Source organism: Hermetia illucens, chromosome 2 (genome assembly GCF_905115235.1).
Source record: "Hermetia illucens chromosome 2, iHerIll2.2.curated.20191125, whole genome shotgun sequence".
NCBI classification, from domain to species: Eukaryota; Metazoa; Arthropoda; class Insecta; order Diptera; family Stratiomyidae; genus Hermetia; species Hermetia illucens.
Window position 1 is genome coordinate 66110891 of NC_051850.1, and position 72089 is coordinate 66182979.

Consider the following 72089-nt stretch of genomic DNA (forward strand, 5'->3'; position numbering starts at 1 on the left):
TTGTCCCTCCGACATTTTGCCATCCTTGGAGCAAACTCCCACGGCAGCAGTCACAACAGAGGCCGGAGCTTGCGCATACGTCCTCTTCCTTCCCGCCTTCGTGTTCGCATTCCTGTGGGAGGGACCAGCTTCATTGAGATCTCTCTCGCTGATTTGATCACCTCCCGGCACACCGGTCCTAATCCCCGCGAGACGCGTGGATGTGGTGCGGAGCACAATAAAGCGTCGGCCACAGCAGATGTGTTGGTCTTACGCTTCTTGCGCGCATTACCGCTGACTGAAGAGTCTGGTGCGTCCAGTGTGGATCTTACCGGGGTTTCCAGTCCATCCCCACCTTCCGCCGGAGGTTCCGCTTCCTTGCATCCGATTTCTCTGGGCGTTACCGCGCCTAGTGGTACAGCCACGTCCATGTCCTCATTCCCAAGGTGCTTCATCTTCCTTCGCAGTGCTCTCTTCTGCCGTCGGCTTAGGGCCTTTCCAGGTTCACGGTGTTCGGACCGCTTGGATCCATTCCCACATACTGGCATTGAACCAGTAGCGTCCACGTCACCAGCTTCCCGTTCTTCCGCTCTTCCCAGTAAGGATGGCGGAGAAGGTTCTAACACGCAGAATTCAGCCTGTAGTCCCCCCTCCTTAGTGGCCGAAGTTCCCTTCTGCCGGGCCTTCCTCTTCCGCTTGCGGGTAGATTTGGGCTGTAGTACCGCGGACGGGCCGGCCGTAGTCGGATTTCCAGTTTCTCCCAATTTGAGAGTTTCCGTACTTTCCTTTCTGACTAACTTCGCCGTAGGCACTAAATGCAAACTTTCCACTGAGTCAGAAAGCATGCCTTCTACAGATTGCTCTATAGGCAAATATGAATGTGGTGAGGCCTCCAAAATCCGCGCCTCGGCCGCGACATGATTGCTCATGGTCACGGGTGGATTCGAAGTCTGTGACTTCTTACCACTTAGAGAGTTTATATCCATCGTTTCCATATTCATATTTTTGGACACCCTTAGTGTAGTAGTAATCTACTACAGGCTCCCCCACCACGACAAGGTGGTGTCCGAGGGGGAGGGGAGAACACTTAATACCAGATGCAAAGTTGAAAGATCTGGAAGTAGGGAACATACTAAAGTTGCTGACGGTTATAGACTTGCTGGAGATACTATGATCAATAGGTACACTATAACTAGTAAAAGGGGCACAATAGTTCCTTAAGGACGCGGTGCGACTTTCCCTTAACAGAATAATAATAACACCACAGCTCGTAAAGCATCTGGCTGCGTCCCAGACTGAAATTGCATATTTTGTGAGAATATTCACTTTCGTGTAATACTGACATTTATAGCCTTGAATTTACACCAAAACGGTAACTTTGACCTATTATAACTTTGTTAGTAAAAATGCGATTTCCACCAAACATGACAGGATTATGCTCCATGTTAAAACCTACATTGCTGAGCCTTTACAGTCAATTATTAAAAATGATAATAATACACTATTATTAACTTTATTTGAACAGATATCGGTGTGGAGGGTATTGCGGAGCCTAGGCACCATATAGAGAGTCATGATTTTTTTCAGATTTCTTGGTTGGATAGTTTTTGAGATCCGGATAGCTGAGTGGTTACAGCACAACACTGTCGTACGGAAGGTCGCGGTTCAAATCTCACTGGTGGCAGGGAGTTTTGTATCGTGATTTGACGTCGGATACCAATCGACTCAGTTGTGAATCAGGGTAATAATCTCGGGCGAGCGCAATGCTGACCATATTGCCTCCTAGTGTACCGTTACGGTCTTGAATGAAATGCTTTAACACACTTCAAGGCCCTGATTCAATTGAAATGTTGCGCGAGCTATTATTATTGTTATTATTTGCCCTTATCTGCCCATAAGGGAGATAAAGTGCTAAGGTGAATTTATAATTTAACAATAGAAGTTTGTAGAAAGAGCTGAAGTTTTTAAATGCGAAAAAATGTAAATGGAGGTCGTATAGGTAGGTATTCTACATTAAATCCCTCTAAATAGACGCTTCATACATAAATTTCTTACGTCGTATGCCCCAATTCCGCCCGGCGTTCTAATCTGCGAGGAACACTATTTTTTCATTGAAATTTCTATGCGGTACGTTATTTTGTGAAATTACACTTACATACATGAATATAGAAAGGCTCGTGATTTGCACTAATTTGACTAAGAGGAATTCCACTTGGAGATTGAATCTTATATAACACGGCCAAGGGAACGCTCATGAAAGGCCGAAAAGTTCAAGTTAGGGAATAATTCGGGAATTTCAACTTAAACAGGTTCAACTGTAATTGTAAATTTTCCGTAGTTTGCATTCAAATTCTCTAAATCGGTAAAATGCATTTCCGACCATAATAACATATCCGAGATGCAGATGGCAGTATCGTCCATTGTGGAAACTTCGCAGTATCCACGCACCAATGCATTAACAGCTGTCAAAGCAAGCTGCCGGCCAATTGGAAGTGCGTATCGGCTTTTATCGACTATCGAAATTCTGTTTGTAAACTGTATAAAAAGCATAATTTGCGCCCGACTGACTCATTTCCATAAAGTTGCGGTTGATTATTGCCGGCTAATAGCATATTAAGCAGCACATCCCGAGGTAAGTCCGGCCGCTGTCACAGTGACTTGTGTTTTTCTTTCCGGTGGACTTTGGCCCGTAGCCAGCTCGTGAGCAGATGGACCCGGAGGAGCGGTTCCTTGAAATCCTGTGTTTAGTTCTTGCGTGTTTCATCGTTCTGGCCGTGGTTATCAGTGCATAGTGCGATTTGTGTACTCAGTCTAAAATTAGCGTCCATGTGTTGTCAGAATGCCGGGTCTTGCGAAATACTTCGTAGCCATCGCGGCCGTGGGGATCGGCGGTTACTACTATTATTATGGAGATGTAATAACCCAATTTGTTTACTGAGTTTATTTTTAATTGATTGCTCATGGGAGCGTAACCTAGCACGAATCGAATGTTTGCAGTTGCAAGTGAATCTTGAAGCGCATTTGCAGGCATCGGTGACCTCACTGCTCCCGGCAGACCTGGTTCAGCGCAATTGTGTGATAATGAGCCCAAATTCCGCAATGATCACTTCACGCAATTCTAATTCTAAATTGCCCACTTAGCGGATTCACTTACGGAGAAAAAGTGCCTATTGTCCAGTTATTTTTGGCCTCAATTTAGTGAGTGCGCCCAGAAGACGATTAAATTTGGTTTTTTACAGATTATTACAATCGAGTCGAGCAAATTACAACAGAAATTTGCTGTTTCCGATTGTTACCTAAAAGAATTCTGTCTGAATAAAGAAAGCATTGAAAATCTGCAATGTGGTCGTGGCACATATGAAGAGGAAAATTTCCGCTAGTCAGTTTCTTATCAAATAATTTTCCGGTATTGTTTCCCCTGGCATTGCTTTTGATTTAAAATCGAATTTTAATTTTGCACTGATAAAGGCAACCTACTCCAATCGAGGCAGATTTAGCAGAATATTTTTCTAAGGGATGTTGTGATATTTTTGTCTAATAATCGTGATCTCAATATGGAGGCATCTGCGCTTCCAGTTTTAAGACAGCGCCTAACCCTATTCATCTAGCGGCTTTTTGAGACTACAAGTTAAGTCACCTTCAAATGGTCTTGATAAGCCAACCAAAAACGAAATACAATGCAACAAACCATTGGGTCAGTCTTTGAGGTGTACCATCTCCTGTCCGCAGTCGATTCACTCAGCTTTCCTCCACCAGTTAACATATTGCTTCTTACATTTCTTATTCTTCCTCTGAAGTTCACCCTGTTCTATCTCCAGAGTTCCTTCAGGTTCTAAACTGGGCTTCATCTTCTTCTTTTTCTTCAGTCTTTGTCCGGTTCACAAGCGGGGTCGGCTCGTCGTGATCGGTTTCGCCATTTGGGTCTATCGAATGCCTGATCTGGGTGCAGTCTCGAGGCTTTTAAATCCCCATCCAGCGTATCAAGCCACCGGTGTTTCGGCCTGCATTTTGGTCGTTTACCATAGACTTCGATGTTCAGACCAATCTTGGCAAGTGAATTCTCGTTAGCACGAATTACATGGCCATACCATCGAAGACGCCTCTCTCGCAACTTTTCCACGATCAGTGCAACCCCATAACGATCGCGGATATCCTCATTTCGGATGTGATCAAAACGTGTCACGCCACTAGTCCAACGTAACACCTTCGTCTCCATTGCCGCAAGACACCGTTCATTGTCTTTTATAGTTGACCAACACTCAGAACCGTAGAGAGCGATAGGACGGACAACATTGCGGTAAATTTTAGATTTGAAACGTTCGTTGATATGCCGATCACAAAAAACACCAGTTTTAGAACGCCACTTCAGCCAGATTGCGCTAATGCGTGAAGCAACCTCATAACGCAGTTCTCCACTGGCTGATAGCATTGACCCGAGATATTTAAATCCCTCAGTTCTGGGCAGGTCACTGCCGCTGACAGTGATTGTGCCTGTTCCATGGGGATCAGTTATCAAAAATTCAGTTTTATTCAGATTCAATGTGAGATCGTGTTGCATGAGGCGATCATTCCATTTTAGGACAAGTTGCTCGAGATGATTTTTGCCATTAGACGCTAGGAAAACATCATCTGCATAAAGCAGTGTTTAGGGCCCCGGACGTTGGATATCCCATGTGACGGTGTCCATAACAAGAACAAAGAGGAGTGGTGAGAGGGCGCTTCCTTGATGAACACCAACAGAGACACGAAGCGGCTTCGATACATCCGCCATACTTCGAACTTTACGGACTGTGATAGAGCAATTGAACCCAGCGCACGAGTTATTCTGGCACTAAGTGTTGTCGTAGAGCATACCACATGAGTTCGTGTGGCACACGGTCAAGCGCTTTCTCTAGATCCAGAAATGCAATGTAAAGAAGGCGATGCTTCGCACGGTGTTTCCCCATGAGTAACCGCGCAACGTGTATTGCGTCAGTAGTTCCGCAGTTCTTGGCAAATCCGGCTTGATTCACGGTTATGTCAACGATTTCGCGAATACGGTTGTCAAGAATGCGTTCAAAAATCATCATGATATGGGAAAGTAATCGGATCGGACGGTAATTTGAACATTCTGCTGGACTACCTTTCTTTTTCCATATTGGAACAGTGATACTTTCTTGCCAGTCAGATGGTGTTCTACCTTCCTGAATAACCCGATTAAAGAATTTACTGAGCCACAGTGCTGGGTCGCAGCTCTTCGCTTTCCAGAGCTCAGATGCGATGTCGTCAGGTCCTGTGGCTTTCCCCGATTTCATTCGTTTTATTGCCTCCTCGACTTCAGTTGCGCTGACAGTTAAATCCTTGAGGGTTTAACGTGAGCACCTGTCTTGCGACTTAATCCCACGGAGTTTTTAAGACACGGATTGATTTTGTGACCACAGAGCCCCGCTGAGACAAGCAACAACGGTACCAGTCTATACCAAGTGCATGGCGTACTAGGTTAAGAAGTGAATAGTTCGATCAGCTGATATAATGGTAAGCTTCATCAGCCGATCATCAAATCATTCGACTTCTTTAATGACATCACAGAAACCCTCTGAGATGGCGATGCCAACACCATATTGAGTGTGTGGTTTACCGAAATAGAGAAGTTTATAGCCATTTTTCCCGCGTTCGCGTTCCATATTGCAGCTTTTGGCACCGGACCATCGGGTTTCTTGCAGAGCGCATTTGCGCATCTGATATCTATCAATGCGCCTTTTCCGAAGGGCTCTTGCGAGTTCCTCGGTCTTTCCAGTTAGGGTACCAACATTTAGCGTGCAGACATGTATTTGTTTTGTTCAGACTAACTTGCTTACGTCCTGACGCCGTCCATGCGTCAAGAACCCTTGCCCATTTCTTGACAGGACCGGCCCGTCCTGCCGCGTCAACTGAGGTGGACGCCCTAGCATATCTCCGAGGCTTGTGACTCAATCCGATCATCATGTTTATAACGACATTGTATGCATTTTCTTGGTCGGATATGAAATAACTCCAACTATACTCTATTTATCTTTCCCTGATCTCAGCATTTGATTGTTGTTTTACTGAAGATAGTACAGAGTACGTTGCCTCAAACCCTCCTCCTTTATCTGGGCTTGGGACCAACATACTATGTTAATAGCATGGCGGAGTTAACTGGGCTTCATACTATTCATATATTTATCAATGAACTTCCTCCTCCATTTACCCACGCTTTCCCTGCACAAATGGCCTTAACGTTGTACCAACTTCTTCCCCATTAGATTATATTTCTCTGCAATCTCCAATTTTGATATTTTAATTCGCTGGTGTTCTGTGAATATATTCTTCGAGTAAATAGTAAAAAAAGTTGCGAAGGTAAACATTAGCAGATTCGTTGAAGCTCTTGCCACAGACAAAGCTGCGCTGAAAAACACTTGCGGGGTGGTGGTGTTCTTATAAATTAAGTTACGAACCTAGTAACGACCCAGAGGGCACCCAACCATGAAAAGTCTTCTATGTATTGGTGAACAGCGACCTACGGAAAGAGTATCATAAACTTCGTCGTTTGGCAAAGTGTTTTAACGGCCGGGAGGAGACATACACCACAAAGACAAGTTAGCTAAAAATAGATTCCGCAGCATAATAAACAAGAGCAAAGCTCCCTGCTGTCGGGAGCTGATGGCAGCATTCGACGAGGTGGATGGAGGTGCGTAGAGTCGTTAAAAGTCGATCACCAGAAAAATCGGGGCTCAGTATAAATCCTGATCACTTAATGCCGAACTGGTAGACCGTGTTGGGCAGGACACTATCTTCTACGAATCCCGTTCATGTTGATGACAACGGCGTGAAAGGCGGCGAGGATTACACACTTTTTACGGTGAAAAAGCTGGAAGAGGCAGTTTTCTCTATGAAAAATAAGAAGACACCAGGACTCGACGGTATTCCGGGCATTTTTCGTTGTCACTGGAGATTCTGGCTTACCATCTACATAGCGATCATCCTATCACATAGCTGGGAAAAAGCTTGTCTCCAAGATAATCTAGTTTTAGAGCAAGGAGATCCAGATTGGATGCTGTTCATCAAGCTGGGGCGCACAGCCTTTGCTTCCGACGAATAATGCTCCTCTTAAAAAATGCTTCCAAGTGAACTACCTTGGACTGACGTTGGAGTCGAAGATAAGCTTGTTAGAGCAAATCAAAGCAAATATAGGGGGTACTTTTATCTCTAGCAGGAGACGTCTATTCATGAGTTTAATACAGTCCGTTCTGGTCTATGGGGTGACGTTCTTGGCAACGAAGTGTATGGTAAGCAGTTTGCGCAAATACAGAAACGGTGTACCAGGACCGGCTGGGATGGTAATCTCGAGAAGGTGGGCTGGGTGGCCACATCGGCATTATTTATTTTTTGTTATCCAGCTATTAAGCTCGTACGGAGGCTTTTAATGTTACCTGCACTAGATTGGGAAGGTACGATTTCCTGACTGTATGTTCTGCAATGGGGTGGTGGACAAACCCATTCATACCTTTTTTTCTTGTGGAAGGTGGGTTCGAAATCATCTGCAACTATATGTAGAGGAGCACTTTCAGGACAGGATTTTCAGGGACATGTTGAAGAACGCTGACAAATAGAGCCGTATTGCGGTTCGGATTGTTGTTGTGGAGAAGATGCGCTCCACCCTTCATCGGCCGATCGACCGGAGGGTAGGGGGTTCTTTGAGTTGACAGTTCCCTTCCTCCTCATCCCCCTTGGAGGCAGGAATTTCATGTAAAAAATTGCTTGTTCTAATTTCCAAACTTTTCTAATTTTTGCTTCTATTTTTCGAGCGGATACTGTAATATGGTTTAAAGTTTTTACTTTTCTCTACTATCCGAGCGTCACACAATTGCCCTTCCACAACCGTATTTTGTTCTTACAGCTTTTTTTTGGGTGATGTAATGTTGCGCCCGCCCAGTGTCTTTGGGATATTGAAAGGTGAGTGTTTTGTAGCTTACGCGGTTTTCTTCTTAGGAGTTGCTTCAGAGAAACTGATGTTTTAGGTTGTTTTTAGACATGGTGTATCATGCTGGGCGGGTAGCCCGCAAGGTCCACCGCAATATTCTTTCGCTTCCCTCACTGAAAACTGTACTGTATGGATGTTCTATTGGGATACGTTGCATTCTGAACATGTCTGGAGTGACCTTCGCCATACCGTCAACCGACTGCATACGACAGAAAGTTTCTGCTTTAGTATGTCCAGAATTTCAGCTACTAGGAATGGCGTAGTTCTGGTAAACCCGCTGCACTTTATTCTTCACTCGCTTTTTGATATTGCTGGTGCTGATTTGAGTCAGCCTAGCAATGTTCTACCGTAATGAGTCCCGCCGACATTTTACCGCCGGTGGATTTTTCTCGTCACTCAAATCAACAACGCGAAAGCGAATCTTCTAACCATGCAATCTGACAATCGCAACTGCACCACAATACACAAGTAGTTAACTTTTGCAGCAGCGACATATCAGCACACAGTCGAGATGTAATCTCCTCATTGATTTGAGGTACAATTGTCGGAGTTGCTGGTCTATGAAAAGGATGAATTTGCGAAAATACTATACACACCCTTTGGAATTCGTCCCCAACTTCAATGGAGACTTCTGGCGGACAGTGAAGAAGCGTGCTTCGGCGAGTACTGAAAGTATTGCCTGCAGAACGGCATGGTGTTGTTCACGTCGCTGCCTCTGCCCCAGTGGACACTTGGTCACCAATTTCCGCGATTACCACAAGTCGGACACGCTCCCTAATGGTGGCCGGGACTGTGTCGTTGCGAGTAATAAAGCGGTATTGGTCTGCAACTCGCTGCCCAGTCACGTACGCGTATTGCGGGAAAGGCTCCACGATTAGCAGTTTCGACGTCGCACTGTGCATTACGGGAGTTTGACCAAGTCAGACGACTCTCGCCGGTTATCCGTACCGGATCTTAAGTTCCTCCTCCTCATTTTTGATTTTGCATTTTATACCTAACAGTCAGGTGTGGTGATAGCTTCGTTAGTGACACTGCAAAGTTCCTGCACTTTCCTCATCTACCGCCTGAGACGCTGCGGTGGTGTATGGTCATTCAGAATGAAGCTATCTATTTCTCCTTTCACAACCGGGCTTTCTCACGGCGGTTATTTTTATTTCTATTATTTTAATTTATCTTTAATTATTTTTTCGTTTTTGTTTGGAATATATTGAAAACATGGAATCAAGCTAAATCTCGCAAAAGCTCACATTAATGAGAGATGCCTTCCAATCTAATGGCCTAAGTATGCCATGGTAGAGGTGGGACCCTCGAGGGTCCGAAAAGCGTCGATTGAGGATGCAATCCGTCTTGAATCTCTCTCGATCGCGGCACTCGTGTCCAGAGTTTTACGGCTCCACACGCAACAGGGGTTAACCCTTAAGGGAGTCATCTCGTGTGAAGGTTTTTTTTTCGCTTTTTTGGAAATTTTTTGTGAAAAACTGGATAAAAATACAAATACGAATTTTTCACCATATATTAATATCTTGAGCATGCGTAATAATTTCAGCCCGATATCATAGTTCATTATCGAAGTACAGAGCAACTTACACCCATCTCTAATAAAAATGTTTTCCTTCTGCCACGCTAGAGGGCACTGTGATCATTTTAGAGGGAACAAAATAAACGGCATTTTAACGTGCGGATTTAATCACGGTTCGCAAACTAGGATTATTAAAAAACATTGAAAGGTAAATGTTTGGTTCTTTGTTTCTTTTGTAAATTGTGTTTTTTCACGGCTTCTTTAATGCATAAACAAGTCGGGAAACCGGAAGCTGGACGCTTCAGGTACGAAAGGTTTTGTGTATTTCTTAGTACGTAGCACGTAATATATGCATATGTCCACTTTCGGGTGATATTGACATTGATAGTCTTCAATTTTCAAAGAAGCAACAACTTCGACGTATTATAAATTTGTTAGTAATAGTGCGATTTCCATCAAACTTGGTATGATCATGCTCTACATTATAGCCTACATCACAGCAGAATTTCATGCCGCTAGGATGAATTTAAGGGGGGTTTCCAGCCAATTACAAAAAATTATAGTAAAATACTATTATTAACTTTATTTAAACAGACATCGGCATGGAAGGTATTTCGGAGCCAAGGCACCATATACTGGCAGCCTCCTGATTTTTTTCAGATTTTTCGGTTCGGTAGTTTCTGAGAATGGCCCCCTTAAAGAAATGATCACTTTCAACCCCCCGCACTCCCCACGTTTCCAAGAAATGTCAAAACTAAGAACGGCTTCGAAAAGTACTAATCGAGACCTTTAATTTGATACCCCACATGACTATATTTGATGAAAAAAAATTTTACACCCTCCTTTTGCATGTATGGGGACCCCCCCTTAAATTCAACGTAAAAGGATGTAACTCACTGTATGTGTGAGCGTTCACAGTTCCCACCTTTCCACCAAATTTGGTGGCAATCGCTATAACCGTCTCCGAGAAAAATGCGTGTGACGGACAGACAGACAGACAGTAAACCGATTTTAATAAGGTTTTGTGTTTACACAAAACCTTAAAAATGGGTCGGGAAAACGGAAGCTGGACACTTCAGGTATGAATGGTTTTGTGTATTTCTTTCATAATAACATTTGAGTGGACACTTGTCCCATTAGAACCTAGCGCGTAATATATACATATATTACGTAAGAATATCCACTTTCGCGTGATAGTGACATTCAAAGTCTTGAATTTGCACAGAAGCGGCAACTTTGACCTATTATAATTTTGTTAGTAAAAGGAAGAGTCCTCAAATTTAGTAGGATTATGCTCTATGTTTCCACCTTTCCATTAAATTGGGTGCCACTCACTATAATGGTTTCCGAGAAAAATGCGTGTGGCAGACAGACATTAAACCGACTTTGATAGGATTTTGTTTTACACAAAACTTTAAACAAGTCGGGAAACCGGAAGCTAGACGCTTCAGGTATGAAAGGTTTTGTGTATTTCTTTTATAAAGAGATTTGGGCGTGCATTTATCCCATTAGCATGTAGCACGTAAAATATGCATATATTATATGAAAAAAGCCAAGTGATATTGACATTCATAGTCTTGAATTTGCAGAGGAGCGCAGATTTAACCTAGTATAACTTTGTTAGTAATAGTGCGATTTTCACCAAATTTGGCAGGATCATGATCTATACTGTAGCCTACATTGCTACAAAATTTTGTGATTCTAGGGAGAACTTAAGGGGGGTTTTCCTGTCAATTACTAAAAATTATAGTAATGTACTATTATTAACTTTATTTGAACAGGTATCGATATGGAGGGTATTTCGGAGCCTAGGCACCATATAGTGGCAGCCCCCTGATTTTTTCCAGATTTTTCGATTGGGTAGTTCCTGAGAATGGGTTCGTTAAAAAAATGACCACTTTCAACCCCCCGCACTCCCCACCTTTTCTGCAAAAGTCAAAACTAATACCGGCTTCGAAAAGTACTAACCGAGACCTTTAATTTGATACCCCACATGACTATATTTGATGAAAAAAAAATGTACACCCCCCTTTTGCATGTATGGGGACCCCCCCCTTAAATTCGTGGTAAGAGGATGTAACTCACTATATGCGTGAGCGTTCACAGTTCCCAACTTTCTACCAAATTTGGTGTCAATCGCTATAACCGTCTCCGAGAAAAATGCGTGTGACGGACAGACAGACAGACAGTAAACCGATTTTAATAAGGTTTTGTTTTACAAACAAAACCTTAAAAAGACCCAATGAACCGAAATTATCCTAGTTTGGGAAATATAGAAATATGTTCTGAATAAGTCCTGAAAATTTGCAATTTCATTGGATAGATTTTGGGCTATGTTGGCAGCAAATTTTCAATATGCGGTTTCGAGAAAAATGCATTTGAAAATTAGAATGTGATTATTAATCACAAAATCTTAACTGACCATTAATCTATTATACCCAGTCAATAAACCTTCGGATGCTTAAAAAACTTATCTGAAACCGTGGCTTCAATATTCGAACGGGGTTCGGACCGGCAAATTTACACTTCATTACGGCAATCCACATAATCCTGACATATGACACTTTACCTGTTTAACACTGTAATTTTCAAACGACACCGAATATCGGAAAAACACTTTGCTCAAATATTCTACATTATATCTAGATACAATGGATGAAAAAAAATCGACTCAGATCCCACACACAGCAACACAAGGACCCCCTTAAATTGCCCAAACCGTTTTTGTTATTTAGGGTGTAAGGGATAATCTAGTTTTGACTGAACACTGAAAACTTACGTGGTGAAATCTGTCATATTTTGTTGTCCGTTTTCTGTTGTATGTGTCAGTGATTTTTAAATGGAATATTCGAATCGAGATCGCTCTAACGCTAAACTTCATATTCGTAGTAAAAAACGAGTATTTCATGGAAATCGACACTCACTCACCGGAGAAGAAAAGAGACTTCAAATCTACATCAGCGGAAAAACTTTTAGGAGGCATGAACACGAACGAGCCAATTGGGACAAGTTTTGTGTATTGTATATTAGATTTTGCTGGAGTTATTTTTGCTATTCCTGCAAATTTAATATGCGCAAAATATAAAAGTGATGTAACTTTTCCCTAGCACACTTTACGAGGCTTATTTTCCGATATTAGTGGTTCGTGCGAGTGTGAAAATGAAATGAACAATTCATATCCGATGATGGAAAATGCGTACGAAGTAAATCGACATTATATTTTTTTGATGTGATTATTGTGAAGCGGCCATGAAGGAGTTGCATTTCTGCAGTTTGATGAACATATGTTCTCGCACCGGAATTTCAAAATACATAGCTCTGATAGAATATTCACACACGGCATCTACTGTTTATGAAACGGTTCTGCCATTTGCTGCCACTCAGGAGAGACACTTGAATTAAGGAGCGGCCAAGCCACAAAATGAATTCATAGGCGCGCGAGGCTTCCCTTCTTTGTTTGGCAAATATTATGGTAAAGTTGCGGGTGCGTCAATAAAGAGAAGCTTTTGTGGATAAAGTAATTTATGGAAAAACAAATTAGTGATATGGTATGAGTACCAGGAATGTACCCTAAATCATACAGAAAGCGCTGGCAAAATGAGAGTCGATTTCATTCTCCACAAGCTTTCACGATTATTCGGAAATATCTGACATACGTTGGTGAAATATTAAAAAGCGAACCATATGGAAACAAGTACTTAGCAGCGTAGGACATGTCGAGAAGAGAATGGAAAGACGACTCAAAAATGCAAAGAGAAGTCATAAAAGCATTGGTCGAAAAGGGGCTGAAAAACTTGTCGATTACCTCAATAAAGATCTCACCTAATTTTACTTTCTTCAATAAATGTTCTACAAACGAAAATCCTATACATCAAAATTGTCCAGCAAGCGAAGGCAATTGGTGCAAAGCTGAAACTAAAGGAGAAGGGGATAATTTCTACGATAAGCCACCTCTGACTGAAGAAGTTATCAAATCAATCTACGAAGATTTATCACTTGATGATGTGTTGAACAGGTGTATGAGAGGAGAAACACCAAATAACAATGAATCATCTGGTCTAGACTTGCGCAACTGTCTGTATTGTGGCGCAAAGGTCGTTAAAATAATAACTTTTCTGGTCGTAATTATTTTCAAACAAGGATTTAATGGAATTCTGAAAGTGCTAGTAACAATGGGAGGTTAAATTGGCAACATATGTCAGGTTTATGTCGACCGCCGTAATGAAGCACGAATTTGCCGGTTCGAACAACGCTCCAGTGACTTTGCGAAAAGAAAGAATTAAATCCAAAAAGAAATCAGAGACTCTTAATTAATGGTGAGTTAAATTTTTATTGTTAACAAAACATTTGAATTTTTAAATGTATTTTTCTCAAAACTACGTGTTGAAAACCGTGCGTCACCTGAAAATCTATCCAACGAAATTCTTTGAAATGTTCACGGTTTTTTCAGAACATATTTCTACGGTTCACAAACTAGGATAATTGTATTTCGTCGTAAAAAAGTGAAAAAATACCAACACCAAAAAAGTTTAACAAGATATCAAAAATGTTCCTTTCCATATTTTTTGATAAATGCTGAAATGTGCTCCACGGATTAAAGCGCCTTTTATCAGGTTGTCCACAAAGTTTTCGCACAAATATTAATGTGACAATTAAAAAGCAATTAGCAGACAAACCAAAACAGCAGGTACAACATGTGATATCCCAATGGAAAGGTCAGAGTCCTAACTATAAAATGCATGGTAAATTATCCTTGAAGGATCAGTGTTGTGAAGGATATTCAAGGATAAACATGGAATTCGACAAAGTACATTTTCGTCATTGCATTTTGTACGAGTTTCAAATGGGGACGAAGGTGCCGAAGGCGATTGAAAATTTGTCGAAGGTATTCGGTGAAGGAAAGGTAAAGCGCAGGACAGTTTACGATTGGTTCGAAAAATTCTACAGCGGAGACCTGACACTTGAAGATGAACCTCGCTCAGGAAGACCCTATACGATTGACGACGATATCCTGCGCAACAAACTGGAAGCGAATCCTTTTCTTTCGACACGTGTGCTTGCAGAGGATCTCGGTGTATCAAAATCAGGAGTAGCAGTAGCCATTACGCGTCTTGGATATGTTTTGAAGAGCACAAAGTGGGTACCGCACGAACTGACTGAGCGAAATCTGGCCGATAGAGTGAGAATTTGCTCCGCTAACCTTTTACGGAACGAAAACGACCCTTTTTTGAATCGATTGGTAACTGGCGATGAGAAATGGATTGTGTACGAAAACGTAGCGAAGAAACGAGCCTACACTCATCGAGATCAACCGGGTCCATCGGTAGCAAAGCCGTCTATTCATCAGCAGAAGCGAATGCTCAGTATATGGTGGGACGTTCGTGGCCCCATACACTACGAGCTTTTGGGACCAAACGAGACCATTACCGCCGATAAGTACTGCGAGCAGCTCGACAGATTAAACACCCAGCTACGTTCGAAACGACCAGCATTGGTCAACAGGCGAAATATTGTCTTTCATCATGATAACGCCCGGCCGCATACATCTTTAACTACTCAGCGAAAATTGAGTGAGCTTGGCTGGGAAGTTTTGAGTCATCCTGCGTATAGTCCCGACCTTGCTCCTTCTGATTACCATTTGTTCAGGTCCCTCCAACATTTTCTGGATGGTAAAAAAATGACTTCTGAAGCTGACCTCCAAAGTGCACTTCGCACGTACTTTGAGGGGAAGGGGGAAGAGTTTTATAGAGGGGGGATTTTGAAGTTGCCCGATAGATGGAGGGAAGTCGTATCTAATGGAGGCAATTATATATTAGATTAAATAATTAAAGGTTTTTATAAACTTATCTGCTGAATTCTGTCTTTGATTTGTGCGAAAACTTTGTGGACAACCTGATATTTATTTATTTTTTTTTTTCAGATGAACCGAGCCAAAACCCTAAAACACTTCTTTTGAAGACATGTAGATAAGTTGCCGTGAACTTCAATAATGACCAGTGATAAATATGCGAAGAAAAATTCGCGTTTGTATCTTTATTCCGTTCTTCAAAAATGACCATCACTTATTCCCGGTGCAATAAGGAATTTTGTTACACTCAACCTTAACAATCCGCGACTTTGCATCTCAATACTTTCATCACAGCAATTTAAACTCTATTGTGCTCGAATTGAAAGGAATATGTATATCACTTGGGACACAAGTAGTTGCAAAAATTAATATAAATCGTCGCACATTAATTCCAAATTTCTTGCTTAATTTATATCAGTCTGGAAAGCAGTGACAAACGCAAATGTACCTTTAGTTGACATATATCGTACATAACAAATTTTGGAAGTACGATTATTAAATTTCTCCGCGGCTGAAGCAGCCTTTAATCAACTAAATCGGTTATGCGTTGAGTATCTTGCTTTTCTCTGTATGTGGTGAGTATTGTTGGAACACCAGAATTCCCTCGCGATTAATTGAGGGTGTGCTATTTCTTTTTCAACGAATGTAACAGTGGTCGGTATCAAGCAAAAGGTATTGATTGGTACTCTACAAGATAAACCTCAGATTTGGCATGGGTTGCAAAGTACTTCCACGAGAGATTAGAAAGTACGAACTTTAACTAAGATGGGGTTGATTCTCTGTTCAACGGGGTTAAAAATCTTGTTTTAGACTACAATAAATGCCCTAAGACAACATAGAGCGCCGATATCACATTAAAATGAATAGTCTGACGTATTTAATTCGTGCACAGCATGACACCAGTTACATATTTATAAATGGAATCTTCGTGTAATTAAATGAAATACACAAAACCCTGCATACCTGAAGCGCCGAATTTCCGGTTTCTGATTTGTTTTCTGGTTCGTGTTTTTTGCTAACAAGCAAGTCTTGTATCAATAAGATGAATTCAGTGATATAACGACTTTAAATATTTTCTTTACGGGCATTGAAAGCTGTGCAACGAGTTGCATTGAAGTGTTGTTGTTCACTTCAGTTGTCTGACAAAAGTAAACAAACTATTTGGGTTCGATAACTGCAACTGTCACGCATGTTGGGAGGAATCAGTTAAACGACCAGAGTGAACAGATTGATATTTATTGGCTAGAGCATAAAAAAGAAGTATATTTTAATGTTTTGTGCTTTAATTTGTTACAAAGTGCCACCTTAGGCATACAGCAACCGTTTGTCTTCCAGAATTGTTATTGTATAATTTTCATACCAATTCTATATGTACACCTTAACCTAGTTGAACATTATTTGCTCGAAATCCAGGTGCATAAAAGGTACATACCCACAAGAAATGATTTCTAGGAGGCATTGTGACCTTGTTAGGACGACGTGAGTCAATACCTCTCCAACCCGATGAATCGTTGTTTTACAGCCGTAATAGAATACATAAAATTAAAATAAATGTTTGAATTCGGTTGGTTTTTACTTAGAATCCGTTCATTCTTCTGCTTGTGCCAATACTTTTTTTGCAGTTGGTTGTGTTCATTTTCCTTGCTTTCCTTTTATGGTGTGTATTACGTAGGAATAAATGTTTTGGTGTTTTCACTGTATCGTCTGATACGTGTTTACATGTGGGTTCTTCAACGTCCTCTCTCCTAGAACCATTTTTCGCTGTATGTCAACAATGTTGATAGTCACACAATACACATGACACAAAATACAACAAGAGAGGGGAAATTTTTTTCTCTTTGCATGAACATATGAGCGTTCAAAAGTACTATTTAGTACCTCTGTCACATTTTTTATACTTCACTTCCGGCAACACAGGTATTCGGCCTTTATTGACGAAAAACTAAAGAAAGTGTTGATCTATTCCACAATCTGAATTTAACGTTACTCAACTCAAAGAGTTTTAAAGAGAGCGAAACAAGTGAAGCGAGTATATTGGCCGAATAATAATCGTTGGCCCAACAATCCATATTGGATCAGAGTCTTGAACTGTGTTAGACCACTTCGCTTGCCCGATATTATTATCCTGATTTGATTCAGGTACTCATTCACAGCTGAGTCGACTGGTATCCGACATCCAGTCACAATAACAAATTCCACCTCCGCCAGTGACATTTAAACCCGGACCTTCTGCTACGACAGACCAGCGCTCTAACCACTTGAGCCATTCGGACAGGACGAAGATTCTCTTCCGATTTGAATACCACACTCCCAATTTGAATACTACACTCTCAATTGCACATTGCTCTAAAGGATCTACCGTTTGGTCTCCCATTTTGAACTTGTTTGAAGCACGAGCTGTCACATATCGACACCATCTGTTGAAAAAAACACTATCACTTTTAGACAATTGAATCTTTTCTGTTCATGCCACCAGTTCCGCAACTTTGTCTTTCATATCATCCAGTTTATGTGACAAGAATGCCATATGGTCAATAAACTCGAGATCTTCAAGCACTTCCGTCAATCCTCATTATGGACCTCTCTTGTTGTCTTTGAATATTTTCTCCACAACTACTTCTGGACGAGAATAACAGGGGTGACAGCAAGCAGCCTTGTTTCGCTCCACGCGTGGAAACAATCGGGTTAGTTAGCATGCCATTGTGCACCACCGCAAGTACGTCCTCCACACTTTGTTTGATGAGTATATCATAATTTCCCCCCAGGGATACCTTAGCTGCTGGACAATGAATAACGCACTACGAAGTGGAGAAACTGGTGGAAATTGTGAAATCCTCCATCATTGTTCTTACGGACTTCACGAAGTCTTTCCACATCAGATTCTGAAGCATTTAGCCATTTAGATCCCACAACACAGTTACAAAGTGGCCATAAGCGTCTCCGAAACCAAATTCAGTTTCCTGTTCAAAGCCTTCTTTCCCTCCATATCAGAAGTCTTTTTTTGGAAGTGTCTAAATTAGATATGCGTAGCGACTCTTCTCTTTTAAATTGATTTGCACATTATAGCAAACATCCATTTAGTTGCAATTCGCAGAGTAAAATTCGAAGTGTGGCAGATATATCAAAACAGTTAAACGTTTCTACCGGTGTTCATAAAGTAAACGCTCTGATGACACTCCTCTTTGTGGTTGTTATGAACAGCCGCGCTTTCTGGAACAGCTTGTCCAAAAGTGAATAAATCGTTCCGTTCAACACGATCTGCAACTAGATCTCAACTAAAGAGAATTTTTGGCAATGGCCATTGTCTTGTCACATTCTATGGTTTTGGACGTTGGTCCGACTACGATAGAATGAACACCACCTCGCGGCGGAGAAGTTGAATGTGTTGCGTTGGATCTATGGTGTAACACGCTTTGGTTACGTTCAAATCGTGAATATTCGCGATCGATATGAGACTGCATTCACCATTTGACAGGTGCAAGAAAGACGTCTTTGATAGTTTGATCGTGTAATCCGCAATGATGAGATGTCGCTAGCTAAGATTGACCTGAGTATCAGAATGGATGGGAAGCGACCCAAAGTCTGTACAACCGAAAGATAGGTGGCTTTTCGATTTTGAAAGTAGTTTATAAATTAGAATATAAACCTTTCTACATTCTTCATTTCTATTGTACTAAAATTCAAGACTAATCTGACACACAATATAACCATATTTTAGGAACCACTTCGGAAGAGCGATAAGGTCCAATATCGACATACAGATAGAAAGTTACATTCAATTGCGATGTACTGACCAAAATCTTGATGGGAACATAATCAAATATGGATAAGATTAATGTGTCCGTTGTTATCTTATCACTAAAACTGAAAATCCATCAATGGGTATATGCATTAAAAACACTAATAGTCCCAGTTATTATCAGCGAGATCCATTGCTTACTAAGTTAATCAAATTAATATAATATATTTGGTAAGAACTTAGCTGCTGACTCTGCTAGAAATCACATTACTATAATAGAAAGAATGCTTGTTGTTAGTTCTTGCCAGATAAATTTCTTTATTACATCGCTTGTTTTCTTCATTTTCAAAAAATTATGCCTCACCAGCATCCAACCCTACTGGTCGGTAAATTCATATCTCTTCAAATCACTATTAGTAAATATCAGTAAAGGTTGAGGTGTACGGAGCGATTGGCACCCTTTTTGAAAGTCGTTTATATAAGACACATAATCAGACTATTAATGCATTATTTGCACAGTTATGATGTGTGAAACTAACTTAAGTAAATTAACTTGGATTGGGGAGGGTTAATCCGGAGTTGTGGGATATCTTAGAGAACACGGAATCTATCGCAAAGTGGATCATATAGATTAGCTCTGCGTGTTTACTATTTACTAAAGGTTCATAACACTCAAAGAAGTAAAGGCACAATGTTTGTTTAATAGCTTAAAATTATGAGGAATGCGTCGCTATCAACTGAAGATAAACCTTATCTTCGGCTCATATTGCACTGATTAGATAAACATCATAGCCATCGAAGGATTTCGAATATTATATGGAACTTTTAGTTTGCAGTATCATGATCAATCGAAATTAAACTAGTCTGTTGCATATGATCTTTCCTTTTCAAAGCTCATTTGCTCGTGGTTTCATTTTTCCAACTTCCCGTTATTTCTGGGATGAATAACTAGAAATTAAACTGAGTGACGCGAGTTATGCAGTTATTTACCAATTGCATGGCAAGGCAAATTGGGTATCAACTCTTTTAGAAAACCTAGCAACTTATCTACATCTTTTTCTGTCACCTTTATCCCGTTCAAAGCGGGGTCGGCTCGTCGTGATCAGTTTCGCCATTTGATTCTATCAAAAGCCTGATCTAGATGCAGTTACAAATTCTTTCAAATTCCCATCCATTGTATCAGGGCACTGTTATTTTGGCACGCCTTTTTGTCGCCTACCATCCACTTCGGTATTCAGACCAATCTTCACAAGTGAATTCTCGTTAGCATGAATTAGGTGACCATACCATCGAAGACGCCTCCCTCGGAATTTTTCCACGATCGGTGCAACCCCATATCGATCGTGGATATCCTTATTTCGGATGCGATCAAAACGTGTCACGCCACTAGTCCAAGGCAACATATTCGTCTACATTTCTACAAGACACCATTCATTGTCTTTTATAGTCGGCCGACATTGCCATTAACTTTAGATTTGAGACGTTCGTTAATACGTTGATTACAAAGAACATCAGTTGTGGAACGCCATTTCAGGCAGATTGCGCTAATGCGTGAAGCAACCTCATAACGCAGTTCTCCATTGGCTGATAGCATAAACCCGAGATATTTAGATATCTCAGTTTTGGGCAGGTCGCTGCCGCTGGCAGTGATTGTTCCTGTTCCATGTCCAGTCATCAAAAATTCAGTTTTATTCAGATTCAATCTGAGATCGTGTTGCATGAGGCAAACATTCCATTTTTGGACAAGTTGCTCGAGATAATTTTTGCCATTGGACGCTAGGAAGGTCCCGTGTGACAATATCCATAACAAGAACAAAGAGGAGTGGTGAGAGGATGCAGTGATACGAAGCAGCTCTGATACGCCTGCCACACTTCGAACTTAACTTTTCGGATCCTGGTGGAGCGATTGAACCCAGCGCACGAGTTCTTCTGGCACTAAGTTTTGTCGTAGACCAGATGAGTACGTGAGGCACAGGGTCCAACACTTTCTCTAGATCCAGAAATGCAATGTAAAGTGGGCGATGATTCTCACGGTGTTTCTCTATGTGAACCACGCAGCGTGTATTGCGTCTGCAGTTCTCGACAAAGCCGGCTTTTTTCACGGTTATTTGAACGATTTCGTGAAAACGGCTGTTAGTAATACGTTCAAAAATCTTCATGGTATAGGAAAGTAACCGGATCGGATTGTAATTTGAATATTCTGTTAAACTACCTTTCTTTTTAAGGTTTTGTTTGTAAAACAAGACATGCAGACATGCAGCGAGTGTTTTCTTTCTAGGTAGGATTTAGGGGGGTTGCCCATACGTGTCACCGAATGTAGGCATGTGGGGTATCAAATGAAAGGTCTCGATTGGTACTTTCCGAAACCGGTCTTAGTTTTGAGATTTGTTAGAAAAGCGGGGAGTGGGAGGTGTGGAAAGTGATGATTTCTTTAACGGACCCAATCTCAAAAACTACCCAACCGAAAGCTGCCTGTATATGGTGCCCAGACATCAAAATACTCTCCATATCGATATCTGTTCAAATTAAGTTAATAATAGTATATCGCAATATTTTTGGGAAAATTGAGTAAAACCCCCCTTAGGTTGATCCCAGAGTTATAACTTGGTAGCATAAAATATAATATGAAGCATATTATCTCCAAATTTGATCAAAATCATACTATTAGTAATAAAGTTACAGTAGCTCAAAGTTGTCTTTACCGTGAAAATTTACAACCCGAAGTACTAATTCTGACATGCTAAATGCATATACATAACGGGCTACGTACAAATGGGATAATTCTACACTCAAATATACTTATAGAAGAAGCAAACAAAACCTTTCATACCTGAAGCGCCCAGGTTCCGGGTACCCGACTTGTTTCCATATTGGAGCTATGGTACTTTCTTGCCAGTTAGATGGTGTTCTACCCTCGTGAATAACCCGATTAAAGAATTTACTGAGCTGCAGTGTTAGGTCGCAGCTCTTCGCTTCCCAAAGCTCAGGTGCGATGTCGTCAGGTCTAAATATCCATATAAATTTTTTATTCTGATCTTATATAAGATAGTATAGAATAATATTTTGATAAGTTCAGTTGGGTTCGATCTGTTTTTCTTCCTTTCTTTTGTCTTAATCCATTTTACTATCAAATTTTCGGTTCACTTTTGAGACTGAAAATTTTCTGGTTCCTGATTCCCTTTAATGAATACACACTGCAAGCTCATCTGGAATCCCAACACAACGGCAAAGAAGAAATATAATGTTCAACAGAGTCTCCATCCAATAACATGACTATTTTTTCAGTATTTTGTATGACGTAACCTTTACCGGTGTAAGGCAAATACACGAAAAAGTTGCGAATGTACACGTAAAGCTCAGTGAGTGGACAACATTGGCACAATATCTTCAGACGTGGCTGCATTTATGTGACTACATCAAACACCGTTGTTTCTTTATTCAATTTTGCTGATTACACGAACGCATTATAAAGTTTTTAATCTCACTTTTCATCCAATTTTGTCTATTTGAATTTAACAATCATCGATCTATGCACTCTGAATGTCACAAATCAATATTCTGTAATTACCCCAGACTATGTGTCATTACTGACTCATTCATAAATAATAAAGTACAAAGTTGAAAGGAGGCAGATGGTATTGGCTAGAATCAAATTGTATTGCTTCACTGTTGATTATTCGTTGCAATTCAATCCTATTAACTCATATTCAAGCTCACTAATATACATACGTATCTCAGTCCTTGCAGCTGAAATGCTGGCACGCAATCTGCGCCGGTTGACCTGCTTAAGGACAACATCGACGTCCTCGTCTATGTTGAATCCGAACAAAGCAAAAATTGTTCCAGAACAACTGAGTTTATTAGTCGCCGCATACAGAAACCTTTCAGTATCAATTATTTGCAACTCGCCCCCCAAGACGCAAAGTACAACAAACGCAGTGAGTATGTGAGCGTATTTAAACCATTTTGAGGATAATTTTAGCGGCTTTCCAATATATTTGAGTGAATGATAATTAACATGCAAAATTCAGCGTTTGTGTCAACTCGTGACTAATGTAAATGATTAGAGTAAAATCAAGGAACCGTTGCATGTGTTAATTAAAAAGCAAGTGGTTTGGTTTAAAGTTCCAAAGAAGAATTTCAAGTGGGATTATACGATATTAACAGCCGCTAATGGAGCGCAAATTCATAACTGCATAAAAATGTTGTCCTCCTATAAAACGTTTTGAGCATATCTGCTTGTGATTGTCCCTAAATTCAATGTTGTAGCGATAATCATTGGATAACTTAGATATTCGTTTTGATCAACTAGCGACAACAAGGATAGCAATGTTTCCCAAATGTTAATCAAAATCTCTGAATAAATATAGTTAATGCAGTTGGTCTATAAACCAACTATATCTCCCACTCAGTCAGTATTGGCTTGAAAACGTTATTACGCATTTCTCGGAAAAATGGCATCGGTTGAAAAACAATTTTGAATTGAATTGAAACGTAAAACCGACCACATTCTTGAAATGGTAAATTTTCATGTCCGGAAGGAAATATATCTTTCGGTATTGTACGGATTTTAATGGTGTTATATAAAGCTTCTGAAGTTTGGAAAAGAAATACTTTCCATCATGAACTTGTCAATAGATCAAATTAGCTGGATCTGTTTAAGACGCCAGTCACACTGAAGTATAAAAAAAATTTGGATCAATTCGAGGCCTAAATTCTCAATAGACATCTTAAACTGACTGTTTCGATCGGTATTGAAACCGATAAGTAGAGTTCTCCAGGTTTATCGTGTCATGTTACCACGTGCGGGTGTCTATTGAAACCTTACGAGTTGTGTTTTACCATTTTGTTCACCTGTGTTTCCTGAAGAATAAGCAAAGTGGCGTTGTGACATGACGTGTAAGTATTAGTTCGTTTTTAAGATTTCATGTAAAAGAAAACCTTATTAAAATCTGTTTACTGTCTGTCTGTCTGTCACACGCATTTTTCTCGGAGATGGTTATAGCACCAAATTGGTGAAAAGATGGAAACTGTGAACGCTCGCTCATACAGTGAAATACATCCTTTTACGTCGAATTTAAGGGGGGGGGGGGTTCTCCTGCATATAAAAGAAGGGTGTAATTTTTTTCACACCTAAATGATTTCATAAAAGAAATACGGAAAACTTTTCATACTTGAAGCATCCGGTTTCCCGACTTGTTTCCATCTCATACTGCAGATAACCCAATAGATTTCTGTCTAGCGAACTTCATATTGAAATTTGCTCCGCGTATAAGATGCTTGATTATGAAACAAGTCGGGAAACCCGAAACTTTAGGTATGAAAGGTTTTGTGTATTTCTTTTATAAAGAAATTTGAGTGTGAATTTGTCCCACGTAATACATGCATATAATATGAGAAAATATCCACTTTAAAGTGATATTGACATTCATAGTCTTGAATTTGCAGAGAAGCGCACTCCCCAGCTTTCCAACAAATCTCAAAACTAACACTTATCGGCTCATGAATCGTGCCTTATTGACTTCCATGTTCAGGCAAATCTCAACGCAACCACTAGAGATGGGATGGGGCAACTGGACTAGAGATGGGATTTAAGACGCTCGTTGGTACGGCAATGGACGCCAGTTGTGGAGGCTTACTTCATTCAAGTGAGGCTAAAACAGGATTAAAATTTGTGATTTGAAGCTTGATAATCCATTTTAATTTGGCTCTAAAGGAGGAGGATGGCCCATTAATCCAGCTGAAATTAAAAATTGGTACATATTTTCAACAGTTGATTTTTACGGTACCCAGAAATATAAATGTTTTTTTATTGGTGATTTTTCCATATACTGACTGCGTAATTTTTTTTTTTTTTAATTTTTTTAATGCGAGTTCATATCCCCCGTATCATTATCTGACAAAGGCTTGGTTTCACCAATTTTCCGCCCATTGCATCTAGAACTTCTTTGTAATAATCCACTAAGTCACGGAATTTCCTTTTTAAGGTTTTGTTTTACACAAAAAACAAAACCTTATCAAATCGATTCAATGTCTGTTACAGCCGAAATTTGGTGAGAAGGTATGGTCTGTAAATCCCCTTACATATAACAAGTGGCGTCATTTTGTGTTGACTTTGAAGGGGGGCATTCCCATCCATGCTAAAGGGTGGTGTAATTTTTTTTTCGCAGGATTGGGTGACGTGGGTATCAAATGAAAGGCTTCAATTAAAACTTTTAGTAAATGATATTATTTCCGATATTGGTTGAAACAGGGAAGTGAGGGCTCAAAAAGTGGACCTATCCAACCGAAATCTAGGCCTCCAAATACATCTGCACGCAAGCGCGAATCGCGGTGGCCATGGAAAGGAAACCCAATTTTTTACAGCGTAAATTATTTTCGGTGTAATGTCCGAATTCAGTTCAGGTCTGCCATTAGTCTACAAATAAAAACAATACGCCTTCAGTGCAAAGTGAATATATAAATAATTAAACTACCAATGAATAAATTATAATTTAAATTTAGAAAAGAAAGAAGAATAATAACATTTATTAATAATATAGCAATTTTAATCACTCCACACCATTTCGATATCTCCACAAATAAAGTTACTATATCTTGGAAATTTACAGAACAATTCCCCTTAAGTTCATCATAGAAGTACAAATCATCATGACATCAGTGTAGGCGATAATATAGGAGATCATTTTGGAAAGTTTGAAAGCAATCCAACATTAACATTACTAACAAAGTTATTACACTCATATAAAGTGAAATATGAACGGCGAGGTCCGTAGAGACATTTTAGTTTTCCTTTTTTATTTCTTTAGGGTTTTGTGTAAAGCAAATATTTTGCACTTTTAGCTATGTACGAATGAAAAATCGTACATAGAGAGTTTCGCTCATGAGGTGAACACAAAGCCTTTACCCGGAGCGCCCAGCTTTATTTCATTCTTTCACAAAACTGTCGGGTGACTCATGCAAATTGGACTCCTCGCCTCATCCTCGCAATGAATGGTATATCGCTATATTTGAGAATTACATCCACTAACTAACTGAATTATCTCGTCGGCCCCTCATTTCCTCGTCGATGTACAGTTGCTTTCGTTCACGTCGTGGACTTTCTTAAGCGGTTCACGCGTGGCACGTTGCGAGGTATTTAACGACGAGTGCTCTACTGTTCTAAGCAAATGAAATCCAAACCTCTCACAATAAATCTAATTTCAAACGACCCATGACCCCGACTCTGATTAATGTCAATACTAGTGGTGAAAACGGAGCGCTTTAAGTATCTCAGATCTGTACTGTGAAAGATGGATTGTGTCCTTAAACTATATCGCGAATCAGCACGACTTAGATGGAGTTGAATTCCGTTGCGATTGATTGAATTTGATATAAGGGCATCTTCTGCCGGTGTAGCACTCTCCTCTTCACAGAGACGTAAGGGCAGAAGCGTCTTCGATAGTACCAACATGTCAACCTCACTAACCCCCCGTACCCCGTTACCCTAAAATGAATTCAACATTCAAGTTAACAAGACATAAAACAAGTCCCAATTCCAAGCATTGTCCATACTGTCCCTCATATTGCCACGGACTTTAAAGTTTCTATGTTCGACGATTTCCCAATGTATTCCGAAAATATGATGAAATACTATTATTACCTATATTCACCCTGCTCACAAAATAATTCTAAAATTTTAAGAAGTTAGAAGTTATAAATTCCCAAGTCAAAGCCTGCTACGGGAACGACAAAAAATTTACTTTAAATCCTTTACACAAGACTAACAATCTACCACTTCTGTGCCCATCCCGTATAAATTTCGCTCACAATTTATTTATTTTTTCCAGGTAGCCAAGATGTCGGACGAAGACTATAAATCAGCAGGTTCAGTTTACGACTTCACCGTAAAAGACAACGCTGGGAATGATGTAAAACTTGACAAGTACAAGGGACATCCCCTTCTCATTGTCAACATTGCGTCCAAGTGTGGACTCACCAAGAACAACTATCAGAAAATCACACAATTAAAAGAGAAGTACTACGAACAGGGTTTGAGAATTCTATCGTTTCCATGTAATCAGTTTGGTGGGCAGATGCCGGAAGCCAATGGGGAGGAAATGGTTTGCCATCTAAGAGATGCTAAGGCGGATGTTGGAGACGTTTTTGCAAAGGTTCAGACCGTACCTAACATAAGCAAATGTATATATTAAAACTATCTTCTCTTTACTTCCTCCTCAGATAAACGTTAACGGAAAAGATGCTGATCCTCTCTACAAGTATCTGAAACACAAACAAGGAGGCACTTTGGGTGATGCGATCAAGTGGAATTTCACTAAATTCTTGGTAGATAAAAATGGACAGCCAGTGAAGCGCTACTCTCCCACAACTGATCCCATGGATATTGCCCAAGATATTGAGAAATATTTATAAATTGTTAAACACTTTTATCAAATGCATTATTCTATCTTACTATCATTCATCACTATGTTATTTGCTTGGGAACGCATGTTGTTTTCAATTATCTATCTGGTATATGTGATTTTTCAACGTATATATGTATCTGAATAAAAATAAAAGTCGCTTCTAAGTTACCTTCGGTGTATTTATGTGAGAGATCTTGAATAGATTCAGCGTAAGTTCAGCACCACCAAGGTGGGTAACCTGGTTCATGGTGGGGGTGAGAGAAGTATAGATCTAAGAACAGTTTGCTGATATCGGAAACTGTCATTTTTTTCTCTAAAGACGATTTTTTGACATTTTTTGCAGTTGATGAAGTACCGGTGGAGCTGGTCTAAATATGAATTTAGACGAGCTTCCCCGTGTACTGTTTGTGTTGTGGTGTAGACCATGAGGTCGTTGCCATCTTACAGGATCTTGATTAAACTTGGAATAGGAGTGTGTTTGGCATCCCAAGATAAGAGACCACGATTTGCTAGTTGGGCGGCTGATATCTGCGAAGATTTGGTTTTTCTAACCTGTACTGCTTATGGTATTGGTATCGGCGAATGATAGGAGTGGTCGAGTGAATGAGAAAGTTATCAGACGGGGTTGGGTTGGGTTGCGGAATGGGAACGCTTTCTTCCTCGCTATAACTTTATTGAAGCTAGGGTACTTACCATAGTCGGTAGGATGGTGGCTTGTCCCGCAGTTTACGTATTTGGAACTTTCGCCCAACGTATTGGGAGACTTGTGCCTGTGTTTATGGTGGAAGAGAAGCTGCAGGCCTTTGAGCACTCAGACCGTAGTGGCCCATTATACTCGACTCCCCCTTCTAGTCGAATATCATGGATTCGTTAATGTATCGCAAGATTTTCATTAATGGATATGATGCTACCTGTTGCAATTGAGCACATCGGCGCCAAAGAGACACGTATCATCTTGAAGAATTCCTATTCTAAACATATGTCTAGCTAGGGAATTATAGCTTGTCAGAATGCCTACAACACTCCTGCAAGTCTTCCTGCTCGACAGGAAAAACTTTGCGGTATGTTTGACTCTGACAGGAAAAGTCTGCCACCTGTCATTATGGGTAGCTTGTTTCCAGTTTATAAAGACAGCCTTGACGAATGCTACTACTCCGATTGCTGGTGGGGGAGGTTGAACCCTCTTTTATTAAATCATCCAAGATTTCATTTCCCCCTGAACCACAGTGACCATGTACCAAGAGTACTTCCATCGTGTTGAATCTAGATATAGAGTTCAAACTGTTTCTGCATGTTCTGTTTCTGAGTCAGCGATGTAAAAGACATCCGTATATCCCGCCACGTATTCCTCTGGGACTTCCCAGTTCTCTCTATGTTTCAGGGTAACTTCATATCTTCCATCAAAGAGATATATGGGGATACGAAAATCAGAAGGCATTGTAAGAACTGGATTCACTGGCAGTAACTTTTCCAATCCTCTGTGCCCCCACGTCCGTTGTTTCCCCATAGATCTAATCGAATTAGTCAGTGAGCTGCTTTCATTGCTCTGCTCTGAATAAGTAAATCTAAAGGCTGCAAACTGAGTAATTCATTCAGAGCTGCGCCGGATGTCGTGCTCATGGCACCGGTGATTCCCAGACACGGCTGGTGTACAGCGAAAACCCTTTTGTTTCCCCTTAACCCACCACACTTTAGATCCATAAGCGAATATCGTTCTAATGATAGCAACCTATACTCACATTACTACCTGAGGCCTAAGTCCCCACTTCGAGGCGAACATCCGTCTACACAGCCCATAAGCTATGAGAGCATCTCATTTTTACCTCTACATGTTTATTCCAAACAAGTTTTTTATCTAGAGTGGCTGCCAGATATTTCACTTCTTCGGAGTATTGAAGGATTGTACTCCCCTCCTCCCTAGAAGCAGAGTTCATCCAGTTTATTCCGTTTGGTAAATGATACCATTGTGTGTTTTTTTTGGATTAAATGAAAGTCCATGCCTGAAGCACCAAATGGCTATTAATTCAACGGCACGTTGTATATTTCCACACATCTTTCCAAGATACCGATCAACACCAAAGCATGCAATTTTCAATTTTCCAGTTCGCATAGTAGTGAGTCGTCAGCGTACTTAACAGAAGTGGCGATATCACACATTCTTGGGACAGCATTTCGTTGCTTCTGTTACTAGGTTGGGATCGACACCCATTTCAGCACACAGAAATTTCTATGTTAGCATAGCATAATAATAATAATCGTTGGCGCAACAATCCATATTGGATCAGGGCCTTGAAGTGTGTTAGAGCACTTCATTCAAGACCGTAACGATACACTAGGAGGCAATGTGGTCAGCATTGCGCTCGCCCGAGATTATTACCCTGATTGGACTCAGGTACTCATTCACAGATGAGTCGACTGGTATCCGACGTCAAATCACGATGCAAATTCCACTGCCACCAGTGAGATTTGAACCGCGACCTTCCGTATGACAGGCTAGTGCTCTAACCACTGAGCTATCCGGACACATAGCAGCATAGCATAGACCCACTTAATTAAAGTCTCACCAACATCATGTTTGGAAAGACGCGCAGTCAAACGCCTCTTCAATATTCACGAACACCCTCATCGCATACTCACCCTTCAGAGTTGCATCCTCTATCTTTGAAACCAAACAATGAAGAGTAGGGCTTTCGACGTTAGTAAGCATATTGGTTTTCATTAAGTGGGTGCGACCTAAGCACCTTCCCATGAATTTGGCACACAACCAGTCCCTCCAAGCCTTTAAACAAGGGTGGTGTCAAGCTGATCTGTCTGAAGTTCTTTGGATTAGAATAGTCATCTTTTCCAAGCTTTAGTATGAACGCTCTAAAGGAACGAGACTGCTTTAGAGCATACTGTAAGTATAATAACTGAAGCATAGTTGCCTCTACCCGTCTTGACATCAGGAGACAAGCTTCCCCAACATCGTACCACCAGAGTCTCGATCCCCTCGTGTTCGATTACTCTGAAAATAACCGCACTTAGAGGTACAACAGTTTTCCATTCTCTCAAGAAGATACACCCTTAGCCGTGTTCGTCGATACCTCAGACACCGCAATAGGCGCTGCTCTTCATCAAAGGGTGAATCAAAGCTGACAGCCGTTAGGTTTCTTCTCAAAATAGTTTAATATCGCTCAACGGAATCACAGCGCCTATGATCGTGAATTACTAGCCACGTATCTGAGTATCAAGCACGATATTCCCTTGAAGGCAGGTCGTTCACTTGTTCACTGTCCGCTAGCCTCTGCCTTACAACAAAAGTTCTAGAAAGCATTCGATTGCCAACTTCGGCACTTAGCCTACATCAGCCGATTCACATCAGGCGTTTAGCATGTGTCCGGTAAAGATAACTTAATCGCTGACGCTTTGTCTCGGACTTCCGAGATCAGCAACCCAGCCGCAGTTGATTTTTCGGCAATCGCTGTGGCCCAGAAAAGCCTGCAGTTGGACTCCAAATGAAAGTTCAAGGTGTTCCCTTACATTTCTCTATCTACTGTGAAATCTCTAAAGGGGACCTAGGCCTAGGTTCGGTGCACGATCTTTCGCATCCTGGTATTCGGACAACGAACCGGGTAGTCCCCAGCAAATATTTCTCGCCATCCATGAACAAGGACGTGAATTCTTCTTGGGCCAGTGAGTGGATCGCATGTTAAAAAAGTAAAGTCACTAAGCATGCTAGGAAGGCAGTAGGCGTATTCCCTAAGTCGAAAAAGCGCTTATATACTACATTCCTTTGCCTCTTGCAAGATTCGCAGAGTTACAAGCATTGCCTCACGATCAATGATCAGTTTACGCGGTGGCCTGAGGCAATACCTCTGAAGGACATAACAACACAGTCATTTGCTGAAGCCCTCTGTCGAGAGTGGATTCTGCGCTTTGGTGTTCCCGCCGTAATAATCACAGACCGGGGAATGCAATTTGAGTCTACCCTCTTTTCGCAGCTCGAAAAGCCCTTGGGCTTCAAGGTCAGTGGACAACAGCATATTACTCGCAGTTCAATGGGATGCTAGAACGTTCACATCGGACGCTAAAGGCAGCCAGTGTGTGACAACTCTGGTTCCAGTATGAAGTAATATTCTGTTGAAGTTTATGTTTCTAAAAGTTATCAATTTCATAGGAAACGACCCAATGGATCACAGCAAAGTATACAACAGGGACAGTGCAAAGGAAGCTGCAACGACTGAATCGCGTTCAGAACGCTGGCTTCAAAGCCGCGAAGAGTAGAAAAAAAGTGAACTGGGTGATGTTAGTGGGTGTGAAACTTATATACAAATTTAGACCTTGCTACGATTTCAACCTCCATCCTTAAGAAAGTATTATAACCAAGCCATAGTTGCAGTTGTATCAAAATACGGATACCATTTTTGAAAAATTGAATTTTTTCAGCTGGTTACGTATTTCATTTTGGCAAGTTAACGCCTTTCACCCATGCACGTCAACAATTTAGTTTATAATCCATTGGACACCTACTGAATGCGAAATAATTCCAATTCAATGTCATCCTTACACTGCAGACAAACTAATAAAGGAGGCGATGATAAGGCGCGATCTAACTAGAGCCTGAAGAAGAGGTAGAAATTGCAAAAGATGCACCCAACACGTACTCATTTCCGTGTGTATATATATCGGGAAGTTGAATGCGTTCTAATTAACGTAATTTTCTGTTATGTTTAGAGATACGTTACATAATTTCGAATGCAAATAGCTATAAAAACCACAAAAAAACTGAAACTGATAATGCTTTTAGCTCTTATTTGGAAGCTCACTATCGCTCCACTTTCGTGCCATGAATAGTAATGCGAAACACGACGGTTGACACTGGTTCAAGACGTCTACCAGTAAATTCTCCGTCCAGACACGTTTTGTTATGCGATTCAAAGGTATCTACTCCTACAACTTTGCTTGCTCCATAGAAACACTATCAATTTCTTACAGTAATTCTGCATTAGCGAATTGCATCTAACATACTTGGCGAGCTGGAAGGCTGGCAATTAGTTTGCAGTGCGCGGTTCCTTTCTACTATTGGCAACCACCAGCAGCCGGACGACATCAGAAACATGTCGGGGATAAACAATCAAAACAAAGAATGAGGAGTACACATAGCCCGGCTAGCTCGGCTAACAATAGCTAACGGTCATTGTAGGAATTTACATTCTACGTAATGCACAAAAAATCTCACTCAAGGCCAAGTCGTGTATTATATGCTAAGCATTCAAATTACCTCTGGCGGTAAGTCCAGATACTTACATAGAGATCTAGTTAACATATTCATCGAAATATGGTATGTGTAGTATGCCCAAAAAAATTCATATTTTTTTTACTCCTACCATTATTAAACACTTTCAAGTTTTATACCACTGGAATTCAATGGGAAAGAAAAATTACCAGTAAATTGCGTTTGGTTCATAATTTCAGTTATTTCTTTGAATTTGCAATGGTTTAAAGAAAGTTTCGGAACAAAAATAAATTTTTGCTTTAAACCTTGTTAATTGGGCCGGCCGGCACCCCTTTACTGGAGAACCGCGCGATGATAATAGTGAGTACGAGACGCTCCATTCTCATCGGCTAGCATTGCACTTATTTCGGGAAGTCCAAAAATAAGCCTCCAAGCCGACTTGATTTACGATGATGACTACCTTAACGGTCATTCAAATAAATTCGAAAGTGGAATTTAATCTGGATGAATGATAGTAAGGACCACAGGGCGACACCGTGATCTGGTACGCGGCTAGCACAAATCCTGTGGAAGTCTCCGAAATTTCAACTTCCTCAGCTCTCCTATCCAATCCTAATTCCGCCTGCATGCGGTGACCACTGGATGTATTACTATCAACACCGCAGACGGAGGGTGAAGGCGAGCTTAAAATGGAAGAAAAGCTATCCAGACAGGCCCTCCTGGTAGGGGGTTGATCGAAGCGTTGACAACGTGTCCATGAACCCAAAATACAGCCTGATATTGAACGGATGTAGCGGCAATGAACTCGGCAACGTAAAATGAACTACTCTTTTATCCCCTTTTTGAACGGGCGTTTTGCGGGTGCTTCTCCACGAAGTATTCCGTAACAATATTAGCATCCTCGCGCTCCAAGAAACGAAATGGTTCGGGAGCGAAGTAAATGATTGAAAACCTCACACAATATTTACCAGCGGCGGAGAGCAAGAAACAAAAGATTTCCCTGTTCTAATCCCGAGCTGCCTCGCGGATAGTCCCCGGCAGCACGGATCGCTTCAGCCAGTCTACCCCTGATGAGCTTCTCGAGCACTTTTCCGGCCGTGTCAAGCATACACAGCGGTCGGTATGCAGACGGGAGCTCCGGGTCTCCTTTACCCTTACTGATCAACGCGAGTCTGGCCATTTTCCAGCGACAAGGAAAAATGCCCTCCTTCAAGCACGCGTTGAACATTTCAAGCAGCAATTCTGGCCGTTGGCGGAACACCAGTTTGTAAACTTCCGCCGGGATGCCATCAGGACCTGGCGCCTTCCTGTTTTTCATAGTGAGAACCGCTTCTTCGAGCTCTCTCATTGTGAAAAGGGGACAATCCACGACGCTTTCCGCGCTATTTACATCAACCCGTACAGGGTGTCTGGGGAACAATGCCCACACAATGTGGTCCATCTGGTCGGTGGTCGAAACGGCTTCCTCCAATGACCCTTAGTCATTCTGGATGACCCAAACGGAGAACAAGTGCCCACACCCCCAACTTTGTATAAAGTAGAGGCAGCTTTGTTCAAAACCACATATCACATCAAACACAGCTCCCGGAATCGCTGGCATCCCAACCGAGATATTAAAAGAAGGAGGTACAGAGCCGAATCTACTAACTAATCAGCACACTCTGGACAACCGAACAAATACCTGACGACTGGAGGAAAAGTGTAACATAATTGGGCAGTGTACAAAAAGGGTGATCATCTGCGTTGCGAAAGCTACAGCGGGATCTCATTGTTATGCATATGCTACAAAGTGCATTGAGCAAGTATACAGATAACATCATTTGAGAATACCAAGGTGGCTTTAAATTCGGTCGAACGAAAACGGGTAGATATTCGCAGTAAATTAGATGCTTGAAAACTGCTGGGAATATGACATCAATGTGCACCAATTGTTCGTTGACTTCTGTCAGGCGTACGATAGTGTAAATTCTAATGCTGTGTACAGAATAATGATGGAGCTAAAAATCCCATTGAAGTTAGCTCGGCTAGTGAAAGCCACAATGATTAACAACGGGGGTCAGGTAAAAATCCAAAAAGAACTGACAGAAAGCTTTTCTATAGTGCTACGACTTAAGCAAGGGGATGGTCTTCCCCCCTCTTTAACTTGGTGCTCGAATACGTCATCAGGAAGGTGGCCTCATTTGATACGGGGTACGTTACTGGTGAAATCCGCGCAGCTGGTGACGTATGGATATTCTTACCCGATCGATGCGAAGGAAGTGTTCGAGCAGTTCGAGTCTTTTATTTGAAGCCCCACATGGCAATGTTCAGAAAAAAGTGAACAACCCTTCTTCATTTGAATGTGAACCCCGTCTAAAACTCCATGCGTCTTTGGAATGAGGGTCTGTAAAACGAAAACTTAAAGCCCAGGGACTCATCTAGCTAGTTACCTAATTGAAGAAAACAGTCAAAACTAGAAAAGAGGCACAGTAGGTACAGCAAAAGGACATAGCGAATACAGGATCCATAATATGAAAGACCAAGCAGTGGTTGATTTTCTGCTGCAAATAAACCCAGATACTCATGCGTTGTACACTTTATTTTCAAACGGTGGAGATAACCATCCGAATTGACCAAAGTCAATCGTGAGGGCAGATTTACCTTAAAACATGAAGAAAAGTAAGGAAAATTAACACCAAAATGCAGCTTAATCAAACCAAGCCTCCATGCCAGTCAAGCTCGGCAATATGGATTGGGATTTTTAAATACTTCAGCAACAATTAGGACAATAGCATAATGGAAGGGGAGTTCATACATAAGAAAACCATGAGGAGCTACGTATAACGACGAAAGTGCTCGATATTAGAAATTCGCTACTAAATCGAATCGATGGATGGGGAAACCACGACGGATCAGGATCCCATCAGATGCTTCAAAAGTCTCCGATATTAGTGAAACATTTGCTTTCCCTTCCATGATGTGCCAATTCTAAGGTTCTGCGGAAAACAAAATCCTATTAAAATCGGTTTACTGTCTGTCTGTCTATCTGTCATACGCATTTTTCTAAGATACTATTTGTTGGAAAGGTTGAAACCCCTTGCTCCTTCCTTCTACGTTGGTAATAGAACTCAATCAGTACTTTCTGAAACCCCATTCTTTTTTTCTACTGAATCAGTTGTTCACAAGCGAAAAAACAACACTCAACGTCCCCTTGGCTTCAAATCATAAGAGACGCAGTTCCTTGGTTTTCAATCATGAATGCTTGCAATCACTTGGAAATGACATGGCGGGTAACTCTCTAATACCGAAGCAAGTGGTTCCTGCGTTTGGCACGGATCCTCATCGAGCAATTCCTCCAATTTAGCATCTTCGAAGGTTTTTGACCTTTCTTCACATGGACAGTCATCAACATCGAAATCACCGTCCTTAAGGCGACGAAACCAATCACGGCACGTTGTTTCACTTAGTGCAGCATTTCCGTAAACTTTTTTAACTTTTGATGCGCTTCAGCCGTCGTTTTCTCTGAATGAAATTGAAAAGGCGATGTCTGAAAAAGAATACGCCTTAGGCGCATTCATGGACATCGAAGGTGCCTTCAATTATGCTTCATTTGCGGCAATTTGTGATGCGGGAAGACAGCATGGAATCGAACCGTTGCTAATCAGTTGGATCCTTCACATGCTAGAGTGGAGAAAAATCCACATATCGGTCGGCCAGAAGTCTATTGAAGCAGGATGTCTCAGGGGCTGCCCACAGGGAGGGGTTCTCTCTCCACTGTTATGGCTCTTGGTGATGGATACCCTGTTGTGGCTCCTGGAGAACAAAAAAGCCTTCGCGCAAGCATTTGCGGACGAACTAGCCGTAATAATTGCCGGAAAGTTTGCGGACACAGTATGTGACCGCTTGAATGCAACTCTGCATGTAATCCACAGCTGGTGCCTCCGCAATGGACTCACGGTGAACGCTAGGAAGGTGGGGCAGCTATACGCTACGCACCTTAGCAGGGGCAGAAATCCAGCTGGCACAAACAGTCAAGTACTTAGGAGTACATTTCGACTCCAAGTTAACGTGGAAGCATCATATCCAGGAACAATACCAGAAATCCTGCAGATTGCTCTGGTGCTGTAGGAATGCGATAGGTAAGACCTGGGGACTTTCACCTAAATGAATATATTGGATGTAACATCCATAATAAAACCCATTTTGATGTATGCATCCATCGTCTGGTGGCCAAGACTGAACTTTGCTAACAGCAGGAAGCTGCTAACGCAGATTCAGAGACTTGGTTGCCTAAGTATTACTGGAGCAATGAGTACTACGCCGACTGCGGCACTTGAAGCTATCCTAAATTTAACATATCAAGCCAGTTGGTGTGGAGTTGTCATCAGGTGCTGCTGAAACTTGGCCGACTGAACGAAACATTCCTGATGTGGGTGCCGGGGCACTCTAACATCGTCGGTAGTGAGGAGGCTGATAGACTGGCTCGCCGAGCGTCTGGATCCACAATGGTGGGGCCAGAACCAGCTCTTGGAATCCGACAATCAACTGTCAAGTCTACTCTGAAGGGTGAAATTGCAAAGATTCACGCATCCGAATGGAGAAATTTGTACTCTTGCCGGCAAGCGAAAATCCTTGTGAAGGAGCCTAGGGCCACTAGATCCGCATTTTTGTTGTTCCTTAAGAAGTGGGACATGAAAACCCTAGTAGGGCTTTTGACGGGACACTGCCGCTTAAACTACCATATGGAAAAGATTGGGGTAGTGGTTTCGGCTGTGTGCAGCCAATGTGAGGAGGGGGAGCAGACGGCCCTGCACTTTTTATGCAGCTGCCCGGCATCCTCAGATCTCAGACGAAGACACCTTGGCAAGGTTTTCTTCAATGAAGAATCTGCACACTCTCTGCCTCTTCAGAATGTTCTCAGATTCGCTAAAGCCTGCGAACACCGTAGGCGGGAAGCCATTGAATAGGCAACTTACGGGGATAGTACAATGGGCCTAATAACGGCCTGAGTGCTCGGAGCTGCGGCTCCCCCAGTTAAGTAAACTAAACTAAAAGAAAAGTAACACTTCATGTAAATGATGACGACTATTTGGCACAAAAACAGATCTTTTCAAACAACCAAACGCCACAATAAAGTCACTAACGTGTAAAAGCGGTTTGTTTACAATATGTCTCAACTTAGTTTATGACGATTTAGATATGTCAAAATCGACCAGTGAGTATCCCATATTCATACTTTATTCTCCTCATTTTTGTGAATATTTTATAGTATTTTTAATTTGAGATTAACAGAAAGAAAAAGATATACAATATAATACGGTTTTTGGCATCTATACGCGAGCCTTACGAAGGGAGAAAGGGGGGATTCCCTCGGGACCCGGGGTTTTAATCCAATAGTTTCACAAGATCTAAGGTCTGTGTCCAGATATCAAAACTTTTCGGAACAAACATGTTGAGATTATTCTGTTCCAAGGATCAGCTGCGGTCGTCTTACTAATAGTAAAAGGCGTCATAATTGTCTCTGTCAAGTGATCGAGAACCGGTAATAGGCAGCAATGCGAATACTCAACGTATTTATTGAGAAGTTGTTTGATTTTTTTCTCTTCAGTTGGTCCCATGACTGCCAAGGTAAGGGGTGCTCCTATGTTCTTGGGGCCAAGAAGAAGTGCATTAACTGACTTAGCAATTTATACTTCAAAAACATTAGAGTTGATTAGAGATTGGCGGATGTTAGACGAAGTCTCACTGTCGAACCACCATTACTTAAAATTTAGTTTAGTAATAACAGACTATAATACAAGGACGGAATCTTGGGAAAAACAGACTGGACGGACGGAAGTTCAATAAAATTCCTGTCAATAAAGTGCGGGTCCACAGGTGAATAAAGAGTTGACGATAGAAAGTCACTCCGTTATTCTGAATCTTAAATTTTAAAGTTCTTTGAAGAGACTTATCCCACTGGGCGAAGCAAACGCTGTATAACGGTTCCTTGGAAACGAGAACTTCAACAACTCAGGAAATCAACCAGGCGGCTTTTGAATTGTGCTTGTCAAAGCCATAAACATGAAGATTAAGGTTAAACGTCAGGAACTTACAAGAGACTCAAAAAAGTTCGAATCGAAATTCCTCTAGAATATACAGTGAGTAACTGGAAAGAGAGACCTCAGGGCTGAGCAGAAACCTTACAAGCCAGGAGTCGGCCAAGTTCTATAGCTGAATGAGTGCAGGCTCATTTAGAATACAGCAACCAGTAGAACATGTGATAGTAGTAGGAGGGAGCAACTTTTTTATAAACCTTTTTACGTGAAAGTATTGCAGCTGAAAGGCAAGTATGAACTGGGGGCATACGTGAATATTAAAGGAGCTCTTGATTGTGCGCTTTTCCAAACTTTTTGTTGTGTCATCAGAGAGCATGAAGTTGTCCTATGCTATGCTAATGCAGAGATTGTTCTGTGCTGAAGCAGATGTTGATCGTTACCTGATAACAGGAGCAACCAAAGGGTGCTCTTAAGATGATGTGCTATCGCTACTTCTGCAAAATCTGTTAATACATGACCAAATTTCTGATTCCGAAAGTGAAATATCTGTCAGCTATTTTAATTTAGTTAATTTAGTTTTTTAGGGCTAACATGTAGTGGGCAGGATGGAACCAGCTCTCAAAGTTTATAGGCTGTTCAGGCGGACATTTGTTTCGACATGGACTCAGACCTCATATGGTAATGTGGATATATAATATTAACGTTGCTTTCATTAAGTCATACAATTAGTGTACAGGTATATACCGATATTTACGAGGAAGCTGCAGAATTGTAGTATGGGATGGAGTTGCCGAATAGCTATAAATCTTTACAATTATAATTATACACGAACCCTTTTATACCTGAAGCGTCCAGCTTCCAGTTTCCCGAAATCTTTGTGTCTGCTGTAGGTAAAGCTATTCATATTTGCTAATAATATTAAACTCCGAGTTTGAAGCGTATGAGGTTGACTATTATCAATACAGTGCTCTCCAGTGCTCACGGTTCACGTGCCCTGAAACTGTGGGATTTTTACCCTCGACTGAGATTTCCCCATCCTGCAGCTTTCTTTGAATATTTAGGCCTCGTTTTTATTGGGAAAAGACCTTCTGGTCAACCTCAGGCATTCTTTATGTTAGCAAATCGTTTGGCTTTACTAATTTCAGTTGTCTCATTACATTAGCGATATCAGTCAATTTTCGGACTTCGTGATCGTAGTCGGTGGGTAGGTTCAATTGCTTGGTCTTGGTCACTAACCAACTGTACTTTCAGGTCCCTATGCAGATCCTCATTGCGAGTGAACTAGGAAGCGTCTTCTATGCTTCTAAACACTTTATTTTGGAAAGTTTGTATGATCTTCAGGTTTAATTAGGATGTGTCTCTTCCATTTGATCTTAGCATCGGATGTCATACCTAAATATTTGGCCACACTTGTTTGTGGTACACCTTGTCCGTTTATGATAACTGTGGCTGGATTCTCTTTTTTGTTTGTGAAGTTAATGTAGTGCGAGTAATATTCACTTTTGCGAACGAAGTTAAGTGATAATATACATATTGTATAAATGAATAAAATGAATTCAGATGTACACATATACTGTGTGGAGTTGCCAAATTTCCCATCAGGCGCGTCCTTCGTGGGGATATGGGAAGGCTCGGTGGATGCACAAGCCGGGTAGTTGGCAAGCAAACGTCCACCCGTGCATAAAAATTGACTATGGGAAGGATACCCAGAAATCAAACTAGTGAAAACTTGGCTACATTGGCTTCTAATGCCAATGCGAGCAAACGATGTAGAGATGGAATAAGTGACACTCTTGGTGCCCAGCAAGTAGACGTCGAAGAAAACTAAGCCGGCAATTGTTCCCGATAGTCCTTCGATCATGGCCCCAACTTTGAAAAAAGGGGAAGAGTCTACAGCTCGTAAACCCGGGGTGGGCAGGAAAAAGCGGCAGAACGAAAAAAAAATATTCACCCGGAGATCACGCCGATATCCTCCGGAAAGTCAAAGAAAGTCAACCGGAATTGACATACCTGAGCACCACTATGAGTCGTATTAGGCGTAGACAGAAGAAGGAGCCAATCAATTCCAGTGAGAAAACAGCGGATAGTTTTCGCAGCCAGGTGGAAAAGACGCTTCGTGAGCAAGCTGAAGTGAAAGCTTGAAAGCAAGATATAGTAATCGAGTGCAGACGAGGTCACATTACGGGAGAATATCTGTGCTACGCTAAGGAAACAATTTAACCGTAGCGTAAAGGCGGAGGAGATACACAGACCGCTATTATTAGCTTGCCGGTTAAATTATGGGTTAAACTGATTACTGCGGGCAAGGCAAGAATCGGTTGAATCGTTACGTAGCAAGTATCTCTCAAGAGATATTTCAGATGCCTCGATTTGGGTGACTTTGCAGCAGCATGTCCTAGTGAGCACGATAGGTTGAGAAAGTGCAGGAAGTGTGTAGTATGAAATACTGCACTGGAGATACACGATGCATGTTGTGCAAAGAGAAAAAGGGGATGGGCGACCGGCACATTGCCGGTGGTGGCAGGTGTCCAGTAAATAAATAGAAGCTGAATCGTAGGACTAAATGAGGTTGATAGAAATGAACCTCAACGATTGCGAAGCAGTTTAATACTTGCTTTCCCAAAACATTACAGAGTTGAATATGGACGTGGTGGTAATCTACCTGCTTGAAAGGCTCATTTGGAAACGTAGAGATATGGGCATGTGGCAAGCCATCCAAGAAACAATGGCATTCCTGGCAGTCGTTTTTGTAAGGGCAAAACTCAACGACGTCCTTATCTACAGCTGTTACGCTCCTCCTAGTACGCTCCTCCTAGTACAACATATGAGGAGATGCCAGAATATCGGCAGCTGGAGAAAGCGCTCTTCAAAGTAGCCTTAAGAAGGCTATACGGGAAAATAAGCAGAATTGATACTAGTAGTTGCACCTTAAGGAAAATATAAACCCGTGGGGCGCTGCTTACAAGGTTGTAATGAATAAGATTCGTGAATAAAAATCCCCCCCCCCCCTCCCCTATAATATGCCTGCGACTCTTGTTCAAAATAATCGCAATCCTTTGCCGCAACAGCAAGAATGTGGACCTCAACCAATGGTTCAACATGACGTTTCCTCAATTCTCGAATTGGAGATTATAAGGCTCCTGGATTGGCCGGGATTCCGGACAAAGCCTCTAGGTGGGCTACTAAAATCAGGTCCGCATGGTTCCAGTTGATCGTAAATGGTAGAGGAAGTGTTTCCCGCCTAGTGGAAAAGACGGAACTCCAAAAACTACTTGCCGCACCCTGTTCATATCGCCCTATCTGTCTTTTATACACTATGGGAACGATGGTACGAGACGCTGTGGAACATAATGTATGACGAAGTGCTTGGCTTTCTCGCGCCAAAGAAGGCAACGTTCATTGGGTTTGCAAACGACCTGGCGGTGATAGTATTTGCAAAAGACCTACAGGACGTGAAACTATATGAAAGTGAAACTATTTATGCTATCAAATCTTGCCTACAAATGGTGAAATCGGACCTGGCGGACAATTAGACGAAGGCGATCATGATTATCCATCGTAGGAAAAACAATGCTGCCAAAATTCGGGTTGGTAATCAAAAGGTCATTTCAAAATCGATCATTAGATACCTGAGGGTAATGATCGATGCCAACTTGACTATGCGCGAAAAGGCAAGGTCATCTCTAGCAAGGATGATGCCTAATATTGGAAGGCCAAAATCTAGTCGCCGGCTGTTTATCGCAGGGGTGGTGAGATCTATCCTCCTATACGCGGCTCTTGTCTGGGTGGGAGCACTGGTCAACACGCTGGACCAGAGAAGGGTAATTTCGGCATATCAGCCAATCGCGCTGAGGGTGTGCAGTGGATATAGCATTGTATCCGGCGAGGCAGGGTGTGTTATCGCGGGGATGATTCCCTTGGATATTCTTACGAAAGAGGTACATTATCTCTACCGGAGAAGGAGGGCGAATCTGACCGAAGTGACTGCGGACTTCTGAAAAGCCACTAGAAAGGAGCTGCACAGGAGATGTCAACAACTGTGGGATAATTCTGAAAAAGGCGGCTGGACCCATACACGGATCCCGTGTTGTGAAAGATGGGTCGAGTGAAAACACGGAGAATTGAATTACCACCTATCAGAGTTCCTTACGAGACACGGTGGATACAGAAAGTACTTCCATCGCTTCGGATAGGATGAGTTCTGAGACTGTCCCAAATCCGCCGCTACCCACGAGGAACCGGAGCATACTATACTCCATAGCCCGAGATTCGGCGGTCTAAATGCAGTCATCGGACTCCATAATTTCGTGGAAGAGATTCTGAGGTCAACAGCAAATTGGAGTGCGGTAAACGCAACAGCAAGTGCTATTCAGGAAAAGCTACAGGAACCGTATTGAACCGGGAAAGCGTGAAGGAATGTGACTTAGTCGCATTGGTGTAAATCGGAGCCTTCCTCGCAAAGTAATAATTCGCAGTGGTTCCGCGGGGATATGGGCGGCGAAGTGATGTTGGTTTTAATGGGGGAGAATCTGCAGCCGGCCATAAAAAAAGATGTACACATATATAGGTATGTAGGCAAAGTTTGTTTTGAAGTTTGGAAATGCATGGAGAACATGTTTTCAGTTTCTAATTATACACAGATGAAAAAACTTGCATCGAAAGTTCCAGACAACAAAAACACAAAATTATTCATACCTGAATCGTACAATTTCCCAACTTGTTTCTTCCCTGAGATTTTTCTTTTGTCGTCTTTGGCTCTGGAGGAGATCTGAAAATTGACAAGTTTTTCTTGGATGGCTATATTTGCTAGTCCTCTGTACAGATGCGGTGGACATCGAAGTCAGCTCATCATTCTTCTCCATTTGTGGATCTCTATTTCCAAATTCAAATCACATGAAACATTAGGAGTCACGGTGGCCAAATTATCCACCAGCGAGGTATTGTGGCTTTTGGATGTCATTGGCCAGGAGCGAGCTTGCTTCCTCCCAAAAGCGCACTTGGGTGTCATGGCTTGCAGTGTAACTTTTCCATTTTACTCCATGCATGAGAGATGAACAAGCACGTGTCTGTGCATAGTCTGAAAAGAAATAACATGAACACATTTTTACAAACCATAAGTGATCAGGTGCTGCCTGCGATCGGGCCTGAAAGCAGATCTGGTAGCTCCTCATTGTCTGTTTGTGTATCGCACCCACTTTTCTCAGGAGCTGTGACGCTTACTGACTCGAAAACCAATGGAAGAGTTGGAACTATCAACCCAAATGTATGCAGTGAATGACATCGTTCTGCGTTGAGTTTAAGGAACAGAATATCCGAAAAAGAGGATACATAATTATTTTCTACCAAATATAGCCATGCGAGGCATTAAATGAAATGTTTCGACTAATATTTTTTCAAACAGTTTTGAGATCAGTTGTAGAATGACGTGATGCTAGGCGTAGAAAGAGGTAACCTACCATACACCAACGAGCCATTCCTAGAAACTTCCCAACAGGACAGTCGGAAAAAAATCGTGATGATGCCCCTATATGTTAAAGTTAATATTTTCGAAATTTAGAAATTTACTGGAACTCTCCCTTAAGTCATCCTGGAAATGTGAAGTTCGATAGTAATGCAGACCACAACATAGAGCATGTAACAGTTTAGGGTAGATGTTCTACTTAGTTTAGTTGCTTAATTTTTAAGGCTTTGTTTGAAACAAAACCTTATTAAAATCGATTCACTGTCTGTCTGTCTGCCTGTCACACGCACTTTTCTTCAAAACGGCTAAACCGATCCGAATGAAATTTGGTGGACAGAAGATGGAAACTATGAAATCCCAAGCATACAACGAGTGACATAAATTTAGGTGGAGTTAAAGAGGGCTCCCCATACATGCAAAGGTGGAATTTCCAAAAATTTGCACCGGATATACTAATGTGGGATATCAAATGAAAGGTTTTGGTTAGTTCTTTTCGAAACTTATATTAGAATGGCAAAGTGCGCGAGTAGGAAGTCAAAATGTATGCACTTAAAGTGAGACAGGACTCCTTTTCAGAAACTACCCAACCTAAAATTCCCAAAAAAGTCAAAAAGGTGCGCTTAAATGAAATCTAAACTTCAAAATATGTCCCATTATTCTGATCGAATAAATTTACTAATAGTATATTACCAACTTTTAGAAATTTACTAAAAATGCCCCCTTATATTCATCCTAGGACCACCAAATGCATGCGTGATCTGGGTGCAATATCGAGGCTTTTAAATCCCCATCCAGCGTATCAAGCCATCGTTGTTTTGGCCTGCTTTTTGTTCGTTTACCATCGACTTCGATGTTCATACCAATCTTGGCAAGTGAATTTTCATTAGCACGAATTGCGTGACCACACCATCGAAGACGCCTCTCTCGCAATTTTTCCACGATCGGTGCAACCGCATAACGATCGCGGATATTCTCATTTCGGATGTGATCAAAACGTGTCACGCCACTAGTCCAACGTAACATCTTCGTCTCCATTACCGCAAGACACCATTCATTGTCTTTTATAGTCGGCCAACACTCAAAACCATAGAGGGCGATAGGACGGACGACATTGCGGTAAATTTTACATTTGAGACGTTCGTTGATACGTTGATCACAAATATCGCCAGTTGTGGAACACCACTTCATCCAGGTTGCGTTAATGCCTGAAGCAATTTCATAACGCAGTTCTCCATTGGCTGATAGCGTTCATCCGAGGTATTTAAATCGCTCAGTTCTACATAAAACAGTGTGTAGGGCGCTGGACGTTGGATATCCCGTGTGACGGTGTCTATAACAAGAACAAAGAGGAGTGGTGACAGGGCGCTTCCTTGATGAACACCAACAGAGACACGAAGCGGTTTTGATGCACCCGTTATACTTCGAAATTTACTTTTCGGATCGTGGTAGAGCAATTGAACCCAGCGCACGAGTTCTTCTGGCACGAAGTGTTGTTGTAAAGCATACCAGATGAGTTCGTGTGACACACGGTAAAACGATTTCCCTAGATCCAGAAAGACAATGTAAAGAGGGCGATGCTTCTCCATTGCATCAGTAGTTCCGCAGTTTTTGACAAATCCGGCTTGATTCACAGTTATATCAACGATTTCGTGAAAGCGGATGCCAAGAATGCGTTCACACATCTTCATGGTATGGGAAAGTAACCGAATCGATGGTAATTTCAGCATTTTGCTGGACTACTTTTCTTTTTCCATATTGGAACAGTGGTACTTTCTTGCCAGTCAGCTGTTGTTCTTCCTTTCTGAATAACCTGATTAACAAATTCACTGAGTCACAGTTTTGAGTTGCAGGTCTTCACTTTTCAGAGCTCAGATGCGATGTCGTCAGGTCCTGTGGCTTCCCCCGATTTCATTCGTTTTATTCTCTCCTCGACTTCAGTTGCGCTGACAGTTAAGTCCTTGAGGGTTTTACGTGAGCACCTGTCTTGCGACTTAATCCCACGGACTTCTTAAGACACGGATTGATTTCGTGACCACAATCAGAGTCCCGCTGAGATAAGCAACAACGGTACCAGTCTATACCAAGTGCTTGGCTTAACATTTATACTGGTGGATGCAAAACCTGCCGTACTCCTTTTTCGCTTGAGCATAACCACAACCCCCATGAAATCCCCACTAGGGGGCCAACCGCAAACAACCGAGCTGTACTCACATACAACGGGAATTCACCCGAAGTATGAGAGCTCAGGAGCTATCCCGGTTCCCATGGTTCCAGTAAGGTCCCCGTGCAGACATGGGTCTGATCGCCCTGATTAGGCCTTTGGAGCATTCGCCTACGGTATCGCGGTCGGCAAGCCAAAGTGAGTACAGCGTCTCCCGGTGCCACCACTATGGAGGTACTCCTCGGCCACTTGGTTTTGGTTTGGCCGAAAGCGTTGCCGCCCCGTCTTCCTCACCGCCACCTCTGAGCACCAGTTGCGCTGATAGGTGGAACTGGTCCAAATGTTGGTAATGATTGTGGAAGTGAAGGATGAGCAAATTCTTCAGTTGAAATCCGCTCGAAGTAATCTCGCCTTCTATCCTTTGTGGCTCGACGGTTGGTAAGCAAAGTACACAACAGACGTGTTTGATATCCTGTGTACGTTCATTATGGCTTTTGGCAAGTCGATACAGATCTCTCTCGCCATCCCGAGTGTTCAGTTTATCGTAAAGATTTTTGTGATGGTTCACTCGGGTGACAGGGATCACTTTCCTTGTTTCGCGGTTGGAATTCTTATAAATTTGCAAATTGGCGAGCGTTTTATCGTCGAGATATTTATGGTAGAGGGGTTTGTTTTCACGGACCTTTTTTTGAACATCATCATTCTAAAGCGTAATATCTCGGCTTGGTGACCCCGATGGGTGCAAAGGCCGCTTGTGGATCGTGTCTTTCATTTGGTTCCACGATTCTTCCACATTCGTAATGGTTGGTAATCGTGTGAGTGAGATTCTTCTTTCTTCTCACCATATCGCCACCATTTAATGCGCCTCTGGCCAGTGCGTTCCTCACGCTGTTTTATAGGTGCCTTAATTCGGCCGATTTGCATTTTACTGTTTCTTCTATAAAATGTAGGAAGATGAGACAATCGTTTGATGAACCATGTATTCGTAAGTTCAAGGTCATGGGTGTCCGCAAAATTGATTATACGCTCGCTACCCTCATTGTGCGCTCCAAACCCTCTGTCCATTATGGTATCTATTGTCGTTTGCCTTTTCACTCACATGACCGTTAAGGTCGCCGCCAATGATGATATAGTCGTCAGCAGGCACGTGACAAGTCTTTTCATCGAGAAGTCGCCAGAAGGCATCTCTCTTGGCATCAGGTCGACTTGTCTGTGGTGCGTAGGCGGTGAAAAAGCGAATAGTACGATCAGCTGATATAATGGTGAGCTTCATCAGACGTTCATCAAATCGTTCGACTTCTTTAATGGTATCACGGAAACCCTCTGAGATGGCAATGCCAATACCATATTGAGTCTGTAGTCTACCAAAATAGAGAAGTTTATAACCATTTTCACCGCGTTCGCGTTCAATGTCGCAGCTTTTAGCACTGGACCATGGGGTTTCTTGCAGAGCGCAGATATCAATGCGCCTTTTCCGAAGGGCTCTTGCGAGTTGCTCGGTCTTTCCAGTTAGGGTACCAACATTTAGCGTGTAGACACGTATTTGTTTTTTCGACAAGACTGGGGCCCGTCCTGCCACGTCGACTGAGGTGGACGCCCTAGCATTTCTCCGAGATTTGTGACTCAATCCGATCATCATGTTTGTAACGACATTGTATGCATTTTCTTGGTCGGCTTATCGCGGGATCTGTCACCAAGAGAGATCAGGTAGGATTTAGCATAGTAGAATAACTCCAACTATACTCTATTTATCTCTTTCCCTGATCTCAGCATTTCATTTTTGTTTTACTGAGGATAGTGCAGAGTACGTTGCCTCAAATTCTCCTCCTTTACCCGGTCTTGGGACCAGTATACTATGTTGATAGCATGGCGGAGTTCCTTTTTGTACCTATTGGGAATTAAATTTTTCGTACTTGCTAATAATATTAGACTCAGAGTGTGAAGCGTGTCAGGTTGACTATTATCAATACAAGGCTTTCCATCAAATGATTTATATAAAACGCTTTCTAAAAAATAGAGGGCAATGAAATTTTTAACTATGTAACACGGAACTGTCATGCACTCATCGCTCGTCACATTTTCTTGTTTTTCTTCAGCCTTTGCCCCGTTAACCAGTAGTAGAACGCCACGTCATCCAGGTTGCGTTAAAGCTTGAAGCAATTTCATTACCCAGTTCTCCATTGGCTCAGTATTGAGCAAGTTACTGAAGCTGACAGCACTGAGCGATTTAAATATCTCGAGTCAATGCTGTCGGCCAATGGAGAACTGGGTTATGCTCCTCACATAGGGAAACACAAAATCTTTTATACCTGAAGCGTCAAGCTCCCGGCTTCCCGACTTGTTTATTAATGTGTCTCTTGGTATATTTCGTTTAATGAAATAATTTAAGAAAATTAAAAACTAAAAACTAAATTTTAAGCTATGGGTCCGATTTACATTATCGTGGTTTCAGCTTCTCTTATGGCAAATAATCAGATTGCATAAAATAAATAGATTGGTTTGATAATCACGGGGGCTTGCGAGAATACTAAAGAGTTGCGACCCCCGAAAGCGAGATGTCGGGATCATTGTCACTACATAAATGCCTAAAAAATATGGTATTTTATTGTTAATATGCAGTAAGTGCAATCTTTATCGCTATTCTAAAATTATCTACCATCACTGCAAAACCGTTCATACCTGAAGGACGAAGCTGCCAGTAGTCAACTTGCTAGCTTGTACTCGTTAAATGCATTTTAGACTAGATGCATGGAATTCCCCAAAGTGTTAAAAACAGACGATATCAGACAGATTCTAAATTAACTTAAATTGATAATTAGCTGCTCCAGTTTGTGTCATGAAACTCGTCAATTACGTTTACCTGAAATTGTGACTAAATGCGTAATAAAATACGTAATTGTATATAAACTGAAATTTCACAATTGCAAGGAAAAGCATGTATACCCCTGATATTCCCTCAATTATTTTATATTTATGTTCTCCGCAAAAGCATATTTAACTGAGGGGCGGTATCGCAAAGACCAAAGTGGGCAGATGTCGTCCGGTCCGCGTGTGACCTTGCCATTGCATAATTATATGTAATTGATCGACATTCCCGAAATTGTTACCCACTTGCGGATAATCCATGTATCTCGGCGACGAACTAGTTCAGATGCGAGAAAAAGGCAAACGGTAATGAATCAAGTTAGCAGTTTAGCGGTCAATAGCCAGGTGCATCAGAGATTCACCTGTCCTGCCTAAACGGGGTTCGTGCGACATTCGGTTAGATGCAGCGCGGTGGGCTTTTGCGGGCCCCTAGCGTGCGAATTTGATTGATTTGGTGATGGTTTCAAATGCAACGCGCAATTTTGGAGCCACAGTGGGGCGCGACCCAAAAGGGTACGCAGTGAATTAAAACGAAACGGATTGCGCATCGCGGGAAAAGTCTATATAAAAGTTGGAGTCGCTCGAATCATCGAGTTATTCGTTGAAAGTGACTGTTTCGAGGCAATTTTAAATTTTAGTGAATTACTTAGCCAAGGTGAGAAGCGAATTTGTTAACCAAACTATTCGATGCGATGTGTTTGCACTCAATTTCGGGACGTGCCGTGCATTTTCATGATATGATACAATTGGACTTTATTTATTGATCCTACTTGGAGTGATTTTGTGCAATCGCTTGTGGCAAGGTACAATTTGGTTTCACAAAAAAGCGTTCTTTTACTTTCCGCAGATGCAAGTCATCTTGACGCTACTCTTTGTGATACCATGGATTGCCTGCGAAAAAAACATTTCTGCAGGTTCGATTCATGGAAATCCCGCGCATGTAACCTATGTGGAAGGAACAGCACCTCCGGAGTTGGTAGCAGGACCTGCGTCGCGCAGATCCAAAACCTCTCCTTCCTCAACGGTAAGCCCAATCGCAAATGGGGCAGAATACCAAACAACGCCGAAGGTGCGTATGTCCTGGAGATTCGGACAATAAACTGAAATTAAATTACTTACTTCAGATATTAAATTACTTACTTCAGATATTCAGCGCATCAATTTCCACGGATGATGAGAGGACAAATGGCTACCAATTGAGTAGAGGCGCAGTGAAGTATTCCCCAACGGAGGCATCTAGTACAAGTTCGTCCACGGAGACGGCAACAGTAATATACATAAATGATCAATATATTTCTTCTAATTCATAATATATTTGTTTTCAGACATTCCATCCAATAACAGTAACGGCTACACTCCCGAAAATTCACCCGGTCCACATTGAAGTGTACGAAACCACTCCAAATTCGAGATTGGTAAGAGACAATTTTCTATAAAATACGACCTTGAGTTTAACATCTACCTCGTACTTTCACGTGGAGTTGGCGGAATTGGAATACTCTTTATTATTCTAGCAGGTCACAAGAGAGTCATCAACGATGCATTCGTTTGCCTCTGAGGTGGATTAAAATGATATAATAACAATAAAGCTGCAAATAGACTATCTTAAATTCTGGGTAAAGATGGGTTAATAAATTTTTCGCTTTTACGTTTCCGGGAATTACTGGTTAAAGATTGTGGGAGTTTATTAAATTTTCTCCTGGCGTTACTAAAATTGGTACCGTAAAGTACTAAACTTCTCCCAACTGGCGGAGTAGATAGACCGCTAAAGAAGGATAATGAATATTTGGTCGCGTTGGAAGGAGCCGCGTGGGCATTAACAGGTTATGAAACCCTGTGAATAACGAAATAGCGAACATCCACATAGTTAGGACACTTTTTTTTACGATGTGCTTAATAAGTGATTTTTAATGTGTTTCTACTTCTCTACGTTACTGCATTATGGAGGCTATGTAACGAACAACTTCTTATATTTGTTGGTGAACAAGGCCAGCACTTATATAAATTTTTTTCTAATCACCTTCTCTGTTTTTATGTATCCGATCGATAGCTGTTAACGCTAAGTCGCGCTAAACTGACTTAATACCCATCCTGAGGTTTGGTCTAATAATAAGGAAACACTGAAGTCACTTTCCGTTGAATTTTTGTGTTTCGGGCCAATTGTGGCTGGCTCATATTGCAACATTGTTTGAGGGCCTTGTCAAATTAGATGCACTTTTCGTCCATTGCTGATTAAAGATCTTAGAAAGACACGTTCGCTCCACCACAACTGTATGAATGCCGGAGGTAGAACAGGTGCATGTGGGATTGGGACTACTAAAATCTCCGCAGTCTCTTCAGCCCAGAATACCATTCAGGGTTTACTCTGCGAGGTGGTTTGCCATTATGCCCTTGCATTTCTAGCTCTTTCGACTTTGCTTCCCCCTCTTTAAGACCTTCAACAGATCGTCTTGAAATCTTGAAAATGCGGGAGCACCTGTCGGTCTCTTTTTCCTCTGGCTTGAGCATCTCAGCAATTATGTTGTCCGGGATCGTATTCATCTACAGCGCCTCGTTTAGACTGCTTCTTTCCCCTGTGAATATCTGGCAGAGAAAAGTCAAATGCCCTAAATTTTCTGGTATATTATACATCTTGGAAAATTCGGGTAGTTACCTAATTCGTTGGAATCATTTGGCTAATGTTATAAATAAGCTAATGCGCTCACTGGCCCCTCAAGGACTTGTTTCATCTGCGCTGCCAGCGATCATGCAATACCAATCATTGTATTCTTGCGTCTGCACACGCATTCATATGTCTTATCTTCTATAGTAGTACTGCTTCATTATTGTAAACCATCAGAGCAATTAGACGATCAACCGTCTTTCGTCTGCTTTCGCCTCTGCAAGTTAGCGGGCCCCGGTTAGGCATCTTCAGTTTTTTGACATCCAGTTTAGAAAGGACCGTATATTCCTTAACTTCCAATTTGACAATGTTTCTTCCTCGATTCCTGCTTTCGTTTTCTAATCTAATTGACCCTTTTCAGCAAGAGCTCAGCTGCTTTCACCATCTTCGTAGTATAGGCCTTCATATCCTTCGGGTGCTTCGCTTTGGCAAACGATATGATACCGAGTCTCACAGTGGCTTATTGAGTTTGGGAATTAACACCAATTTTCATTTATTTCACAACACAGAGGATATTCTTTCTTTCAACTACATTTCGTTTTGGCTTTGTTGGGAATATCATCCAAGCAATGTAGCCTCAAGTACTTAAAGGTAATATTCGCACAAAGTTCTCATAATTCCTTCACCGTAACTGGGAGCATTTTACCGTTTGTTTTTTTGGGGATGACGAAACAAGAGTGGCAACAAATTCCTTGAAGAGGCGCAACCAAGCCAAATTTTTCTCCTCGCAGCCTTTACATTACCACCCTGCAAGCCTCAAGCTTTTTATCAGCAGCAGTTTATTTTGCTTTCTCTTATGACTTTTTTACGGCTAGTTTGCAATTTTTTGTATGCTTCCTTCTGAACATATGGCCTCTAACATTGCGATTTTATTGTTCATTTCATTGTTTGAGGTTGTGCGGTCTAGCAGATAGCGGAGAATATCTTATAGATGTCACTCAGGAATATTATACCTCTATAATTGTTCCAATAAGTGATATCCTGAAGTTATGTAAAGGACATGTAATATCTCTTTACCAGTTATCAGGCAGTGATTCGTTGTCGTAAACCTTGATAAGTAATATGCATTTAACCAGTTCGGCTGTAATTCCATCGGCTTCTGGCGACTTATGATTCCTAAGTCAATGAATTGAACCGACCCTTTCTTCCATACTTGGACAAATTCGTCCACCACCAATCATAGGTTACTGTTTCCTTCCTTTTGTTTTTTGATGGCGACGAAACAAAGTGTCAATAATTTCTTTGAAGAACCGCCAACACGTCACCTGCAGTGATCTTTATCTTCACAGTCATTACCATTACCCCCCTGCAAGCCTCTATGTATATCAGCAGCCTCACACAACTGTTTGAAGTAATTAATTTTGCCTTTTCTGATGATTCCTTTGAGTTTTCTTGTAATTGCTTTCTCAGAATCTCTGATAGGGTCGCACGGTAATAGAGTGTAGGACCGATAGCAGTGGGTATTTGGGGTACCTTTCCGCAAAAGAATTCGTCTTACTTCTGAGCAGACCACCTGAAACTCTGCCAGAATTTTTTGGGAGCTCGATTCCTTTTAACTCACATTCAGACTTCTTTCTGGTTAATACAAATATAGTGTTAGCTCAAATGCCTAGCGATTCTCCTGCCTAACATGGAACTTACGTGTTCACGCATTCTCCTCACGCGCATAATGCGCTTCCATAAAACCCTGCCGATTTCCACTATTTCGCTGCTAGCAGTTTGAGCACTGCCTTCACTAATGGCCTGGGGAAAGCGGCCGTGTTTATCTATAGGCTTTTCGCAGCGGTTTTAAAACAAATCCATAAATTCTGGTAAGGTCGAAATACCTTTCCAATGCCTTTTACGGATCTCATCTATACCTTCGCACTCTTCTCCACTGATCTGCTACTGCCAAACCCTTATGTTTGCCTCCTGATCTAAAGATTTTTCAGGTTGGTTCAAGAATTTGTCAGTGATTACATTTACGAATTTCTCTAGTTTCAACATGAGGCCTCCTTTCTGGGGCGGTACCTTCTAGTTAATATTTGGCCTAAGGTCAGTACGCTCTGGACCAACCTTGAACTTCCTAGGAATGCTATCGTATAACCTTTCATCTGCTCTCTTTACCTGTTCCAGTTTCTTGGGAGCTGCTAGCTTTTCCCTAGTCACTGTGAAGCATCCACACAACCAGACAGACGACCGATCTTGCATGATCTACTTTGAGAGGAACATTGGTGTTTAGTGGAGTACAACAGAACGGCGACTTCATTGTTTCTTAGGTAGTTTAATTTCCACATGTTCATATTGCTGCTTTTCCAGTTAATTCATTCGTCAAAAGTTAGCTGTTTTTGTTGCGACAAGGTTGCCAGTTGCGATGGCTTTCTTCCAAATGATTTATGAGAGTAGGTTGTGTACTGTCTTGCAGTGGGTAATCTTGATTTGTATCAGCCTATCAAGGATCTCCTAAATACTACCCATTTGCTTTTGCCTGCGGTATGCTGATGGTTGACATTTTCCTTGCCAATCATTTGTTTAGGATCAGCTTTGCACTTTTTCAATATGTGGTCTTCCCTATACATTTTCTGGAACTTTGAACAACCCGTTACCAGCGCCGCTATGTAGCCAAATGTAAGGTATCTAAAACAGCGTTTGGGAGACCCACACTAGCTGCAACAACAAACGAACAAACCCTTCTATTTTTACCTTACTTGAGCGTTCCTTTTCCTGTTTACAGTTTCCGTACCTTTAACGACGAAATTACTATGATGTTCCTATATAAAATCCAGGCTAGAAGACACCTCCTATCCTATTCAAATAAAGTTAACAAAAGTTAATTACTATAATTTAGAAGATTCCTGGAAAACCTTCCTAAGTACATTTCTACTCTAATCCTGCAGCAACAGAAGCCATAGCATAGGCCTTGTAAAGATTGGTTGAATTCATACCATTGCTAACAAAATTATAGTTTTTTTTTCTGTTAGTTGCGCCCTACGGCATTACAGTATGTCTATCTGCCTCACGCACCTTTCTCGAAAAAACCTGTACATATTGAGACAAATTTTGATCGACATATGGGAACTATCAATAGCATGATTTTGTGCTGATTTTATACAGTGTCCAGATAGCTGAGTGGTTAGAGCACAAGGCTGTCGTCCGGAAGGTCGGGTTCAAATTTCATTTGTGGCAGTAGGATTTGTATCGCGATTTGACGTCGGATACCAGTCGACTCAGCTGTGAATGAGTACCTGAGTCAAATCAGGGTAATAATCTCGGGCGAGCGCAATGCTGACCACATTGTCTCCTATAGAGTACTATAATCCTCTAGTGTACCGTTACGGTCTTGAATGAAGTGCTCTACTCTAACACATTTCAAGGCCCTGATCCAATATGGATTGTTGCGCCAACGATTATTATTATTTATGCAAGGGAAGGGGGTGCAAAATTTTTACTTTTTACAACGATATCCAGGTTTTTGTCATCTTGAGCCAAAATCCTGAAATTGTCAACTACCTGATTCCAATTGTAAAATACTACACACCAGAGCAACGTACGTAGTTTAGGAAAGGCTTCCTCAACGTGACATTGTGATCGTATATTCTGACTACCAATGTGGTCGTGGGCTGTGACAAAAGCTTCTTTGGACATGTAATGGGGGGGGAGAGCATCCTTCTCTGCCTCGGAAACCTCCTTTGTTGCGTAGCACTATACAATTGTGATGCTCCTTAATATGATCCAAAATCTTGCGGCTAACATCTTATAAGAAACTAGTCCTTCCCCGCAATAACAATGGTCACCAATAACAATCAAGCACCGTGTTATAATTCATTTTGTTAATTGGGTAATCAAGCCGTATAACTCATTTTTATTAAAAAAACCATTCATTTAATAATTACGTAAAATTCAGACCGGTATTTTTATTTTGTTCTTGACATCGGAAAACGTCATCATTAAAACACAGTACGTTTATTCCGTCACAGTACTCCACCGCCAGCGGAAACCGAGGGGTTTGCGGGAGAGAACCCGTGGCCGAGTAGCCGGCCGGTCGACTGGCGGACTTTAAAACGTACGCGACGTTCACGCATCCTTTCGGTGCTATCTACCTCCTGAAAACAAGGGTTCAGTCTGTTTAAGGAGACGGTCTTGGGCTTGCCACCGTCGTCGAAACTGAATGCCTGCTCCCCACATTAGAGAATCTTATACGGACCCTCGCAGCGGTTTCCGACTGGCATCAGTCTTCACCAGAACGTGAGTACAAACTTCAAGTTCCTAGAGATGCCTGTGACGAGATGGCGGAGATGGCTTTAATTCGGGAATGGCCTCTCGTAGTAAGTGCAGCAACAAGCAGTATGTTTTGTCGAGGACCAGGTCGGCAGATAATCGTAGATTCTCTTTGTACACCATTCGGCATGGCTGGTAGGAAACTCTTCGCGGATGGCTGTACGCGCCCAAGCAGAACGAAAGGCAAGATCTGCGACCAGGACAGCTGGTCGCGCGCCGTAATGATTCTCTTCACTGTCCGGTGTCAACGTTCTAGCATCCCCTTGCATTGCGGATGGTATCCAGTTGTCCACTGGCGTTTGGAGCCAAGGAGTTTTCCAAGCTCTGAGAAACACCAAAGGACGCAATCCACTTTCGATAGAGGGCCTCAGCACGCTGTAATGTCCTTCAGAGTCATTGGTCCAGACCGCCACGCAAGCAGATCAATGATCGTGAAGCAATATTAATAGTCGCGCGAATCTCGTAAACGGCCTGATATGTGGAGATGTATAATTTGGGGTCGTTTTGTTGACTTAGGGAATGCACCTAATTGCTTCTTAGCGTGCCTAGTGACCCTTGCATGCGATGCACTCTCTGGCCCAAAAACTCACGTCCTTGTTCATGCACGGCCAGAAATATTTGCTGGAGACTAGCCGGTCTCGTTGTCCGAATGCCGGGGTGCGCAAGATTTCTTACGGAAAGCGGCTAGAATATATGACCTAGGTCCTTTTTTTGAGATCTCGCAGCAGATAGAAGAAAGTGAACCGACGGCAACTAGGATGTTAAATTCGGAGATCCCGGACAAAGCATTAGTGACTAAGTTGTCTTTACCGGATATATGCTGAATGTCCGATGTAAACTGGGTGGTATAAATTAAGTGCCTAAATTGGTGAAGGGACTAGAAGTGTCCTTAAAGCAAAAGTTAGATACTTATCGTCCGTGAACGCTGTGAACGTCCTTCCTTCAAGGGAAAAATGGAAGTACTTCCTGTTAAAATACGCAGCTAGGAATTCTAGATAGCAGGCGCTGTAATTTCGATTAGCGGGAATCAACTGTTTTGCGAAAAAACCCAACGTATGCCAGCTTTGGTTCACCAAGTGATAAAGAGCAGCGCCTACTGCAATATCTGAGGCATCCATGAGCACGGCGAGAGGCGCATATTATTGAGGAATCGCCAGAAGTGTTGCATCTACCAGTTGCTGTTTGGTTGTTTCAAACGCTTGGACGGCTCTTAGAGATCACACAACCTATCGCGACAGGATGGCGTTAAGTAAAGCATGGTGGTGAGCGGCTTTAGGCAGGAATCGACGGTAGAAATTGACCATTACCGTGAAGCTTCTAAAGTATTTGACCGTCTTTGGTAGCGAAAAGCTGCCATCGCTTGCACCTTGTCTGGGTCGGGTTGTATGCTGTCAGAGGTGATTGAATGGCCTAGAAATTTCATCTGCTGCAACAGAAATTTGCACTTTTCAATGTTATGAATTAGGCCATTCTCAGAGAGACGTTGGAAAATGCTGTGCCAAATGCTCGGCCTCGGTAGAAGATGTGACCAGGATGTCATTCAAGTAGACGAAAAGGAATTTCAAATTTCGTAGTAGCACAGGCCAAAAATTATTCGTGTGAACTTGAAGAGTCCGAAAGTTGTGCAAATTGCTGTCTTTGGAATATCTTCCAGAGCTAAAGGTATTTGATGGTAGGCCTTGGTGAGATCTAAGGTCAAGAAAACACGACAGGTTGTTAAATAATGCGCAAAGCTATGAATAAGTGGAATGGGGTATCGGCCTGGAGTCCTCTGAGAATTTAGGCGCCTATAATGTCCACAAAGTTACCATACACTGTTGGGCTTTGGGGCCAGATGACTAACTACTGTTGGAAGGTCTGCATATACCCAGCTTACATATTTGTTCAAAATCTTTTCGCGCAACGGCACGCTTTTGGTTCCAGTGCGGTTATCTGAACAAACGAAATAAACAAATGTCGATGTCTTTCATCAGCTGTTCCTTTTAGAATAGCTCCTTCTTTATCGGTTGCTTATCTTTCGGCCTTTGTGACCCTTGAATCGATAACTTGCGAATGATTTTCGATGACTTGCTTGATTAAAAACTTTTCCCGGAATTCTTGAAGTACCGGATTCGCCAACGACCCTCTTCATTGGACATCTTTTTCTACTTTTATGTTTAATTCCTCTGTCCTGTCATTTGCTCTGTTTAAATTTTTTTTTCTAAATCAATTTTACTTTCCAAAAGCATTTCTTGTTTTACCTTGTCTCTTGGCACTATCAAATTGCATTCTCCTAGAGACGCATCGTGAACTTGCACGGCTACGGTTTTGGATTCCTTTGATATAGTTTTCACTATTTCTGATTCAGGTGCTATCTTCGTCAAAGAACTTGGAAGCAACTTTTCGTACTGCCGTGAGGTCACCAATGTTAAAATTCATTTTACTAATTTAGTAATAATTTCTTATAACTCATTTTTATTTATTCACTACGTAGAAATTCATATATTAATTTATTGATTGAGTAATGGTTACCTGAGACTGTCAGTCTATATTGATTTTTTATTATTTTTTTTCTTGACATCGGAAAAACAATTTCGCGATTGTTGAAAGACAATACGTTCATTCCGCTACAATCGGATTTCACTGCGCTTTCCAGCGTATAAAAGCAAGGTATCGCAAAAGGGAGAGGAATACCCTTGAAAGTAGCAACGTCTCCCGTCAATTAAGCTCAGAGGGTTCAGCTTATATTAGACAAACATCCGTCGGTGAATATGCATGCATTTCAGAAACCAAGAAATTAATCAAATATAACTTTCAATCGCCAAAGATCATAGCCATGAAGTTAGTAGCTGAGGCATTCTTAATGTATCAGTAGCATTAAAATTTCCAAATTTACAGATTTCTAGCCCTCATAATTCTATCTTTTTTAACCGCCTTCTACTGCAAGCCGAATGGTCGGAACCGGTTATAGTAACTGGAAACTTTGACTTTGAGCGAGTGTGTATCCTTCCTATAATCGAGGGCCATTCTCTTCATCAAAATGATTTAAAAAGGGAAAAAATCTAAATCACATAAAGAACTAGTATCAATGATAGAATGCAACCCCGTCATCACCTCAGGCTTGAAGTTTTTGTGAGGTTCTTATTCGATGTAATATGTTTTCTTCAGGAATACCCATCGACCATAGAGTACGACAGATGCATTTAATAAAAAGCAGATGAGCGGGGGTCTAAATTATAGGAGCTGTATAAGGAGAAGGGATTAACGATTTCATAGGAGAACCCCAGCTCCTAACTCCATTGCTGATCGCAACGGTTTTGCGCCGAGGTCCACCAATTCAATGTCCCTAAAAGCTGTCTGGTATCCTGACCTACGCCATCGCTCCATCTCAGGCCAGATCCATACGAATTAACTGATCCGCCCACCGCAACCTATTGAGCTGGGTTGTATCCACAACCTGAGGGTCATGGTATCACTCATAGATTTCGTTGTTATGTAGGCTACGGAATCATCGATCCTCATGTAGGGGGCTAAAAATTCTTCGGAGGATTCTTCTCTCGAAAGCGGCCAAGAGTTCGAAAGTTTTTTTGTTAAGAAGCCAAGTCTCCGGGGAAATCATGAGGATTGGTAAGAGCTTTGACTCAATGGTTAGAAGTTTGGTGCGGAACAGCTTTTGCAAGCTGAAATAGGTTCTGTTAGCTGCCAACAAGCGGGTGCGGATTTCATCGTTGGAGCTGTTATCGATTGTGATTTTCAACCCTAGATAGGAGAAATTATCAACGGTATCAAAGTTGTAGTCTCCTATCTTTATTATTCTCGTTTGACCAGTATGATTTGATGTTGTAGGTTCTTTTGTTTTTGGTGCAATTCTCGCGCAGGCCCGATCTGGATGAAGTCAGTTTGTACATCTCGGGTTTTTCTTCCCATGATATCGGTATCGTTAGCATAGGCCAGTAGTTAGGTTACTTGGCGACTTAAAGGGCGCGATGCCCCCCTCATTTACCTCAGCATCACGGATCATTTTTTCTAGGACCAGGTAAAAAAGGTGCACGATAGGGCATCTCCTTTTCTTAGACCGTTGTTGATGTTGAATGGTCTCGAGAGCGATCTTGTTGGTTTTATCTGACTTCGGACATCGGTCAGGATGAGCCTAGTTAGCGTTGCCAATTTCGAGGCCGTGTATAGTTTTACTCTGGCTATGCTGTCATAGGTGGCCTTAAAGTTGGTGAAAAGATGGTGCAGCGGATGGCGATATTCCAACAATTTTTCCATCGCTTGCCGCACAGGGAAAATCTGATCAGTTGCTGATTTGCCTGGAATGAAGGCTCTTTGGGATGGCTGAATGATGTTCTGCCCGAATGGGGCTATCTGTTCTAGCAAAATAATGAGGATGTCTTATAGATGGTATTCAGGAACGTAGCTTTAAAATGACTCTCTCTCTCTCTGTTTATAAATGAGACAGCTAATGCCGCGTTGTCAGTCACCAAGCATTGATACGCTCTCCCACACTTTGAGTATAAGTTGATGAACCGCTTGCCTCCATATTTGACCAGTTCGGCTATAATTCCATCCTCCTTATGATTTTTAAGCCGATGAATTGCACCGACTGTTTGTTTTATGTCGGCAATTTGATTTTTCTGTTGTCTCGGCAGAATGAGCATCGAAGTGTATAAGACCTCAATCTACTGGCTTGTTCGTAAAATTTGCGCACCTGGTGCGATGACTCTCTCTACTTTTCAAGTTCACAGACCTGTTGGTCTAGTCGCTCCTCTGCTCGACGAAGTTCGTAATCAGTCTCCGCGCGTTTCTTTGAGGATACAACATTATTCGGTGTGCGGCATTCTTCCGTTCCGTTGCTGGCGCAGATTCATCGTTGAAGAAACCATTCCGAATTTTCCTGGGGTTGGGGCCAAGAATGTTTGTGCCCGTATCAATGATAACGCTCTTCAGGTGGTTGTGAAAATTCACTCTCACCTGATTGTCAGAGGAGATTTTAGGCGGTGTTGTAATTCGAGATTAGCATAGCGGGTTCCCATTTCCTTCTCAGCGAACTTACGGATCTCCTTGATAACGCACGGCGCATATTGCTTCAAACCAATCTTGTGTACCCACTTTGATAGGTGAATGGTTAAGTTAACGCAGATCTTTCAGTTTCTCAAGTCTGACATATCATACATACCTCAGGGCAAGGTGCGAGGGTTCATTTTACTGACTCGTAGAAGGTATCCTTTTTCGACTCGCTTATCTTTTCAAAGCCGTTAACAGCGGGTTTCATTTTTTGGCTGACTAAGTAACCTACACTCCAAGGACATTCTTTACTTGATAATCAGGAAACCGGTCCCTGTCCAGCACATCTCTTGTAATACGGTTACATAAGCACTATATTGGGACAGGGTATCTGCTAGGCCCCATTCGATCTGTATAGGGAGCGCATGTTCCATGAGAAAATGCGCAAATAGTTAGTCCGTTTTTGTTGTCGGATTCGTCATTGTAAAAGTCATCCAGGCTCCTTTAACGCTACACTACAGTACACTGTAGAAAGCAATGTGGTTAAGCATTGCGCTCGCCCGGGATTATTACCCTAATTTGACACAGGTACTCATTCACAGCTGCGTCAACTGGTATCCGACGTCAAATGGTGATACAAATTCCACTGCCAGCAGTGAGATTTGAACCGCGACCTTCCGAATGACAGCCTTGTGCTCTAACCACTCGGCTGTCCGGACACGTGAAGAAGCTTTAGGTTACTATTTTACATGGGCATTCTGACTGTAGTGACTCATGCCTTTCCTTTCTCAAACTGGTTTGGGACGGTCTTTGACTTTTCTTATTCCTAAGTTCAGGAGTTGGGTTTGTTATTCACCAGATAATATACCTCCACCGCGTGTCAGTTCACATAGTATTATATGAGAAAGTTCTCGTGCCCCCGTAGATTACAGTTATCGGTTGTTATAATTATCATTATTGTAATTTTAAGTTTATTTACTTCTGGTTTTGATTCGTCGTGAATCCTGTAGGAGAAATTTTCCAGGGAAGGATCAATTATTTGATTTTCTTGCTCCATATAGTTATCAGTTGTGATCCTTTTTTTTATTCAATACCTTGATATCCCGCTGGCTCTTTCAACGCTACTTAATTTTCAGTTGTCAGGAACTTGAAGTTTTGCTGGTATTTCCACGCCTATTTAGTGGAGAACTAGCCTATTTGTTAGTATTTTATTGAGCGCAATTTTTATTAAGCGCAACGTTTGCAGGACAAGTTCTAAATGCATTTACAGGAATTTCCCCCTAATAATGAAACCGATTTCATTCACATATCTCTCTCTATTTAATCCATACTTTGTTTAGAAGGACCACCTATCTGGTTAGTCCAACAACAGAACCCCCCTGTAAACATAAGAGCGTTTGCACATTCACATATGGGACCTTATACCATACAGCGTATTCCTAGTGGCTGGCAGGGCCCTGCTGCATCGACTCTTTGTTGTTGGATGCAGTTTTAATTCCCGATACTAGCCGATGCTGAGTTAAATGATACGTTAAGAAGCGACGACAAACTTCGCAATAAACTTTTTCAAAGTTTTGATAAGGAAGGAGGCCTCTTTTGCTCACTTTTCATCCATAAGTCAATCGATTTGTGCGGTTCAATTGGGTTTGCCATTTCTTTCTCTTTCCGTTGCCCTCACTACTAAAGCCATTAAACCCCTTGAAATAAAATTAAATATCCAGTACGACCTTTCTAGCCTGTAGCTTACTTGTCCGGCTACACTTCTGCCCACTAGCAACGTTTTTGGATTAATACTGTATCCAAACATTCGGCTTTAATTGGCTAGTTTTGCTGTTGTGCTTGTGATATTAAAAATTTATTTGAGCTACTTACCGTCCGTATTAAAGCTCGCTGCTAGCAGGATCTGGTTGACGAGACGTGGCAACTCAATTATAAACTTGTCACCTAGAAAATCGGGGGTTTGTGGAAACCCTGCTCACTTAATGCTGAGCAGATCGACCACATTGTAAGGGCATTACTGCCCTGCGTCAGTCTATGGGTGGATTGTGGGATGTCAAAGAAGTAAAGAAAATAGCAATATGTTCTTTTTGGACAACCAAAGATCAAGACGCCCCAATCCGCAAAAGAGTGGAGAACATCCTCGCTTTCCAGATTGGCGGAATGTCAGAGAATAGGCAAATAGAAGCGTCAACAGGTACAAATTCTATCGTCATAAACAGTACCCACAATGTGGGGTATTATCAACATTATTGTGGAGCATGGTAGTTGTGGGGAAAGAGAGCTACTAAACACTGTAATACTGGTCCAGGGTTACGCTAATGACAGAATCCAACTGGACTACGTATTACTAGCAATTGGTGCCGGAATGTGGGGTTGCGCTAGCCAAGACTAATGTAGATCCATAGGAAACGCAAGCTTGATCCACTGAGAGCCATTAGAATGCATGGCATGGAGGTAAAACGAGTAACAGAGGTCAAATATTTGGAAATCATACACCAAAAACTACCTTGGAAGGCACATGTTGAAAGCACAACTTTGGACTATTTTAACAAAATATAAGGGGCCTAAGGACCGAGCTGTCGGAGCTCAAGTCTTCTGTCCTAGAATTCAAACATCACATCATCACATTTCTGAAACCTGGTTGAATGACAAAATTTTAGATTCCATTGTGAGAGAGACTGCGCTGCGCTTGGCAAGATAACCGGCGGAGATGTGCTAATAGATGTTAAGTTCCCTCTCCCTGCCAAAACCATCTTTTCCTCCTCACCTCTTTATCATATCTTGTGTATATTTTTTCTGCCTCTGCGTTAGTCCGTTTTCATTGCCCGGTTTGTCATAGTAAAATTCATCCACGTTCGTTTTGTGGCTTCGTAACGAATTGTTTTCCGTGTAGGGTTGTCAGCCCACCTCGACCCCCTTATTCCGAAGCTTATAGGGGGTCACTACCCTAGTGGCGCCGAGAAGCTTTAGTATATAGTAGTAGTAGTATATAATATTTTACATGGGCGTTTTGACTGCAGCGACTCATGCCTTTCCTCTATTCCCCTTCCCTGCCTCTGCCCCTTCTCTGTATGAAGATTTCTTTTCCTTCCATCCTCTGTGGCGATTTTAGCCTTCCTATGCTATTTTGACCTACTACTTCCGGCCCTTCTTTCCTCCTCAATGACTCCACCAACCGTTCCCTTCCTTTACCCATTCTCATGAATACCTGCGCCGTTCTCCAATTTAACCTTTCCAAAAACCACTTAGCCTTCGTGTGCGTTGCCTTTCCTAATCCCTTCATACCCCCTAATACGATGCTCCTGACACTCATCATCCTGCTCTTCAGTTTGATGCTGAGGTTTGCCAATTCACGCACATGTCGTGCGCAAGTCTGCCAAGTTTAACTTCGAACTCAGCCCTGGGGATAGACAGTTGGGTTCTTTCCCTCCTATGACCAGGCACTCAACACCTTCTATACCATTTTACTAGACTGGTCAGTCCATCTTCTTTCCTCTATCTATTATTTTCAAAAAAAGGTTTAAAGGGGATAATTTTCCTGGCCTGTGGAAAGAGACTCTCTGGGGATGCCATTCACAAAAATGGCGATTGTATCTCTGACGAGAATTACCGTCCCATTTCGCTTCTCTCCTCCTGTTCCAAGATCTTGCAAAGGTATATCAGCGACAGGTTGTCTATCCACTTTGGCTACCTCATAGTAAAAGAGCAACACGGCTTTGTTAAACCACTGCCTCCGACCTGTTCGACTTCACTGACTTTGTCACCAAAAGCCTAAATTCACGGAAGGAAATACATACTACCTACATTGATTTTGCTGCACACTATAAATCACAAGATGCTTCTATCCAAACACTCGTCTCTAAACGTTTCCATACCACTTGTTTCTTACCTTTCCAACCGATCCTTTCGCAGCTGTTTTGATAGCTGTACCTCGCATTCCTTCTCCGCCTCCCCTGCCGTCCCACACCCCACCCCCATCTATTCTGGGTGCTTTATTATTTTGTTTTTTTTACCAACAACCTTTCAACCTCTTTCTTGTCCCCGTTTGCTCTATACCGGCGACCTTTATATTCGAAATAACCCCAGAAATCGAATAAATAATCAATTTTAAGCAAACAATGTTTTATGAATGATGAAAACGTGGTCTTGAAGTGGAACAAATCAAATGTCTTTCAGGCACTTCTTATTGATTCAATCTACCAAAATAATTAGAAATACCATATCTAAGTCACAGTGCTTCACATTAAAACCACGTTTTTTTTAGGGTTTGTTTGCAAAACAAAACAAAAAATCGGTTCAATGTCTGTCTGTCTGTGTGTCTGTCTGTCTGTCACACATTCTATTCTCAGAAACGGCTATACCGATTGACACGAAATTTGGTGAATTCTAGGTTGAATTTAGGGGGGGGGGTCCCCATACATGTAAAAGGGGGGTGTAAAAATGTTTTTCACCGAATGTAGTCACGTGGGGTATCGAATGAAAGGTCTCGATTAGTACTTTTCGAAGCCGGTGTTAGTTTTGAGATTTGTTAAAAAACCGGGGAGTGTGAGGAGTGGAAAGTGATGATTTCTTTAACGGACCCATTCTCAGAAACTACCCAACCGAAAAATCTGAAAAAATTCATGAAACTGCCTCTATATGGTGCCCAGGCCTCAAAATACTCTCCATATCGATATATATTCAAATTAAGTTAATAATTGTATAATATATTATCATATTTTTGGAGAAATTGAGTAAATCCCCTCCCCCCTTAAGTTTATCCCGGAGTTATATGGCAGTAGTATAAAATATAATATGAAGCATATTATCCCCAAGTTTGATCAAAATCATGCCATTACTAACAAAGTTACAGTAGCTCAAAGTTGACTCTCCCCTGTAAATTTACTGCAACTAAATATCAATATCACATAGAAGTGGGTAGCCAGACATGCTAAATGCAAATACATAACGGGCTATGTACAAATGGGACAGTTCTACATTCAAATATACTCACAAAAGAAGCAAACAAAACCTTTCATACCTGAAGCGCCCAGTTTCCGGTTTCCCGACTTGTTTACATTTAATGCCTAACATTCGAAAATTTTCCATGATTAAGTTTCAAAATTTGCAGGTTGTTAGCCCACCAAGTTCAATATTTTTTAGTCACCTTTTACGGAAAGCAGGGATGACTTTGAGAGTATTCTTAAGTACCAACTCACAGAACAAAGAACAAAGAAGTTCGAGTTAATGAAATTTCGCTTCAATGAATTTGCTCCGGAAATAGATACAACCTTTGATATGAATTCTATCCATTATTCCGTAATAGAACTTGTATACTGTGGTGTTACCTTTGGGAGAAGCACTATATTGAAAGTGTTGACTTTGAAAGTGGTTGCACTAGTTTTCCGATAACCCCTTTACTAATAACTGTATGTATTTTGCTGAGATGTGAAGAGTCTGCAAACGTTACAAATAAAACTTTTAGATAATGCTTTGAGTATTTTCTTGACATGGGGTTTTTTTGTTTATTTTAGCTTTACAGTTCCTCTACTCCGGTTGCATCTCCTGCCAATCATCAACACCAACAAAGTCCAAATTCTAGCAATGGCATCCCCCAGACAAGCGTGTCGAATAGTTATTCGAAAATCGTAAGTTTTTACGTTATAAGAACCCTTTTCGTTTTCTAAAGTTGGCACATATTTTCAGACTCGCCAGCCTGAAACACAAAGGAGTCCAGCTTACTCAATATCCTTTGGCGTTCCTGTTCGGGCTAAGCCTATTTCAGTTTTAAACAGACAAGCCTCAACCACCGCTCAACCGAAAACAGCGACATCAGCTGATGCGAGGAGTGCAGCAATTATTGACGAAGGCTCTGTAGTGGAATCACAGGCAGTTGAACTTGTTTCTTCAACCGTAGTACCTCATGTGGAATACGCTCCTGTAGTAGTTGACGTGCCAGTTTCCCCAATTGAGAGTCATCATAGTATAGTTCAGAAGACCATACACGAAGCACATCCTGCAGTCAAAACACGAAAAATTGAAGTACGCCGTCCTGCAATACGTAAACAATTCTATGATGTTGAAGAGCGTATAATCATTAGGCCAGCTGGAAGTGTATTACTTGAACTTGATCATCCTGTGGCAAGCTCTCAGACTGGCGGGAGTATAACACCATATTCTGCCGTTTTTAATGGAACTCATAGCGAAACTGACTTTAGCAAAAATAGTGAGTTAATAGGCTATCAGAATTACCACACTCAAGAGACAAATCCATCTGTGAAACTTAGCCAGAATCATCCAAATATTGATACTGGTTTTACAGGTCAGAATCATCAAAAAATGCCTGGGCATTTAGAACCTAATCAGGGTCATAATAACCAGCCACCGTCAACATATCCAAGTACTACAGAGCATTCACAAAATCACCCAGGTCACGATTCTCCACACAATTATCATAACCAAGGCCATCCGAATCCATCTAATGCAGTACACTTTAGGGCGGAAAATCGACGTCATCAAAACTATCAAATACCACAACCATATGAAGGTTACCAACGACCATCTGGAATTCACGAATCTAATCAACCTTATCAGCGTCGAACTATCCAAACCAGTCCGGGAGTTTCTAAGCCGATTCCTATTCCCGATGACCAGGCACCATATGAAAGGCGCTTTATTCAAACCAGTCCAGGAGTTTCTAAGCCTATTCCAGTTGAAAACTTTGAAGCTCATTATGATTCCCGGAAACCTTATAGACCACCATATAATCATCAGCATGTAAATTATCAACGCTACCAGAAGACGGGTGACAGCAGCATAAGACACCATGAGCCCAACCAAACCCATTCAAGTATTAGCGGGCATCAAAGTGCACGATATCAAGAGGACATTATTTATTTGCAAGCTCCAACTCAACTCGGGCCAGGTTATGAAGGTAGTCATGTAATATATACACCTACGCCAACTTACCAGAGCCCAACCTACCGTACTAGCACCGAGCCATATCAGCCTACCACACTACCCTCTAAACCAAGTTCTCACGATTATAATAACGAGGGAGATATTTACTCACATATACCAAGTAGTCCAGGATCAAGTAGCACGAGCACATTTCACACCACCCCAAACTATCAAAACCAAGATCATCTTAGGGTAAGGGGAAACACTCACCATCGAATGATAGATGGTGCAGGTAAACCGACAAATCAGCCTGCTCTAGAAACGACTACACAGGAGTATTGGCCATCATTTGGAACTGGTGTGCCTTATGGTGATTATGGGGAGTATCATCCCGAAAGTAATTATCATGATGGTAAAAATTCTTATTCGAATTCCCCCAAAGAAGCCAACATCAATACCATACCATACCCTGAACAAAACTACCATGGAGGAAGTGGTTACAATCCTACATATCAACCGCCGGTAGGAACCCAGCCACCAGTGTATTATAAATACCACCCGCAAGAACCTACGTATTTTCCAAAAGTGGATTATTTGAAAGAAGATCCTGGGCTTCCACAAGATCATTCGCAACATAGCGCAGCTACTTCTAAGCCAACGCCTTCCTTCCGACCAACAACCCAACGATCGAATAGCCCCAAGGATGACGAAGACACAGTTGTTGTTGAAGCGAAACATATTAACGATGAAGATGCAGCCAGCGTGAGAACTGTCCACCAGCAACCCAGTCAATCAAGGCACTTTAGTAATAGTGACCATAAAGGTCCCACGGAAGATCAGCGGCAATATCTTTTCCAAGCAGAAGAGCGAAGTAAACAAGAGGCACCAACACCGATGTATTCTCGACAGCAGCATAGCGGAAACCAACGGTATGAGAATAGAGTAAGGCAAAATATTCAATCCAGTACGCCAAAAGTGCAGTACCAGGAATATTTCCAAGCACGACAATACCCAGCTCACACCAATAATGTGATGTCTTCTACGCAAGCTTCAACTAGTTTTGAAGTCGAGAGAAATCCTTCAAATCATGCTCAAAATTATCAAGAACAATACCAGCGAAGACACAATCATTTAAATGAAAATCACCAAAACGGATTGGTATCCACAACTACGAGCATTCCCCTCCAAAGTCAAAACTATCATGAGGAGCAGCTGTTCAGAGAAAATCATTCATTTGCGCGGTCTAGCTTAGATTCCCATCAAAATGCTCATGTCGTGAGTGATAGTCCATTGAAAACTCCGCAACCACCAGTTGAATTTAAGACGAATCCCAGAACTGTTGCATCGGATCAAATCGGCCTAGGCGCAAGAATCCCAGCGGAACATTCTGCGAACCTACCGTTCCCGCAAAACTTTACTAGAACATCTCAAATTTTCGGAAATTCAAAGCCGTCCTCCTCATCTAAGAAACAGCTTCCAGCCCCTGCCCGTCCTACGTCTCACGATATTTCCTTCCGGAACAATTCACCAACCCCGCGATTGGTAGCAATTGGACAACCAGATTTTCGTTATCCACCTTATGTTGAAGCACGATCACGAGGCACTCCACCAGGAACCCACAGCAATTACGAAGTGACCGAACCGCAGGAATCTGATTTTGAAAGTCGTAATAGTGCTCCATCCGGAAGGAACGCGCCCACTATCACTGGCAACGAAGCAGCATTTCCTGCAGTCACTCCAAGCCCACAGCTCACGCCCGAACAGTCAAATGCTAATCAAAAACATTTCATCGATTTACTTTTTGCACATGGAAAAGTATCTGAAATAGGATTCGGCCCCACTGACTCGCCCCTCGCCGTGGAATTACCTGGAAATGGTTATATTCGAGGAAGAGTCATAGCCGCTACTCCTGCGCCACCCAACGCACCAACAAGCGAAACGATTCATACAAGACGAATCATCGTGTCCCACCCTTTTGAGACAATTCAAGAGGTTGAGATCAAGGAGCCGATATCCAAGATTGAGGAAGTCCACTTCAATGAGCCTACAGTTTTGCATAGAGTGCCAGTTGGTGCTCATAGTGGACATCATTCTTGAGATGAATCATCCCAGTGGCTTTGACTACAGCATACTCCTTAGCAGCTGTTAAGAAAAGGACTCGTCCAGAAGTCTGATTAGCAATTACCCTTGCCTTTATTGCATTGTCAGTTTCCTAAGGAACTGACGATTTAGGTAGACCTTTAAATTTGTTTATAAAATAAATGAAAATGTATTAATTATATCCTTTAGTTTTACTGAAATAACTCGACTAAAAGGTTCTTGTATTTTAATCATCATCATCAACGACGCAACAATCAGTATTCGGTCTAGGCCTGCCTTAATAAAGAACTCCAGGCATCCTGGTTTTGCGCCGAAGTCCTCCAATTCGGTGTCTCTGAAAGCTGTCTGGCATCCTGCCCACATCATCGCTCCATCTTAAGCAGAGTCAGCCTCGTCTTTTTTTTCTATCATAGATATTGGCTAGATCATCCATACGGATTATGTAGCCCGTCCACTGCAACGTATTGTGTCGGATTTTCATCCACAACCTGGCATGTGTGTTATCGCTCACAGATTTCGTCGTTATGTAGGCTATGGTATCGTCCATCAACATGTAGGGAGCTTCTTCGAAGGAATTTTCTTTCGAACTCGGCTAATTTTTCTTGCTAAAACCCCAAGCCTCTGAGGAATATGAGGACTGGCAGGATCGTTGTCTTGTACAGTAAGAGCTTTGACCTTACGATGAGATATTTCGAGCGGAACAGTTTTTGTAGGCTGAAATAGACTCCACCATATATTTAGTCTTGCCTTCATTGATATCCACATGTATCTAGGGACACATTGAAAATATGATATTTAGAAGCTTCGTGCTCTGCAAAATACAATAACAAGTCGGGAAAGCGGAAGCTTGATGCTTCAGGTATAAAAGGTTTTGTGTTGCCTTATGTGTGGAGCATAAAGCAGTTCTCCATTGGCCGATAGACTCGAGATATTTAAATCGCTCAGTTCTGTCAGCGGCGGTGACCTGCCCAGAACTGAGCTATTCAAATATTTCGGGTCAATGCTATCAACCAATGGAGAACTGCGTAATGAAACTGCTTCACGCATTAACGCAATCTGAATGAACTGGCATTCCACAACCGGTGTTCTTTGTGATCGACGTATCTCTATACTTCTGAGTGTTGGCCTACTATAAAAGACAATGAACGGCGTTTTGCAGTAATGGGGACTAAGATGTTCTATTGGACTAGTGGCGTGACTCGTTTTGATCACATCTGAAATGAGGATATCCGCGATCGACATAGGGTTGCATAAATCGTGGAAAAACTGCGAGAGGCCTTTTCGATGGTGTGGTTACGTAATTCCCGCTAACGAGAATTCTCACCAATATTGGTCTGAACATCGAAGTCAATGGTAAGCGACCAGAAGGCCGGCCGAAACAACGGTGGCTTGACACACTGGATGGGGATTTAAAAATCTCGCGATTACATCCAGATTAGGCATTTGATAAAATAAAATAGCGAAAGCGATCTCGACGAGCCGACCAGGCTGAAGAAAACGAATTAGATGTGAGGAGTGAAGAGCACATGACAGCTCCGTGTCACATAGCTAAAGATTCCATTGATCTCTATTTTTTAGAAAGCTATTTAAATAAATCTTTTGATGGAAAGCCTTGTATTGATAATAGTTAACCTCATATGCTTCATACTCTGAGTTTAACATTATTGGCAAATGCGAAGAATTTAACCGACACCAGATATTTTTGTTGTTGTTTTGTTTTACACAAAACCTTGAAAAGGCTGGGGAGAAATAGATTCTTCATGAATGGAATTTTAATATTTCACTCGAATGTCAATTATTCTCGTTAATTATGACGTCATCATATCATTTGTATGGCTTAGGATGCTGTTAATTCTCAGGAAATTGACAAGTTTGAACTGCTATAACTTTGGCACTAATAGTTGGATTTTTTCATGGGACGCTTATGTGCGATAGTGCCCTCTATGCCAGTGCAAAATTTAGTATTCCTGGGACGAACTTAAGGGAAGTTTTTTAGTCAGTTTAGTTCTAAAAGT

The 72089-nt window shown here is 41.8% G+C and overlaps 2 protein-coding genes across 7 annotated transcripts; both read left to right on the plus strand.

Moving 5' to 3' along the window:
• The first annotated feature begins 2417 nt into the window (after positions 1 to 2417).
• Positions 2418 to 27639, plus strand: LOC119647472 (probable phospholipid hydroperoxide glutathione peroxidase). Of its 4 annotated transcripts, XM_038048409.1 has the most exons (4): positions 2418 to 2611; positions 22805 to 23004; positions 26896 to 27219; positions 27287 to 27639. In XM_038048409.1, the coding sequence occupies exons 2-4, from the start codon at positions 22819 to 22821 to the stop codon at positions 27476 to 27478; spliced, it is 702 nt and encodes a 233-aa protein (XP_037904337.1). In that variant the 5' UTR covers positions 2418 to 2611; positions 22805 to 22818; the 3' UTR covers positions 27479 to 27639. The 4 variants fall into 4 exon arrangements, with proteins under 4 accessions (XP_037904337.1, XP_037904340.1, XP_037904338.1 ...); XM_038048412.1 differs by lacking the exon at positions 22805 to 23004 and having other exon boundaries at positions 2421 to 2611; positions 27287 to 27478; XM_038048410.1 differs by lacking the exons at positions 2418 to 2611; positions 22805 to 23004 and adding an exon at positions 2645 to 2893 and having other exon boundaries at positions 27287 to 27478.
• Positions 27640 to 49466: 21827 nt separating this feature from the next.
• LOC119647471 lies at positions 49467 to 70252 on the plus strand. Of its 3 annotated transcripts, XM_038048408.1 has the most exons (7): positions 49467 to 49845; positions 50038 to 50259; positions 50315 to 50458; positions 50516 to 50605; positions 66609 to 66722; positions 66781 to 67300; positions 67397 to 70252. In XM_038048408.1, the coding sequence occupies exons 2-7, from the start codon at positions 50038 to 50040 to the stop codon at positions 70069 to 70071; spliced, it is 3765 nt and encodes a 1254-aa protein (XP_037904336.1). In that variant the 5' UTR covers positions 49467 to 49845; the 3' UTR covers positions 70072 to 70252. The 3 variants fall into 3 exon arrangements, with proteins under 3 accessions (XP_037904336.1, XP_037904334.1, XP_037904335.1); XM_038048406.1 differs by having other exon boundaries at positions 66781 to 70252; XM_038048407.1 differs by having other exon boundaries at positions 50336 to 50458; positions 66781 to 70252.
• The last annotated feature ends 1837 nt before the right edge of the window (positions 70253 to 72089 follow it).

Bases quoted from the DNA above. Each gene is read 5' to 3' on its own strand.
- LOC119647472 (XM_038048409.1), top strand. From the start codon at position 22,819: ATGCTGGCACGCAATCTGCGCCGGTTGACCTGCTTAAGGACAACATCG. The intron at 23,005-26,895 runs GTGAGTATGTGA...TATTTTTTCCAG, and splicing joins CGCAAAGTACAACAAACGCA to GTAGCCAAGATGTCGGACGA. The intron at 27,220-27,286 runs GTTCAGACCGTA...CTTCCTCCTCAG, and splicing joins TTGGAGACGTTTTTGCAAAG to ATAAACGTTAACGGAAAAGA.
- LOC119647471 (XM_038048406.1), top strand. From the start codon at position 50,038: ATGCAAGTCATCTTGACGCTACTCTTTGTGATACCATGGATTGCCTGC. The intron at 50,260-50,314 runs GTGCGTATGTCC...TACTTACTTCAG, and splicing joins AATACCAAACAACGCCGAAG to ATATTAAATTACTTACTTCA. The intron at 66,723-66,780 runs GTAAGTTTTTAC...ACATATTTTCAG, and splicing joins CGAATAGTTATTCGAAAATC to ACTCGCCAGCCTGAAACACA.